The 56,018-nt window shown below is 32.9% G+C and overlaps 1 protein-coding gene across 6 annotated transcripts; it reads left to right on the forward strand.

Annotated features, from left to right (window-relative positions):
- The first annotated feature begins 22,518 nt into the window (after positions 1-22,518).
- LOC112282188 (methyl-CpG-binding domain-containing protein 9) lies at positions 22,519-35,506 on the forward strand. 6 transcript variants are annotated; one of them, XM_073533905.2, is made up of 15 exons: positions 22,519-22,766; positions 24,231-24,871; positions 25,209-25,926; positions 26,459-26,534; positions 26,930-27,145; positions 27,333-28,196; positions 28,538-28,813; positions 29,065-29,376; positions 29,535-29,630; positions 30,056-30,562; positions 30,881-31,874; positions 32,095-32,700; positions 33,005-34,328; positions 34,659-34,959; positions 35,072-35,506. In XM_073533905.2, the coding sequence occupies exons 2-15, from the start codon at positions 24,463-24,465 to the stop codon at positions 35,345-35,347; spliced, it is 6,975 nt and encodes a 2,324-aa protein (XP_073390006.1). In that variant the 5' UTR covers positions 22,519-22,766; positions 24,231-24,462; the 3' UTR covers positions 35,348-35,506. The 6 variants fall into 6 exon arrangements, with proteins under 6 accessions (XP_073390006.1, XP_090106721.1, XP_073390004.1 ...); XM_090250595.1 differs by having other exon boundaries at positions 24,219-24,871; positions 33,005-34,959; XM_073533903.2 differs by having other exon boundaries at positions 33,005-34,959.
- The last annotated feature ends 20,512 nt before the right edge of the window (positions 35,507-56,018 follow it).

A 56,018-nucleotide genomic window follows, 5' to 3' on the forward strand; every position in this document is an offset into this window, starting at 1 on the left:
TACTTAACACAATTAGTCACCATAATAAAAGTGAGACGAAACTACACAAGTAGTAGCAATACCACAATTCTTCACTTCTCCGCAATAGAAGTCCTTCTGCCATGTTTTGCCACTCCAACTCATCATTGCCAGTAGGACAGCCAAGGAAGGGGGCAGAATGGCGGGAATGAAGGAAGGATCCCTCTCAAGGACCCCGTCCATAGACTACATGGCATGGCGATTCTTCGTTGTACATAAATTTCATTTAAGGTAGTCGACCCATTCTTGACCACCCCCTATTTGTGACCTACAAGGTGGTGTATTTCTTGTCAATTTGACAAGATAATATTGATTAGTTTTGGTTTTATTTTACTTAATATACGTTTTGTCTCAACTCTATGGCGTCACTGGGTAATAAATTAAGAATTTCATGTCAACTTAGAAAATTTGTCAAGAAATCCACAATTCTTGATCTTGTAACCAACCACTAGTTGGAAATAGGTTAGCCTATATGTCAGATTTTGGTCAAAGAGAATCTCCAACTAAAACATTAATATAAATTCTGTTTTTGGGCAAATTTTTGTGAAAATACTTAAAATCCTCATGATTTTTGATTTTGTACACTTACGGCATATGCTAAAATGGGTCGAAAGTAGGTTGATTACCTTAGCTATAGAAACCTCGCGTTGTTGCCTCTCCCTAGGTAAAGACAAGGAACTAAAAACATTGCACCTTGGATTCATAATCCATACATAGAATGTATATCTAGAGTTATTCAATTACGGGAGAATCTTGGGGTATTACTCCTACAAGGGCATTGCAAGTTTTAGAATAAATGCCCAATCACAAATATGTTGTAGTCATATTTAAAAAATAAATAAAAATAAATAAAAATATATATTAAAAATGAGATTTTATAAACGATTTGAAAGATGTAAATAGTTGTTTCAAACTAAGATTTATATTTTAATTATTTATATAAAGTAACTTTTACATATTTATTAGTATTATATTAGCCAAAATTTAATAATTAAAAATTCAATGGTAGAAAATATTTAGATTAGAATGTTTATTTAGCTTATTAAATGGTTATTATACATATATATATATATATATATATATATATATATATATATATATATTCATTTATTGGCTTTTTTTTTAGATTGTTTCAAGATCTACTTTAAAAAGATTTTTTTTGGCTTTAAATATAAAATAAATAAGATGAAAAAAAATATTGATCATTAGTTCAAAATTAAAATATCATATTCTAATAAATTCTAAAATAAAATATGCTTAATTCAATGAGTTCAATACAAAAATAAATAAATAATAATTGATATTTTTTTGTAGTTAGTATTTTATTTAAAAGAAAGTTATTTTATTTAATTGATTTTTGTGTAGAACTTCTTGATTGTGATCAAATTCTTATATATAATTTAAACTTTAAATCATATCACTCTTTAATAAATTATTTAGCTATAATTTGTTAAATTGTTAGAAGATTATGGACTATTAGTCTATTATTTAAATATCTATTACTTCGTAAGAATCTAAAATTCATCATTTACTCATAATGCACATTAATACCTTCATATGCTACATTATAGATTTACATCTTTACTATTTTACTAGAGGTTGTCACTTGTAAGGATTACCTAAAACTTGTTATTTATGATCCAAGCTGATTCTAAATTAGGAGGTGATGGCATTGAGGTACCCAAAAGCAAATGCCATTGTTGGAGGTTTGATCTCCAACTATAAACTCTCATCCAAGTAGTTAACACCCTTGGTGTGTCAAAAAACAAATATGTTATTTGTTGTAATAACAGTTACATAACCGCACAAGGAGAAGTACACTACGACAAAGCAAGAAGTACACTATGGCAATTTGTATAGAGCACACAAGGACATTCTAAAGAAGCGAAAGATCGGAATATAGAAAGTGCATCCAAGTGCCACAAATGTAAAGTAGGTCTAATTTTCAGCATTTTTTTTTTGAAAGAGACGAGGGAATTTGACAAGTCAAGCCTCTTGGAGTAAAAGAAGAATTAACTACACCAATATCTATTATTTGTGTGTATCACAATATTCAGATATTTATATGTAAAATGCAACTACAACAAGATCCAAAAATTAGATTTCAATAGAACAAAAGATCTGAAAGAGTGATGCCACAAAATAATTGTTTTGTTTCTATACTGCAAACAATGTAGAGAACACTATTTACGGATATTGGTGTAGATCTCTAAGGTTGAAAGTAGTAACCTGGTGGCAACAAGATGTTTGAACATATATATATAAGAAACTATTGTATTATTATTATTATTATTACTTTGTAAAATAATCTTAAAATATTAAATTAAAATATATAATATTAATATCAAAAAAAAAAAAAAAAAAAAAAAAAAACTCATAGAGTAGACATTAAGGAGGATAAGTATTTGCAATAGTTGTTCCTTTAAATAAAGAACTTGAACAATTTTTTTATTTTATTTTTTATTTTTTATCTCTATCTTTTATCTTTAAATGTGCTTACTTAAGTTAATAGTTTGTAGATGATAAGAAAAACCTAAAAGTAGTCCAAGCATGACAATAGTTTACAACAAAATGCAATGTCTTAAAATAATATAATATGGATCAATAAATTAATAATTGATAAAACAAAGTTTGCAACATCATCCAAATTTATACTTAAGACCAGTAAAATTTAATAAAGTATTCTTATTATGCTCAAGAATATTTCTATTATATTTTATTATTTCAAGTATAAAAATATTGATTTTTAATAAAGAATTTGCACATTGTCCAATGTTTGTTCAAAGACAACAGACAAAATTCTTTGAACATAGTTGATCCTTGTCGATGACAATTTGTTATTTTATATTTGTTCATGCAATCAAGTCCAAGTATAGTACTACCAAATCATTAATTTTACATTGGACACTATAAACTAAACTTCCCTATCAACCTCACCTGCAATATCCATCATACTTTTTCCCAAGGTTCATGAAACAAAGTTGTATGAGAAAAATTGAGCATCTCAAATTAAATGACATTAGTTTAGGAATTTTCAGATTAGGTCAACTACTCTACTAATAATTGTGCCGCCTTTCATCTAATGCAACAAAGAACATTTCCCCACTGGAGATGCAAATTTCTGCAGGATGTTTATCGATATTCACAGCATTAGGGCGTGTCACGTCTTCTGCCAACGTAACGTGTAAGCGATCTCGAACAACATTGTTGCTATCATTAGATGCACGCAATTCGTTCAAGACAATGGTGACGTTGATTTCAGACGTGGCAAGCACATCCGAATCAACAATCTTCGCCGCTGGAACCTGGTCGTCACAAATAGACATCGAACTGACGGAATGTTTTTTGGTGCACCACCGAGAAATACCTGTCTTTCCTTCACTATTCTATCCAAAGGCACACGAAGAGCATCCAAGAAGAAATTCAGCAATCAAGAAGAAAGACAGCGAATCAGCCATCTTCCCGCAAGGGAACTGAAGCACGCAAAGTTAACGATGAACCATTTCAATAAACACTTCGTTTTCTTACCACTCACCGAAAGAAACAAAAAACCACTAAAACACTGATACCGGAAGACAGACCCTTCCAGCAATTTCGATAACTGATGATGCGATCTTAGCTTGATTAGTAAACCGTCGGAAACGATCTAAGACAATGGAAAGAGTCCACATGAGAAACCATGTTCCCTAGCTCAGACGTGCCATTCCATACGGTTAATCACAAACTTTCGATGGTGTGCTTGACAAAACGATCAGCATGACAACAATGTCTGTAAATAGGGTTACATTGTTTTCCTTGACGGAGTATGTGAGCTCTTGAGGGGCTTTGCAGAGCGAAATGGCCAATGTTTTCGTCAGCGACTGATGTGCGATAACTTTATGAAGCGAGACTCCGATTTGTTAAACCCAGCGGCTTCCTCAATATCGACGAACTGCAGCTCATGATTCGCTGTGCCCATGGCCAGTTCAGCACTTTCCAATCTCGCCCAGTCATGAACAAACGCATTCACCTAAACCGGAACCTCGTCGTGCAGGCAGAGACCCCGCTCTAGTACGGCAAGAATGCTATACGCACAGACTCTCTCCGTTTTACGATGGGGCATTACTGTCGCAGCTACCGAAAAAGAAAAAGAAAACGAACAAGAAAAAAAAGGACCTCGTGAATTTGGATGCAACAAGCCATGTGGCCTGGACATGATCAAATTGCGACTCTGTAACATGATTCTAAAATGCTCAACGACATTCATGAAGTAAGCTCAGAACTCATTTGCAGAAGCAGAAAATTGTGAACCAGCAGAATCTCACCTGCCAAGCCTAAAAATAAATAAATACACAATTAAAGACCGCATGTCCAACCTGTTGCAGGAAAATTGCGATAGCACTGTTCGGTCACAACGCCGCCACCCCACACATCGTCCACCCTGCCCGAGTATATACACACAGAGCCCTGAATTCCAGTCTGAATTGGCTACATGGTTGCAGTCAAAATTCAGGGAGAACAGATTCAGAATTAAAAAAACAAACACGGTTATAACAATCAAAACACCCTCCCGTGATTCCTGATGGCTTCGACTCTCAGTATCATTTGAGAACACAAGAAAACCTGTTCACCTCTGTCCCGATTTGCCTGCAAAAACAACGGGCCTTTCCACAATCTTAGTGCCGAAGCCCTTTCCAAGTTCAGCCCAAACCAGCTTGGAAGCTCTTCCACAATTTAGGGTTTCATGCCACGCAGGGAATTTAGGGTTTCATTATACCTTCGCTTACACCTTGTCTTAGCAATTCAAGTTATGTGTGTTAGTATACTAACTTGTCTCGTGCACAGCTGGGATTGTGTTATTGAATGTGATACAATAATCTGATTAGGAATTATTGTTGAAAATTTGGATGCAAGTATTTTAATACATCTTAGAAATATATACATTATCATAAAATATCATACATTATGATTTAGAATCACATCTTCAATATGTGTATTTTTTAAATCCATTTGTTAATGATAAATTTATATTTTCTTAAAATATTTAATACTCTTTTGTAAAGAAATAAAAACTAATGTTTAAATTGTATAAACCTATCTATATATTTCATTTTGTCTTTTTGTTCTAATCTCTTTGATTATTTGACCATCATATGATACAAACTTTATGCAAACCTTCATAAAGATAACACAACTTACATCCAAACCTAAAACACAATTGTTATATTGTGATGGAACAACCACAATTGTTGAAGACATTTGCTCTCAAGTAGGGTCCAATATGAAAATACTTACATTTTAAAATTGATAATTGCATTTTTGAGAATTTAAATGAGAGGTTTCTCTAAATAGCACTTTTATATTGTAACTCCATGCTTATTAGTCTATTTGGTCTACTCAATTCACTGGCACTACATTGAAGTAATCAAAAGAATATGTTTTAATGAAGTAGTTGTACAAATAATTGTTTTGATGAATAACTTGTCCAACTTAATTATTTACTTACATATTAATGCCACTTGTTGAAGAGGCATTCTTTTCTAATGCAATACATTTGTTTCCTAAAATGTTAACATGAAGAAGACATTTATCTTTAGCTGATTTTTTTGATTGCATTGATGTTGACATTTTGAAGAACATTGCTAGTTGCTTTATCTACAATAAGGTCACTGATTTTTATCAAAAACTCACCATGCACTGTCAACACAAGATAGCTATATTTATGAGTAAGGTAACCAACCTATTGTCAACTACCTCTCTCATTTCCAATATATAGGCTTACCTAATTTTGTTAGTTTGGCCATTAGGTTTGACATTTTATTGATTGGAAATATATCAAGGAGTGGTTAAAATGATGTTAAGTTGTGAGCAATAAATAAAATTCATTGTATTCAAAATGAATATGTGTGTATTATCAATAGGTGGCAATTGCTGATTGGTTGGAGGAAAATAGTAGTATAATTAGGTGTTATATTTCTCTTACTAGCATTAATAGGTGTCACATATCATGGTTTTGTAAAAATTGGATTCTTAGTTTTGTAACCTACTAGCAATTAAAATTAGGTAGGCCTATATGTCTAAAATGGATTAAAGAAAATCTTTAGCTAAAATATTTATATAAATTTTGATTTTGGGCCAAATTGTGTGAAAATACTTAAAATCCTTTTGATTTCTATTTTCTTATATGGAGTTATTTTTTTATTTTTACACCTACTAGATATATGCTAAAATACTAGTATTATTGGAAATAGATTATCTACCTTACATGCCTATTTACATGTGTTCTATGTTCTATATGTCTAAGTTATTGATTTGTGATGTGATGATAATTTTCATTCTGCTATCATTCTATTGGATACTCTTGCTAATTTTTGTAATTGCAATTCTTTGTTGTTGTAGACAATTCATTGCAACATACATCATATTGATATTATTAGTGTTATTTTATAGTTTTATGAAGACTCTAGTGATTGTGTTGATAGACTATCGAAGAAGTTATTGTTCTTTTGGAACCCATTTAAACATTATGTAATTATACTTGGTTCAAAGGCATGACTTATTGGTTATTATATTGATTCAATTTAAGTGCCATTCTTCAAATGCATTTCCTACCTATAATGCAAGCTGCAAATTATTCTTTGTTTTATGTGGAAGTCTTCTTATATTAAATTTTGAACATTTTGTATGGCATCTGGTATCTTTAAAGAGTCACCTTTGCAGGCTATATCTTGAAGTCTTAAATAGATGAAAATTTTAGTTAATGACTTGACCATACGACATTGAATATCGACAACACAAGTTGATATGTAATACTTGAATTTCAAATAGATTTTTTTTTTTTTTTTTTTTTTTTTTTTTTCCTTCTCTATATGTTGATTCAATATAGAACATTTATAGTTGTCCATGAGTGTTTTTTCATGTTTTTATGACTAAAGACATTTATACTACATTCTAAGTTACAAACCTTGTGATTAATGTCTTAGTCAAATCTTAGTCAAATAAAAAGTTATAAATTGAATTTACAATCATTATAATTTGATATTAAAAATTATTTTTTCAACATTTAAATTTTATAGTAAAACATATCTCATGCATTCTTTTTCATAATTATTCTTATCTATATAGATATATATATATATATATATATATATAATAAACCTTTGTTGTCACAATTCAATATTCTTAACTTTCAAAATGAGTTTTTAAAAACAATATTATTTAAATGTTGAACTACTGGTTATATCAATTTATTATTTCACCATCACTAATTAAAATTTTATTTTGAGATTATAAAATTATCAATTGTATAATAAAATAATTGAATAGATATAGTTTAAATAATATTTTAAAATATGACTCTAATTTTTACTATTTTTATTGATGTAGTATTTGTCATTTGTATTATATTATACAATATAATAAATTTGATAATATCTTATAGAGTAGCTTCTCAGAAGTTTTATATACACAGATTTCCTTTATATGTATTTTTAAGTGAATGGTAGGTTGAAAACTAGGCCAAAAAGTTGGCCACGAATTGCAAACGTTGGTGACTTGTGATATTAGTTGGCCATGTAGTGCACATGTAGGAAAAATTTCTTGCAAGTTAGATATGTGTCTTGCAAGTTGGACATGTATTAAAGATCTTAAAGAATGTCACTACATAGCTCATAGTTATATGGTATATGTAGAGGCAAAAGTAAGACCTTGCTTAATCTTGTTAATGCCTTTCTTGTTCTTATTCTTATTTATTGTGCTTTAAAAGTTGTAGACTATCTACCATTAAATTAGTATTTTTATTTTTTAATATTTATTTTTTTTAAGAAAAAAAACTAATCTTTTTTTGTAGAAATTTTCATCAGATATTAAAGGTTACAAATTACTTTTGTCTAATTTAATTTGTAGATTTGTCAAAGTTGATTGTTATAAAAATGGAAGAAAAAACTATAGATGTTATATTTGATGGAAATAAGAATAGATTTGCAACTATTGCAAATCTTCATGAGTTTGTCAATACTTTTGAGGTAAAAATTTAACATATTATCAATTTCAATCATGGAGGTACTATTTCTACACTTATGAAAGAAGTCAACAATGACATTCAATGTCTATGCTAAGAAGTTGTATTATTGAAAGAACCAAGTACATCAATCTTATAATTGGATTTGAGAAGGAATAATATGCCAAAGAAATTTGATGGAATACAATAAAAAAGTTTAAGGATTTCTACAATAACTCAAGCTTAATTCAATATTACATCTTTTTTAATATTTTATGGATATACTTAAATTGGAGTTATAGACATATTTCTATTTGGAAATTTTCTTTCTTATTTTGTACCTTAAATAAGAAAAGATTCATAATGCTTATATGATTAAAATTTATTCTCAAAAGTATTTACAACCACATTTGAAGAATATGCTTGAAAAAAAATACCAAAGACAAAATTTCTATTTTATAGTAATAATTATAATTAAATATCATTTATATTGTTGAATTTATAACTTTTCTTGCAAGGTGATATATAATTTTAAAGCCATTATCAATCAATTTTAATATAAATTAAAAGATATTATTGAAGATTAATTATTGGCAATGCCAAAAAGAGATCTATTAAAATAATTTATTGGACAAGCTATTACATGCAATAATCAACTTTTTGAAAGATGCTAAGAACAAATATTTGCATGAATAAGAATTAATTAAGTTATGACAACAATTCTTAAGTTTTTAGAAATTTATTCATCAATGCCAGAACTTAAGAAAATTGATACAATAAGTTTTAAATCTCTCACTAAGCAAAAAAATTTCAAAACAAAACATAGAGGATTGTACTTATTATATGAAAAACCTAAGTACATTGATTAATATTATGAAAAGAAATAACACAATCACAAAATAAAATAATGGTTGCTAAAGAAGAATATTAAATATAAAAGTCTTAATTGAATTCTAACTAAATCTTAATTTAATATTAACAAATCTTAATAAAATAAAAAATAAATCTCAATCAAATTTTAAAAAAATCCTAAACAAATCCTAATAAAATCCTGGACCAAATTCTAATGAAGCCCTAAACCAATTCCAACCAAGTTCTTAAAAAAATCCTAAATTCTAATCAAACTTTAGAATAAATCCTAATAAAATCCTAAACAAATCTTAATTAAATCCTAAACAAAATCTTAATAAAATATATTTAAAATATAATTTAATCTTAAATTTTATAATTAATTGAAATATTAATAATCAATTATTAAATCATTGATTTCAACTCAATTTTTATTTTTTTTTAAAAATAAATTGGCAATAAGTACAAAAAATTTAAAGAAAATCAAATATATCAAATAAGATATAACCTCTAAAATCCACTTAGGAATTGATTGGCTTCCTTTTTCAATCTTAATGCTTATATTCTAGAGCCAAAATTTCTTAATTTTATCATTCAATAAGTCTCAAACTTTTTATAATTGTTAAAATTCAAGTTTATTATTTGTGTGAAAAATTTGACTTCAATCCAAATGATAGATTAAAAAATCTTAGAAATATTCACTGATCCTCTAGATCCCAATTTCTAAGACCTCAATATTAAAGTTTAAACTTTAATAAACTTTGAATTAACCATTAGATGTAGGTCAAATTTATAACATAGATTATTTATAATAATAATTACTTTACTATAGAATTTCATCTATAGATCATCTACAAATCTCACATAATTGTCTTAAGTACCAATTCTTTAAATTGTTCAAAATCCAAAGTCACTTGAAAATAATCCTAACTTTACAAAGCCTTTACAAAATTGTTACATATTAAAATCACCTCAAATTAATATTTAAAGAACCTCTCTTTTTTTTCCTCTCAAACTCTATTCTTTCATCAACCAAAGAACTATGGAGTTGTAATAGGTGAGTGGTTTGTACCTCAGGGTCTAATTTCAACTTTGGTTCACAACCAATCATCTTCAGATATCAATTCTTGGTATTTTGAAGTAATATTTTTTTAAAATATATTTTTAATTTCTTCCTAAAAATATCTATATTAATTATATATCTCATTTATTTTGATTTGGCTCATTTATGCTCCTAAAAAGTAAGTAAAAGTCTCATAAAAAAGAAGGTAGCATTAACACTTATTAATTTTTACTACCTCTTTGCCTATTATCTATATTTATAAGATAATTTGTTTAAATAACTTCATTTAAGCTCCTCTATAATAAAACATTTCCTTTCTTCTTTCACCTAATGGTCATCTTATTACATGACAATGAATTATCATAAATGAGTATAGATTATTGAAAATTCAATAAAATCACTATTAAGAATATGTATCATCTATATTTGATATTAAGACTTTTCAATCAATTTAATTAAGCACGATCTTAAATTATTATATACTTATAATGTATATACAATGTAAAATATATTAAAGAAAGAGATAAATGATTGATTTTATTTTGAACAAAATATGGATATTTTGAATATAATGTCATGTTTTTAAGACTCGTAAATATACTAACATCTTTCCAACATCTAATGAATGCTCTTTTTGAGTGTTTTAGTCAATTTTTTTGTTTTTTATCTAAATAATATTTTAATTTATTCTAAGAACATAAAAAGTATAAATTTTATGTTTGTTTTGTATTACAAAAATTTAGAGATATGAAACTATAAGAAAAGATAAAAAAAAAAATGTATTTCATATAGCTTGAGTTTACTTTTGAAGATATATCATTTTAAATAATGGTCTTATAATGGATTCTGAAAAAGTTCAAACTATCATAGATTGAAAGGTTCTAAGAATAATGAGAGATGTCTAATATTTTTTTGAATTTGCTAATTATTCTTAGATTGTTATTAAGATTTTTTTTAAAATTATAGGTCTACTTATATATTTAATTTGTAAAGAAATCTTAAGTGCAATAAAAATATTTGAAGTAGCATTTGAAGCTTTAAAGATTTTTATTTATTTATGTACAAATCTATTGTTGTATTAACTTTTGTAAAGTATTTTTTTAATAAAAATAGACATATAAAATTGTGTCTTTGGTGTAATATTATCATAAATGAGAGAAAATGATAAATCTCACTTAGTAGCTTTTTATTCAAAAAAAGTTTTAATACTTAATATCAATTACAAGATTTAAAGCAAAGATCTTTTTATAATTATATATTTATTTCAAAAATGAAGCCATTATTTAAAAGACACTTTTAATCAAGTAAATTTTTATACAAATGATAAGGATATCAATTATTTTATGTCAAAATATTTTTAAAATTATTGCCAAGTCTATTAAAATATATTTTATTTAAGATTTTATTTTAAGTTTGTTTATTGATTAAAAAAATTCAAGGTTTGTGAGATGCTTTTTGTAAATAGCTTTATTTTGTACAATTTTTTTTTTTTTAACTTTCAATCAACTACAACTTATTATATTAAAGCCAAAACAACTTCATCTTTGAGCAATGAAATCAACCTTGATTGTTGATTCAATTGTTTTTAGGTAAGTTAAATTAAGTATGTCAATATTTATGGTATTAAGAATAATCCACATAAATCTCATGACAATTCTAAGTTTAAATTTTAAAAAATCTTTTCTATTTTGAAGGATTGTTATATATTTTAAAGAGTGAAGTATGACTAAATACTCTTCAAGTTCATCACAATTTCTTAATTCAAAAAAATTTAGATACAAAAAAAAATTTAGAATTAATATGAAGAGATTTTAGATGGCTTCAAATATAAAAGAAAGTTAAAGATTTTATACAATTATGTGATGTTTGTCCAAGATCAAAAATTTCTTGTTATTAATCTTATGGACTTTTTCAACCACTTCTTATATCAAAATAACTATAGTCTTCTATTTCTTTAGATTTTATTACAACTCTCTTAATCTCAAGTTATTTCTGACTCTATATTTGTAATAGTAGATTATTCCATCAAGATGGTACATTTTGTACAATTACAAATCCTATCATAAGTGAAGAAGCTACTAAACTTTTCTTTAACAATATTTATTACTATCATAGGTTACTAAAAGATATTGTATCAAATAGAGGAATTCAATTTATATTAAGGTTTTAGAAAATCCTATTGAGAATACTAAAATTCAATTTAAAACTATCTTTGGCTTTATATCTTTAAAGTTTTGGAAAAATAAAATAGATACATTAAATTTTAGAATAATATTTAAAATTTACTATAAACTTCCATTAAGATGATTAAAAAACTTTAAAGTCATTGGTAAAATTTTCATGTAATAAAATAGTAAATCATTTTATTAAAAAATTACTTTTTTATACTTATTATAGTTATTAATTATAATTTGATGTTTTTATTTTTTAAAAATTAAAATTTTTATAATAAAATATTTAGAAAATTATTTATTAGAGCTATGTGTAAAAATGAAGGTATAATTAAAAGAATCTAAAGAATAAAAAAGATCAATATAGATATCTATATCAAGGAATAATCATAATTTTATATTAGCTATAAGATATGGTTAATTTATCGTAATATTAAGACTAGTCACCATTATGATAAGTTATGATATCATAGACTTCAATCATTTTTTATTTATAAAAAAAATCAATCTAATTAATTATTAATTATATCTACAAGAGTCTATAAAGATTTATTCCATATTTTATTTGTTTCTTCTTGAGCATAACAAGACAATGGAGACACTGTTGTATTATGTATATTTATGCTTGAAAATGCACTAGGTACTTAATTGTAGAAAGTAAGTAGAAATGCAACAACAATTCTACCAAATCTAATAGAATCTTTAATAAACTTTAAGTAAACTTTAATAATCCTTATCAAACTTTAATTAATTAAAAATAAATTTAAAAGGCATTACAACAAAATCACAAAAAAGTCCTAAATTAACCTCAAAGAAAATAATAAGAAATCTTAAAGAAAAATAAAAATAAATCTTTAAAGAAATAATAATAAACTTAAAAAAATACTAGAAATCAAAACTTTTAAAGAAAAAATAAAAAATTCTAAAGAAATATTAAAAATAAAAATTTAAAATAAATTCCAAATAAATATTAAATAAATCCTAATCAAATATTAATTTCATACTAATTAGAATCTTAATGAATATTAACCAAATCCTAGATCAAAGCTTAACTGAAATCCTAATTAAAATCTTAATGGATTTTAAGCAGATCAAAGGTCAAATCCTAATGAAATCCTAAACCTTACACCAATCCTAATGAATCTTAATCAAATATTAGGTCAAATCTTAATCATATTTTAGTTAAATCTTAATCAAATCCATACAAAAACTTTAATTCTAATCAAATCCTAGATTCTAAACCAATTCTAATCAATCCTTAATCAAATCTTAAATAATTTTTTTGATAATTTTAGAATAAATGAAAAATTCAATAATATATCATTAAACCATAAATTTTGATTCAAATTTTGCATACCTTATAATAATTAAGTTAACAACAAGCAAAATCTTTTAAAGAAGATTACACATACTAAATAGATGATAAATCTTAAAATCCACTCGGGTATTAACCAGCCTTCTTCTTCAATCTTAATGTTGATTTCTCTAAGTCAAAATCTCTTAATTCCATTATTAAATGCCTCTCAAGATTTACAAATATGTTGAAAATCAAGTCTACTATCTATATATATAAATTTCATTTCAATCCAATTGGCAGATTGCTAAAGATCTTAGAAACTCTCACTAATCTTTAAAACCCTATTTTCAAGACTCAAACTTGCTTAAATTTTAATAATCTTTAATCCAACCATTAAATTATATCTAAATTTATAATATGTAATAAAAATAACTATAATCACAAATCTATAAATTATCACCTATAGATCTACTACCAAATTCACAAAATTCTATCAAATATAAATCTTTTTTTTATTTTATAAAATCAGATTCACCATAAACAATACTAACTTTGCAAAGCTCTTATAAAGATAATTAAAAACTTAAAATTTCCAAAACCAACATTCAAAGAAATTCTATAAATTTTTCTCTCAAATTCCATTCTTTGATTTGTAAAAGAATCTTGGAATTTTTGTAAGTGCATAGTTTTATACCTTAAGATATGATTTTGATCCAAGTTGACAATTTGTCCTCTTTAAATATCAATTTTTGATAATTTGAAGTAAATTTTAATTTAACCTATTATTAATTTTCTTTTAAATATATATATATATATATATTAATTTTTTATCTCATTTACTTTGATTTGACTTATTTATGCCTTTACAAAGTAATTAGAAGTTCTTTCTACAAAAGACAATATTAAGACTAGAAGCTTTCTAGATACTATTTTGACTTTACATGTATTTGTATTTGATTAGTAAGTTAAAAACTTTGTCAACAAGTATCAAAGACAAGAACTCGATGAAAAAATAATCTAGACAAGTGAGCCTTCACTCAAAGAAAGGTAACAAAATATAAATAAATAAGTATGTATATTGAAAGAGAAACTAGAATGGCTATTACCAAAAGACAAGAAAACTAGAGACCCTTGAAACTAGAGACCCTTGAAACTAGACTAGAAGCAAGAAAGGAGTTGACAAGAGTGAAGAAGCCTTCACTCTTGTGTCTATATATACTATCTAACTAGGGGCTACGTGGCGACATTCTATAGGACCTCCAATATGTGTTGACTTTGTAGGACACATGCCTTAACTTACAAGGCAAGTTTTTCTACGTGTGGGCCACATAGTTAGCTTGATCTTCAAGCTAACAACATGTGTGGCACATGGCCAACTTGTTGACCACGTTTCTAATCTAAAAAGTCAATTAAAGACACCTATGAAGTCAAAGCAGCATCTATGAAGCTTCTAGAAAGCTTCCATATTAAATAATATAGAATTAACTTACTTTTACCTACTTTTACTTACTTCTACCTATTTGTATATGTAATTACTAGCTTACATGAGTATGTCCATGACATTACCCCCTCTTCTAGGGATGAGTTCCACGAAGAGCGGTCATCATATGTTGAGGAAATCTATGATGTGACAAATTATATTCGCCACATACTTTGATCTTTGTTCTCTTCGAAGATGATTGATAGGGCCTTTCAACCATTGGTAGTATCCCATACCAGGGCAAGAAGACCACCCAGTTATTTGATCATTGTTGAGGCCTTCATAACTTCCTTCGAATAGAACATTTGGAACACCATCAAGAGTTGTTCCTACCTCTAGCAAAATCACCAAACATCGGGAGTCCCTTCCCAAATTGTGATACCAAACACGTTGTATCTCGCCATCTATTCGAGGAAAAACATGTCATTCTTGAAGATCTTCATCTCGATTGCATCGTCTTCAAGGTTGTGACAATCATAATGTCTCGTCCGGTAGGTCAGTAAATGAAGGCTCTTGAGTCGAATCCACTGGTTGTTGATTCTCCATCTCCTGAACGTCACAACTATAAAGAAGCTATAAACAAGGATTGAAAGTAGAATGTTATCTTGCCTAAATGTTCTTTCTTTTATAAAAAAGATTTTTATCTTGATTTTGATGGATGTCGTCGATGAAAAGCCTCCACCGCCTTTGCTGCATTTGCAAGATTCTTTATTGGCTCCCATGTGCGTTCACTAATACCATATCCGCGCCAATGGACAAGATATTCCAATCTTTTTTGGCGCCGCCTTAAATCTAAAAGTTCTTCTACTTCAAACTCTTCATTATTGTCCACTTCTATAGGAGGAGGTGGAGCTTGTGGTCTTTTTGGTATGTCCACTATCTTGTATGATTCAAGAAGAGACACGTAGAATACTGGATGGATTTTTATTGAGTCCGGTAGATGTAAACGATATGCAACTGGATTGATTTGTGCAGAAATAGAAAATGGTCCCAATCTTTGATAGTCCAACTTATCACAAGGACGAGTAGTCTTGATATTGCAACAAAGTAGCCATACCTTATCACCCAAGAGGAATGGTGGTTGTTCCTTTCGATAGACATCCGCATTGATCTTTTGTTGTTCTTGAGCCTCTTTTAACTATGCCCTCATTGTTGTATGTAGCTTTGATAAATGAATTGCCAAATCTTTCGCAGTAGGATTATCAACTTTTGAAAAGTCAAAAGTATCAAGTCATGGATGATAACCATAATTAGCAAAGAAAGGTGTTTGTTTTGTAGAAGAATGTACCGTGTTATTGTAAACAAACTCTGCCAATGGCAAAAGAGTTGTCCAATTATCTTGTTGGTAGTTAATGATACATCTTAAATATTGCTCTAAAACTTCATTAACACGCTCCATTTGTCCATCAATTTGAAGATGGAATGCCAAAGATAGTTTTATATCCACTTTTAGAATCTTGAAAAGAGTCCGCCAAAATCTTGATACAAATTGAGTTCCCCTATCTGATATAATATCCTTAGGTAATCCATGATAGCGATAGATATTGTCAAGAAAGAGCTTAGCTGTTTCTTCACATGTGATAAATTTTGTACATGGTACAAAATGTGCCATCTTGGTAAATCGATCTACTATCACAAATATAGAATCATAAGAACCTGAGATTGGAAGATCCGTAATAAAGTCCATAGAAATAGAAGACCATGATTGTTCTGGAATAGGTAATGGCTGAAGAAGTCCAAAAGGTCGATGACAAGGAGTTTTTGATCTTGAGCAAACATCACATGATTGTACAAAATCTTTGACTGCCTTCCACATTTGAGGCCACCAAAAATCCCTCTATATCAGCTCCAAAGTCTTATTATATCTAAAATATCCTATTGTTGGAAAGTCGTGACGAGCTTGAAGAACACGTAAACGTGCTTCTCCTTCTGGAACATATAGGTGTCCTTCAAAATAGAGTAGGTTGTTTTTGAATTCAAATTTAGAAGGATCATGAGATTTAGAAGAACTATTCTTGATATCATAAATAAAAGGGTCTGAAGACATACTTAACTGGACTTACTTAAGAAAATTTAAATCAACAGTCAATGTTGATTTTATTGCTCAAAGATGAAATTGCTCCAGCTTCAAGAGAACCATTCTTTGTTGCTCAAAAGCTGCATCTCCTTCTTTTGGTACAAGATAAGAACGTCTAGAGAAGGCATCAGACAAACCTTGTTGTTTTCCTGGCCGATAAGTGATGATGAACTCGAATCTTGATAAAGACATGCTCCAACGAGCTTGACGACGATTTAATACGTATGCTGACATAAAATATTCGAGGTTCTTGTGATCCGTATATACAGTGACTGGACTGGAAGCGCCTTCTAGATAATGATGCCATTCTTGAAAAGAATCTACAATTGCAAGAAGTTCTTTGTCGTGGATCTCATAATTGATTTCTGCTGCTAAGAATTTTCTTGAATAAAAGGCTACTAGATGAAGTTTGTCATCTGTTCCCATTTGTGATAAAACTGCACTCAGAGCAAAGTCTGATGCATTTATTTCCATAAAGAATGCTTTGAAAAAATCAACACGATACAAGATTGGTGTAGAAACAAACGCTCTCTTCAAAGATTCAAAAGCAACTTTTGCTTCTTGATTCCATTGGAGTTTGTCTTTACAAGTCAAACATGTAAGTGGAGATGCAACTTGAGAGAAGTCTTTGATGAAGATCCGATAGTAGTTGGTAAATCTCAAAAAACATTGGACATCTCTTACCGTTTTTGGAATCTTCTAATCTATAATAGTTTGAACTTTCTTAGGATCCATTATAAGTCCATTATTTGAAAAGATGTAACCTAAGAAATCGACTTGAATAGTGTGGAATACACACTTTTGTATCTTGGCATAGAGTCCTACATCTCTTAATTTGTGTAATACACAACGAACATGAAGTTTATGTTCTTCTGGATTCTTAGAATAGATCAAGATGTCGTCTAGATAACAAACCACAAAATCATCCAAAAACTCTCAAAAAATATTATTCATTAGATGTTGAAAAGCTGCTGGTGTATTTGTAAGTCCAAAAGGTATGACATTGTATTCAAAATGTCCATACCTAGTTCAAAACACAATCTTCTATTCATCTCCTTCTTTGATGCGTACTAGATTGTATGCTCTCCGAAGATCTATTTTTGTATAGATCTTAGCTTGATTCAGCTGATCAAGAAGTCTAGATATTAAAGGTAGTGGATACCTGTTCTTGATGGTAATCTTGTTGAGTCCTCGATAATCAACACACATTCGCAATGATCCATCTTTTTTCTTCACAAATAGAATTGGAGCTCCTGTTGGAGATTTAGAATGGCATATGAAATTCTTGGCTAGATTTTCTTCAATATACTCCTTGAGTTTAGTCAACTCATTTTGTGATAAACTGTAGATTGGTCTGAATGGCGGTTGTGCTTCTTCTTGAAGGTCAATTGAGCAATCATAGGGATGATGTTCCGAGAGTGTATCCGCATTTTTTTTTTCGAATACATCTTGAAATTCTTGATATTGGCTTGGAATATCACTTGAAGTCTTTTCACCAATAGGAACATGTGTGGCATAAATAATATATGGTGATTCTTTCATAGCAGCATGCAATGAAGCCCTTGCACCTATAAATACGGATTTAATTGAACTGGACTTATGACTCTTTACTTGATTAACTACTTTATTAGTTATACTTTTAGAAAAAGTAAGAGTTCGGGAAATCCAATCTATTTGAGGGTTGTATTTTTCTAACCACGATAAACCTAAAATGACTGGATTAAAGGGAGATCTAATGATATTAAATACTACAAAACTATTATGACCATTGATTATTACTTCTATAGGAAGGATTTCATGAGTAATATCTCCAGAAGACAATGGACAACCATCTATGACTTCTACATGAACAGATTTAGTTTTCTTTATTAAAGATATGCTATGTCTTTTAGTAAATTTTTCATCTAAAAAATACTTTGAGGCTCTCGAATCTAACAAGGTAGAGACTTTGAAATGTTTAGGTCCTAAAATAATATTTAATATAAAACAAAGAGAGGGCTCTGAGAAGAGAATAGGATCTTTACTAGATATTGTGCAAGGTTCCAAGCGCACGGCCCCTATTGTAGCTGGACAAACTCGTTTTCTGACATATTATCTTCTTTCATAGCCATACTCCTCATTTTGTGATTGCGTCGTTTCTTTGGACAATGTTGAGCAGTGTGCTTTGGTTCTCCACAATATAAAGATAATTCTTCTTGATGACAACGAGTCTTTTCTTGCTTAGTAAGAAGTTTGAAACGTACTGCATCAATTTTCATATCCACTACTTTTGAATGTATGTGTTGAAGAGGTGTTGGTGTTGCTATTGAATTATAGTAACGTTGAGGTCCACTTGTACGGCTCTCAGATCAAAATTCAAAAAGGCGATTGTCACACTTCACAACAAAGTCAATTGCTTGACTCAATGTTTGAGGATCATGTAAGTTGAGCATTAATTTTTTTTTATCTCATATTATAATCTATAGAGAAATTGGCTAATAAGTGCATCATCATCTCACTTGATATCAGTTATAAGTTGTCGAAATTGTGAAGCATATAACGTTACTGATCGATTGCCTTGTCGTAAAATATGAATCTTATTGGTTGCAACACGAATTGTATCATGTTCTCCATACATGGATCGAAACTCAGTAAAAAAAGCCTCTAGATTATCCAATATTAGATCTCGTCGTTCAAGAAAAGATGAAAACCACGATAGTGCTGAACCTAAAAGAAGCGTACTAATGAATCTAACTTGCAATCCTAGAGTTGGATAGCTTTGGGGTTGAAGCTCAATGACAAGTTGCACTTGATTGATAAATCTTCGAAACTTGGATCTAGTGCCATCAAACTTCTCGGGTAGGATAATTCTTGGTTCTCTAACACTGGAAGGGCGTTCCACCATAAGAGAAATGACATGATTTGGTGCAGATGTTGAAGCAGCTCCAACCATTTCTATATCTTCATTTCCTGCCAATCTTGTTGTTCCTTGTCGTGGTAAATTGAGTTGATGCATCGCAAGCATTAACTCCCTTAATTGCTCTTGTATTTGTGCCATTGCATTCTTCATTTCAAAAAGTTTTGTCATGATAACACTTAGAAAAGAGAAGATGTCTAATATCGCTCAAGACAAATAGAAGAGAGGACTTGAGAACAAAGAAAATACTAAGGACAATATTAGTTTAGAAGAGGGTAATCTGCAACTTCTAATATGTTTATATCTTATGAAGAAAAAGGGATAATCCACTCTTAATCAAGATTAGACAAAGCTCTGATATTGTAGGTGTACTCTTGTCAATCTATCAAGGACAAGAACTCGATGAAAAAATAATCCAGACAAGTGAGCCTTCACTCAAAGAAAGGTAATAAAATATAAATAAATAAGTATGTATATTGAAAGAGAAACTAGAATGGCTATTGCCAAAAGACAAGAAAACTAGAGACCCTTGAAACTAGACTGGAAGCAAGAAAGGAGTTGACAAGAGTGAAGAAGACTTCACTCTTGTCTCTATATATACTATCTAACTAGAGGCTATGTGGCGACGTTCTATAGGACCTCCAATATGTGTTGACTTTGTAGGACACATGCCTTGACTTACAAGGCAAGTTTTTCTACGTGTGGGTCACATAGTTAGCTTGATCTTCAAGCTAACAATATGTGTAGCACATGGCCAACTTGTTGACCACGTTTCTAATCTAAAAAGTCAATTAAAGATACCTATGAAGTCAAAGCAGCATCTATGAAGCTTCTAAGAAGCTTCCATATTAAATAGTATAGAATTAACTTACTTTTATCTACTTTTACTTACTTCTACCTATTTGTATATGTAATTACTAGCTTACATGAGTATGTCCATGACAACAAGCTAACTACGTGCAACATGTCTTGATAGCTTGTAGAACAAGCTTACTATGTGGAACAAGCGAACTATGTGGCATCTTTATAGAAAACTTGTCTTGCAAGTTAAAATATGTGTCATATAAAGTCAACAAGATTTTGGAACGTTACCACATAGATCCTAGGTAGATAGTATATATAGAAGTAAAAGTGAAGCCTTCTTCACTCTTGTCAATTCTTTTTTTACTTCTAGCCTGCTTTTAAGAGTCTTTAGTTTTCCTATCTTTTGGCAATAGCCATTGTATTTTCTTTTTTAATATACATATTTTTCTATTTCTATTTTGTTATATTTCTTTGAAAGAGTCTCACTTTTTTATTTGCTTTCATAGAGTTTTGTCTTTGACATCTTTTTACTAGAATCTTCTATAATAACATCCATTTTATTTTTATTTTCACCATATAGTCATGTTATGACATGGCAATGCCATAAAAAAGACAAATGTAACCCCCTCCTATAGAAGCAGACAATAATTAAAAATTTTAAGTTGAAGAAGTCTTAGATTTATGGTGGTACCAAAATATGTTAGAATATCTTATAAATTGGTACATATATGATATTAGTTAATAAACATAGAAGCAAAGTAAGAAGCTTTCAAATACAATGAAGGAGATTGATGCTTTTTATTGACAACATCCATCAAAATAAAGATGAAGAATCAAATAATTCTTTGCTATAAAGAAAACAAGGTTTAGTGAAGATTTCATTTATCTTTTTTTTCTTATTTGTGGTTTTTGTGTATTTGTGGCACTAAGAAGATGGAGAATCAAGAATCAATAATAAATAAAGATAAAATCTCTTTTTAAATGAATATAATATTTTCTCAAAGTTTTTGATATATTGATTTAAAATACTATTTTTTTGGGTTCAAATGTCTTTATATTTGTAGTGATATTCCTTGTTATTATTATTATTATTATTATTATTATTATTCATTGTATGGCATATAAAACATTATATGATAATATATTCTATTTTATTATTTAGTTTGTAAAAATAAATATAGTCATTACTTTATTTGTTAAGACCATTAGTAAACATTGGCTTCACTCATAGAAATCAAGAGGCATTTGGTATTGTTGTGTTGATTCTACAACACAAAAAAACACAATATAACTCACATGTGCATACATACATCAACAACAAACATGGCAATCACATGTCAAAGTATATTAGTTCTATTTGTATTTAACCATTACTATTACAACATTATTCAACAACATTATCACTAAGAGATAAATACAATGGCCACACAAGTTTCGTTGTACTGAAATTCAGTCCTACACCATATAATCAGTTTAACACATGACCCACTAGTATATAGTACCCCAAGGAATGAGTTTAAATGGATATGACAAAATCATGGCTTTATCAAAGAGAAGAAAATAGTTCACAAAACTGGACAGTGGGCATGTATGTTAGAGTGAGTGGGCCCAATTGATCAACTAGTCAGCCTCATATTGTGTGAGAACTGCCAAAAAGTGCAATTCCAAAGTTCACACAAACCGTTACAATGCCAGCCTCGTTCCCACGCTTCTACATTTCCAGCCAAAAGCCAGGTCAAAGGAGATGCACACCTGGCAGGGCGCCAATCGATCGTGGAAATCAGCATTTGCCACGTAGGTTGGCAACGGGTGTGGCCAATGGCAGGTGACGGCGCAGTCACCAGCGATTACGATAGAGAGGAGATCAGTGCGGGGGATTAGGGTTTTCTGGTCAATTGGATCCTGATGCATTTTCTGTCTCGGGGGGTTGGATTTGGCCAGTCTTCATGAGATTTTGTTGTGGCCATCTCTGGAATGCGGATCGTTGCATCGTTCTGTCGGAATGCCATTCGCAGAATTTTTTTCGAATGTATTCGGGGCCGCTTTGCGTTTGTTTGAGCTCTGCATGTGACCCAGAGGAGAGGTCTCCGTGGTCTGCAATTGGGAAGAAGGAGATTGGATACCTTAATTTTGGTGAGCAGAATCTCATGAATGTGGACTTGAGGATTATTGTATATACAACATTCCTATCCGGTATGCAAATTGGCGTTACTGGCCTGTGATGGCTGGGGAATTAAGTTTTTGGCTTCCTCTCGATGATATGCATGGTGGCATTTAGTTAGTGGCCGAGGGAGGAGGCAAGGTGGTTGAGGTAGGTGTATAATTCGCCTTTTTGAGTGCGCCTGTTTCGATGAAGGTGTTTGTTTCGAGTACCTGCATGTTGTCTTATTGAGCTTGGGCTGCATGCGAGAGTGTTCCGAGGTCTCTGTGCGGGATCAACTTAATTTCTCACACTTACCGACGCATCATTGTTCGTAATTTGCAGACTAATCCATCTGATGTTGTAATCTATGATAGTCGTTGGATTCGTTGTACGAATAGTCGTCAGGATCGCCATCGTTCTGGGGAGAAGTCGGTTTATAAGTTAAGGTTATAGCTTGAGGCATGCTGGTGGTTGTTCTCAGGTTTAGATGCTGTTATCATTGTAGCTCTTCTGTTAAATTCTTTACTTGCAAGTAACGAACTTCTGTGTCTGAATTATATCTATGCAAGGGAATTGGTGTGTTTGGTTGAGCGTGAATGGACTGAGTTACACTTGGATTGACTCTAAGGGTCTAGGTGTCTACAATCAGTGCTCTACCTACACATTTGAAATCATTTGCGAAGCTGAGTAGATGATTGGAAGCCCTGGAGTGGTCGTAGAAACACTTTACTGTATTGTCGTGCAACGATGTTTGATTGTTATGTCTCTCTATGCCTCTCACATGTATGCACCCAGACAATTTTTTAAAGGCGTAGATCGAACCAGCATGTATTTTTTTGCCAATTCATTTGCAAGCGTAATTCGCTCAGCGGAATGCTTGAATTGTTATTCTTCTGGTTGAAAAGTTTTACAACTTTGTGTCACGGTGTTCTTGATGGCGTATTAAATGGTCTTGCGTCAATTCTTGAATCTCTTACACCTATTCTCCTGAGCATTCTCACAGTTTTTTCAGTACCGAATTTGTGAGAGATTTATATTCTATATAGCTTCGCTGTGTGCGATTCACTCCTTTTATGTGCCATAAACCCTACATGGGTCACCAACTTTCAACTGAAGTCTTTATTCTATTCTGTGTCATGTTCAATGCTTGTCCAGGGTCGGTTTGAGTTCATGTGCATTAAACGTTATGTACGAATGTACGAATGTACGATCATGAATGTTCCGTGAGCTTCCTCTCTCCTAATTTTTTTCGATTCCTTGAGAGCATTCTTATTGTTTTCTTCTATTTACTTTTTTCATCAACAAGAGCTGTAATACTGTGTCCCTCGTGCAGATGCTTTGTGCTCTTTTTCACGAATATTGTCAACCCAGATTCTTGATTTGATTATTCCATTTGTTCTAGATGTCTAAGTTGCACTCGACTAACGCCAATCGTTCGTAAGTGTGCATTGCAGTGCATGTGAGATGCTGCTGGATCGAATCACTCGGATGCGAGGGGCCTTCCTTCCTCACCTTGGTGGTCAATGTTATTATTATTATTTTTTTTTGTGGGGGATAAACGGAATATTTGCTTCTGGAAGTAGAAGTCAGCGTGCCAAGAGCATCCGCGAACAAAGCTCTTGGTGACAAAATAGCGTTTGGACAAAGAAGTCTCGGTCATTGTGGAAACCAGACGGAGTTGAAGCTATGACTAACCTCGAAGTTAAACCTGAGAGAAAGAACGAAAGTCAACGTGTTGAAAGTCCAAAGCCTCACGAGGAGGTTCCAGTGATCGAACTAGTGGAGGAAGCATCCCCTAAAAATATAACTCCAAGGTTGGATATCTTCAAATTGGAAAATGACAGCAGTTTTCGATCTCATCAAGGATCTATAAGAGCACATCTTGGAGGTGATAAAGTTGTCAAGCGGGGAGCAAAACAAGCGAATCGGCGAAAAGGTGAAATACAGGGATTGGATACACAACATCTATCTATGAGGTCAGTTCAAAGAGGTCAGTTCAAAGGGGATTCAGTTGCGAAACCAACAGGAGCAGAGGTGGAAAATTCTACGTTGAAGCATATCCAATCTGAAAACGGCAGTTCAATGAATCTATCTGGTTCGTCACACGACAGATCCCATAAGATACAATCACTGCACTCGTGCGTAGCATGTTCTATCCAATCTGTGGCCATAAGGGGGAAGCAATATTATTTCATTCATGGTCCTCTGATATGAATACCTTTCTAGGTCAACAGCTGCATAGATCTTGCATCTCAGCTTGTCAACTTTGGACTTTTACGAAATACCACGTAGTTTACTGTATATGTAGCACTGCGATAAATAAATTAACCTCTAGTGCGTCATGTGTAACTTCTGTATAGACGTGCGGGCAGAATCACATCGGTTTATCAATTTTTCAGAATGACCAAAGCTCCGTTTTCGGTTTTCGGTAGCAGGATTGACTGATGCAGATGACCAAGCAGAGGCGTTTGCTGCACTTGCAGCTGTTATGGAAGTACATGGTATTCCAAAAGTAGTGGTGGGTTTGGCAGCTGATTTTCCCGGAGACACAGGCATGTATAGCAATTATCAATGCAGCATTTGCAAGAAACCTGAAACTGCAAAGTACACAATTGTGTGCGATAAGTGTCAGCAAAGTTATCACTTAATCTGTGTAGAGCTTAATCCTAACCAAGCCATGGAGAAAGAGAATGAGCACTGGCGTTGTGATTCTTGTGGGCCAGAGCTTGAGGGACAGTACTGGGGACTAGGGAGGATCACTGCACAGCATGATCGGAAGGAGGCAGATTCAAAATGGGATGTATCTACGTCGCATGCTGATGCTCTTGAACGTCTTGTTGTCATATTACCTGCTATTGATGCAGCTGTTGAAGACGATGGTAATGGAATACAATTGCAGACATCACCTGCGACAAGGACAGATTATGGTCATGGAGGGGCTGGTAATCTTAGCTTTAAATCAGCGAGAACTAAAAACGAAGATGTTGCTAGACTTGCTTGTAAAGAAAATGTGATGCCTGTTAAAAGAGGCAGAGGGCGTCCAAGGAAGGATTCAAAAGTGTTGAAAGAGCAAATTATCACAAATGCAACGAAGGACATGGGAATTCAGGATAGCGGACTCATCGAACTGCAACCTGCTCTTAATATAGGGTAATGTTTCTTTCGCCTTTTTTGTGGTAGTAACGGCTGGTAAGTTAGATAGGTGTTTGTTGTGACTTATACAATAACTATTTAGTAGTATAACTGCTTGGGGCCACTGTGGAATCGGTTCAGAACAGAATAATAATAGTTTATTGTTAGTTCGAATGTCAGGGGCGTTAGTAACCTGTGGTGTCAACTCTTACTTAATTGCTGCCAATAGAAGGGGCCATACTCTTGATGTTGTGAGAAAATTGGGAGGATGGATCTTTTCGTGCCTTACCCTGCTATTTTTGGTTTGCAGTGATACATGTGCAGTCATTGTAGTACGTCAATGTGTCATGTTTTTGAACTTCTATTACAACATTCTTTTTAAATTTTGTGTAGCGAAACTCCTGGTGGTTGTGATTTATGGATAGTTCTACATTATTCACTTCTTTTCACATGTAACAATAAAGAGAAGATCTCGAAACACCCTTTTCTACGATAAGATCTTTATTTCGTCTTATAATGAATGGTCTGCATCATGACTTGCTGTGGTCAGGTTTCTAGGACTCGCAAATTCTCGGAAAGAAACCAAGCGACGGAAAGATTCAAATGTACAGGATACTGCTCAGAAGGTATGTTGTGGTTATGCACATCTCAGAAATCATGTTTTCAAACTCCTACATTACTTGTTTGTTCAGTTCTGTGTACTATCTCGGAGTTTGAATTCCTGGGCGCTTAAAGCTTTTGCAAAGAGTTTTCTATCTTCGAATGCATTCTCAAGCATCAATCAGTTTTGCAGTATAACATTCGGGGCTGTTATTGCTAAAGTATCTGGTCGCTGATTCTAACTGATGCCGACAGAATTTCACTTGCTTGAAAATGTCTGGGCATGCAAGGAGTGCATCAACCCATTCTAAGATAATATGTTGGAAGCTGCAATATGATGTAAAAGGGGACATCATTCTGCATCTTTTGAGATAATACCTTGGGAAGCGATCTGACAACAAATACTCTTTGTCACTGGCAGCTGGGGTCGCCAATAAATCCTGTAGATTTATCGGTTGAGGGCTTTAGATCCAGTAAAGAGAAATTACTAAGTATGAGGCGTGGTGAGCTTGTTGAGGTTTCTAAGAGGCCCATTGTAAAAAACATTCCATTTGTCAAAGAAAGTCGTACGCATCCGCCTGCTGGTGAACTTCTGACGAGAAGAATCCCTGCAGAACTCGTAGGAGATACCCTTCAGGTACAGCAGCTCATTTTGTATTGGCAGAAATTTTACTGCAACTTTTTCATTTGCTTGTTGATTTTTTATTTCCAAACTGAATGTTTTGTGTCGTCTGCTTTTTTCGAGATATGCATTCTTTCAATTTTTATGGCTTCTTTATTAGTAATGAACAATATCTTGTGATTGTCATGTATATTTGTGGCAGGTTTGGGAGTTTTTGTGCCGTTTCTCCGACGTCCTTGGTTGGACATCTTTAACCTACGAGGAATTGGAATCAGGTTTGGTAAACTTAGGGCCACCTTTGGCAACGGACACAATTTTAGACGTGAAAATACGAGATTCTCTCGATCTCAGGAGCAGGAAAGATTCAGAAAAAAATTGTGCTGTAGCAGGTCGTGGTAGTCTTAGCGAGCATGGTGGAGCAAGACCTGGTGTTCCGCTAGAGAATGGTCCATATTTTGCTTGTGAAAGTGATGGTTTAAAAGCTGAAGGTTCAGGCTGTGTCAGAACTTCTCTGATAGCCCATGGGCTTAAGCAAGATACGACCACAGGGCAAATTAGGAATCCACCACAAAGGACGGCTGTACACGAGATAAGTAATAGAACAATCGGCCCTGCTGATTCGCCGGGACTAGAGGTGTCTGCAACAGAGGTGGCAGTGGCGTTTTCGGATGGCATGCTTAATGAGCACTTCGTCATGATGTCCACGACACATATATTACTTCTAAAGCTATTGCTTGCTGATCTGCAGTTTCGAATTAGCGGTACCCCCAATGTTAACAAATCTGAAGAGCCAAAGAAGAAGGGACGTAAACCCCTATATGAAGTTCCACAGGTTCCACAGGACGTAACAATGCCGGAGTTTCCAAACGACCTGCCCATTAATGAGGTGACCTGGCCAGAACTTGTACGAAGGTATTTGATCACTGTTGTTGAGGTTGAGAAATATGGAGACCTCACAGAGTTAAAACCGGAGGAACGTAAATGGTTGATGAGATGCCTCCAAGGTGATGGCGGCGTGCCGTGCGGTGCACTCTACACAGTTGTGGGTGTCGAGAGTGATGCACAGGTAGGCGGAGAAGGTCCCTGCCAGAGTTGTGTAATTACAGTCATACCTTTGACCATCTTCTTGTGTTTTCAGCTTGGAAACTCTCTGTCTTTAATTAGATTTTAGTTTACTATTATTATCCTTTTACTGTACTGGAGGATGGTCTTTCAGTGCGTACAGGATGAAGTTTCGAGTTTCTGGGTTATTTTTGCAATTTTTGCAGCTGCTAATCTTCTGATTACTTCACATGCTGAATAGTTTAATCGTTGCACTTCGTTGCTGATCAAAGTCGAAATTCAATACTTAATACGCCTTTCTATGAATGTTAATGACGTATTTCTGACTATGCGTAACTCTTTCAGGTTTTAGTTGAAGCTGAGAAAGAACTGGCCGTTCGGTTACCAAATGTGGATGAAGTGGGAGAGGAACTGGATGACCCTGTTGACGAGTTCGACAAACTTCCTCAATGGGTGGAGGCATTAAAACCTGTAATGAAAATGGCCACAAATGTTGGTTCCCGGATTAGAACTAAGGTGAAAGAAGCTCTGGAGTTGGGCCCTCCAGAGTGGGCTAGAGATACTTTAAAGTGGTCGATAAGTAAGGAAGTCTTTAAAAGCAATGCTTCTGGTCCGACAAAGGTATCTTTCTGGAAGTGCCCAGCTTAGGTAGTTGACCTTGCATAAGCTTACTATGGAGTCTCATTGCATGAATTCCTAATAGCATCTGTATGTAGTAACTAAATTATCATCTTGAGTAGTCTGAAGGGCGAGTATTAAACCATATCGTATGTGTGAATCATTGTGAGCCATGTTTTCAACCATGAGTCGTCCTACATTTATATTTCAAAATTTTCAATGCATGCCTGATAAAATGCATTGCATTGTTCCAGAAAGCTATTATTGAGGTCTTGACGTATTTTAATCTTTCGCCCTCTTGCGATTCCCCAAATTACAAGACAAAGACTAAGAAGATGATGCCCTCAGTTGATGAGCTCATGCAGCGCTGCCGTGTTGTTTTGAGGACTTTGGCAGACGCTGACAAGACTGATACCTTTTCTATACTCATAGGTCCAGAAGGGCACGGTTCAAGAAGGCTGCATGGAATGGTGGCACGCCCCCTCGATTTTCGAACTATCGATGCCCGGCTTGCTGCTGGGGCTTATGGTGGATCTGTCGATGCGTTTGCGGAGGATGTTAGACAAGTATGTCTCTTTAATTCAATTCTCGAAAATTTTGACAGTAAAAGGCTCAACTCTTAAGAACCTACTGAGCTACTGTAGTAAATTCATCCTACTTTGTTTGTCTTCTCTATTTGAAACCTTAAAAGCTTACAACCGGTGTGGTGCCTCTACATCTACAGATATGGAGGAACGTAGAGTCATTGCAGAAAGGAGGTGACGTGATGCAACTGGCATCTGATTTGTCTCAAATTTTCGAAGAACTGTTGCAAAAACAGGTATTGTACTTCGCGGCACACTATTTTTGACTACTGTTGTTTTGTTTTGTCGGAGGAGAGCGGGTTTTAGTACAGAGGCCTGTTACATGACTGCTTCATCACTTGCCACGTGGACTGCGGCCTGTTTACTGCTTCATTATTTCCCAATTTTGTACCAATTGCTCTCCACTCTTGATAATACCATTATTATATTTGTATAGCGAATAGTGATTGTAGGAAAAAAGTATCTTTACCTCAAGTATGCGCATTGGATCTTCGTATACCATTCGTATTGTCAACTTTTCTTCTTTTCATCCTCACTTTTCCATTTTCTTTTATTCATTGAACCTAGGGGATGAAGTCTTGCACAATTCCGCAATGTTAGTCCTGTTGATAGTCCTGTTGGAAGTGACTCATAGGTGAGAAGTTCATATTCTCGTGTGCAGGTCTTAAACTTTATGAATGGCATTCCAGAAGTTAATGTGGATGAGCTCAAGATTGATGAAGTTAATGCTGTGGAAGAAGGAAAAGACATCGATCTATTCAGTAGGTCAGTAACAGCTGAGAATCCCGATGAGAATAAGCTGCAGAGGGCTCCTTGGCAAGATACTGACACTTGTAGAGTGTGTGGGGTAGATGAAGACTACGAGAGCATCATGCTGTGTGACAAGTGCGATGCAGAATATCACACCTACTGCTTGAACCCACCTCTGGAGAGGGTTCCCGAAGGTACCTGGTTCTGTCCTGAGTGTGTTGCGCTTGACAAAGTTTTTCCAGACAGACTTAGAAAGGACGGGGAATTGGTTGGGACTGAATCATTGGAAGGGGAGGAAGATCATTGTTCAGCCGATCGAAATATGGATAATCCAGTTCAAACAAAACATGAGAGCGCTGCGGAGCGTCTTTTAAAGCAAGTTGAGCTGAAAGAGTATTGGCAGCTGGGACTGTCGGAGGTAAGGAATTGTTTTACTTCAAACACTATTTTCTATTTCTGCCATATATGTAGATGGTTTCTTACTGCGCTTGTCTTCAACTTTTACTGTTGTAAATGTAGTTTGTTGAGGTTTGTTTTGTTTTAGCAAAATTGTCTCATGTAAATACTTTGGATTTCTGCATTGTTTCTTTTGATACTCAAAACTCTCAGGATTTGTTTAATAATTTTCTTGTTTTGATGTAATCCTCATTCGCTCTTTGGGTGATAAGGTTACAGTATCCAGACATTTTGTTCTGTGACGACTTAATTTGTACTGACTGTTTGACATAATCATCAGAGAATTTATATTCTTAAATTTTTATGCGAAGAATCGCTGAAGACCACAGAACTCCGTACACATTTGGAAAAGAGCGTGGAATTAGCGTATGATCTCCAGCAACAACTCAGTGCTTTACGTGCACTATGGGAGGGTTCTGTAATAGCTATTGACGAGAAGGGAAAGCAGCGGAAAAAGATGGTTGAAAACTTGAAGTCGCGACCACACAGTGTGACAGGCACAGAAGCAGCACGTATTGATTCGTGGTCCATCAGCTTAAAACAGCATTCTTCTGCCGTTGTAGATGCTGAAGATATTACACCAGCTTTGCCACGGCTTCTAAATTTTGACGTCGATGGTGACGAATACGAGAATGCAGTTGAGAGGGATACCACAATTATGGCATTTCTTGATTCTGACAAAGCGGGAAAGGGTGACACTGTATCTGTCAGTAGTGCTATCCATGAGAACCATAAGTCGAATGAGCAAATCAAGATTGAAGATGCAAGCAATGGTGTGATTGCTTCTAACAATCTAATAAATCATTTTCCTTCTTCAGCTGATCTCTCCGTTGCAGTCCTCAATTGCACAGTCAATGCAATGAAGAGAAAACATTGTGTTGGCGCTCAGGAGGGTGATTTAATGGCAGAGGTTGGGTCGAGAATCGAGACTGCATCAGAGAATGTAACGACCAGAAATAGCAAACAAGCGAAATTCGAAGAGTATAATGAAGACGCTCAGCCTGCGGTTGAGGTCATGAATGTCACTGCAGCTTTAAATCAAACAGTAAATGTTTATCTGGACAAGAACAGGGGGGCCCGGGGAAGTCATTTGACTGATCATGATGGAGTAGAATTGAAGACATTTGATTCGAATGAACAGATTGTTAAGTTTCATTTTTCTAGTGAACTCCAGGGGCTGACTGTAGCCCCTGGTTCTGATTTCAAACTCGGCGGAACCCTTGAGAGGGATGTTAATACGTACCCCGAAAAAGTGCCCAGACGTACCAGTTCAGGTAAGTGAAATGTGTGGTTGACTCTTTCTATAATTCTTGCTGCTCAGAATGCAGTGACTACGCGTCATAACCTTTGCTGGATGTACTTTTTGAGTACATGCTATGCATATACATAAAACTTCATTTTTTTTTATATTTACCTCATCAAACTTTTAGTGTTATTGCCTTGTAGCTTTTACAATTGCGCACTTGACCTTTGAAACCTGTGACATGTGAACAGAATCGGGCACAAAGAACACTGCTGTTTGTGAGGAATCAAACGCGGAAGCTGAATCCGGACGGAAGATAGCGGTACGATCAAGTCGCTTGATTCCTGAACTTTCCAGCTTATCTGAAGGTAGTGTGAAGGTCGGGACATCCGGTGCTGGATTCCTACCTCGGACACCAAAACGCAAGCTTGAATTGGTTTCGAATATAGAGTCTCGAAAGAAACTGAAGACAGATGCTCAAGGTACTCCTGCATTTGGCGAAGTTATCGATGATTCACACAGAGGTGAAGCCTTCTCTAAACTTCAAAAACACGGACTCTTGCAGTCACCTGCAATAATGGGCTCGACTCCTTCGAGCACATCTTTAAAGATGCATGCAGAAATTATGAAATTGAAGTTGAAGCTGCACAACACAGCTTTGCGGCGCGACCACCTTGGCACTGACGATATTGGAAGGAATTATTGGGCCCTTTCAGGACCAAAGCAGGCCTCTATGCTTGTCGTTTCAGAATGCGATGTGATAGCTGGAGCTGAATTTGAAAGGACAGAGGAAAGCGTTTTCTCTTATGTAGAACATAACGTGAGAAATGATGACGATAGAGATATCTCACAAGGTGGTAAGGCTTTTGCTTGATTTGGTCGTGATTTGATTAATGTAGACCATGTCAGAGTGTGATGTGTTACATTGCTACAAACTGCATTTCCCACTGCACAGTTTTTAACACTATGTTGGAGTCTAGTTACTACTCATTCAGTTTCTCATGCATCAGGCCCAAATCAAGAACTACTATTTCGAGTTTAGAAAATTAAGAGGCTGCGTCTTAAATCATCGTTGGTGCTAACCTTGACAACTTATTTACTGCTGAGCCCCATTTACTGCTCGCTATAGTTTGATGTCAATGTTCCCGCTCAATTATGCAGATCATTCTGTGGATAAAACTAAGGTGGTGAAGACTCGCTGGTGGGCATACCAAAACGATGCATCAATTGACTCCCTCTTGGCGTGGTTAAATCCTCGTGTTGAAGTGGAGCTAGCTCTGAAAACTTCCATTTGCAACTGGCGAAAATCTTTGATTTCCAAATTTCATGAGCTTCTTCAGGAGAAACAGAGTAACAACCCCTTAGAAAACCTTACCGATGGAGCTTTAAAAAAAGAACCGGAAGCTCAGATCTCTAAAGTCATTCCTAAAAAGTTCCCTGCTTTACAGGCAACCGCCATTCTTCAGATGAGGCACGGTTCAGCTAGTTCCTTAGATAGAATAGTGCCGAAGAGGGCTTTGCTGGCTATGGGGGAAAGAGTAATTCGATGCAGCTGCCTAGAACCTCTTTTGAAGTTCAAAAGGCACTGCCAAGCGTGCCATGAGACTTACGAGTCTACAGTGGAACTTGAAAGTCATAAGAGCGTTTGTCCTAGTTCAGCAGGCACCGATTCCTTTCATATGAAGAATCAGAAAGCAACTGAGAAGGGAAATAATAGTGGTTTTTTTGAGAAAGATCAGAAAAGAAAGTCTACTTCACCGATGGAAGAAACCGAACTATTTTCGGAAAGAGAGGATATTTACGTGCTTAGTTGTGAAAAAAATGTTTGTTTGTCACTAGAATTTTCAGAGCCAATAGTTCAGAGACATGCAGCTAGAAGCAAAACACAGCCTCCTCATTGTTTGGAATCAGATGATGCAAATGTCATCGGCAATTGGGCTGCATCCGAAGAGCCCGTGGAAGATGCTTTCTTTCTCTCTGACTTTCAAGATGATACACAGAATATGGATGTTGATGACGTTGAGGCAGAGGATTTGCGTATGGGATTTGGATCCTTTTCATCGCTTCTTCAAGATGATGAATGGGAAGCTAATGAAAGATCTGAATTAAAACGGAAGAAACCTGGCTCGGGCAAGAAGACCTCTAAGAAACCTCTTATTCAGGGAGCCAGAGAAATGACACTTGCCAACTTTGATTATGCTTCTTTGCCAATGAATTTCTCTACACCAGACTCGACTCGGGGCAGAATACTTCAAATTGGGTGTATAGCAGACCAGGGCCCAACTTTTGCTCCGGCTCTGCATTTTGCGCCCGCATTTGATCTCTCTCTTATGATCAAGCCATTCCATCCTGTTTTTAATGTTAATGATGTACAAGGAGTTGAATTTCCAGGTTCATCCCCACCTCCATCTTCACTTAATGACAGTTCCACGGAGGAGTTAAATCCGAAGGATTTTGTTGAGGGAGGCTTGGATGCGGTGTCTTGGTATGATCCTCAAACCTCAGGGGAGGTTCCCCCCGACTTGATTTTTGCGTCAGAAATCTTAGGTTTGCCGATATTGGAATCAGATAAGAATTATGTTTCTCACACGGACGGTGGATGCGCTCTCGAGGTTGATGCAGAAAATATTATCATTACAAACGATGAGATGCAGCCTGGTTGTACCCCCAATACTAACAGATGTGAAAAGGATTCATTGAGTGGCACACTGGAATTAAGATATGCAGTCAATGCCACCGAAGTAGAAACTGTTTCCTCTTTTGATAAGTTACGACCAACCTCTGATTTAGAACACTCCGACTTGGTTCCTTTCAGTGCACTCAAGACGCAACCCCTTCCTAATTTGGACGTGCCACTTGCGACGGTTGTAATTGAAGCACCAGCGGTTGTTCCAAACTCCATAACCATGAAGAAACCTTCTAAATTTTTTGCTGTTCCAGAGCCTTCATTACGTCCCCTTGTAGGAGAACAATATGGAGTATTAGTAGGAATAAAAATGAGGCTGTTGGATATGGAGGCAGCCATGGGAGTTGACATCTTGATACCTATAAAATCTGCACCAGCCAGACGGCGAGCATGGCGTTCTCTTGTTAAATCTGCTCTTTGTATATACGAGGTAATGACATTTCACTCTACGTGACTCTGATGTCTGTGGCGTCCGCTAGATTTTTAGTCTTGTTAAATTTTCTCAGAGAAAACTTAAATTATAGTGTCCAAATTCCTTGCAGATGACCAAGTCTGTCATCCTTCTTGAGCAAATGGTGCGGGCAGACTGTTTGAAGAGAACGTGGTGTTATTGGTCATCACTTTCAGCTGCTGCTAGATCTGCTACTCTCTCCACATTGGCTTTAAGAATATTTGCCTTTGATTCTGCAATTATGTACAAAAAAGAGGAGCTGATTGCTGATGATACATTACGGTCAAGTACGGTGAAGAAGTCCAAAAAGATACCTGTGCAAGTGCCATTTTCCTCCAACAAGAAGAAAGTCAACAGGATCAGCTGAGTATGGCCTGATGTTGGTGAGATGGTCGATTTCCCGATGCGTTCTGGTAGTGCAGTTCTCTAGATTGAGAACATTTTCCGTGAAGTCTTTAATGTGTAAATACCACTAAAACATTCTACTATCACCATTTTTTGCAATGAATGCTGACAGTTTCAACAATTCTTACTGCCCACACAGATTTTTTAAGTACATGTTGTCGTTAAGCTTTTTCGGTGATACCTAGAAGACCAGTCGTTTAAAACTCACTTGCATCCAATTAACTTCTGTATTTCGACAGACGTGATATGAAGTCATGTAGCTCTTCACAATTTTTTGTGCCGGTTTTTCCAATTCCTGATTTAACCGAAGGTTTATGTTACTGAACACTGTCGACAAGTGTTACCGTATTATAGTGAACCAATGCCAGCTAAATTAATCTGAAGCTTTTTTTGTTTTTGTTTTGTTAGTCTCCCACGTTTTAATTCAGTTTCTCCCCAACTATTTACCAGGTTTTCAATAGTATTACCTAGCGTTTTGTATGGTCCATGTATTCCATGCTTAAGATGGTTGGATGTTTTAATCCTTTCTGGTATGTGAAGATCTGATTGAGCTTCAATACCTTAGTTGTGATGGTTACAGGTCTTCAAATGTGAAATTTTTGACATATAAGATTTTGATGTGAAAGGATTCTATTGTCCATAGTACCTAAAATGAAATTCTCTTCAAGTTGGTGGTAAGTTAGTAACAATGTCCATGAGATCATGTTCAATGCATCCAATGCCACTAAGTTGCAAAACACAATAACATACTATATGATACATGCACCAAAAATGAAACTTATTTCAGTAGAATGATCAAGAAAATTCTAAAAATAATCTATGATTATGGTATTTCATTTAATGCTATTCCCAACTGTAATATTAATGAGGACACCAATTTTTTAAAATCAATTGTCTCTTGTATTTTAGAATGACACTATTGGAGAAATTGTTAGTTTTTCTATTGACCATCAAAATCACATTATCTGATGGAATTCACATCACAATAACTTCCTAACCCTAAACCTGGTTTGAGTAATTAAAAATTTGAAAGAAAATCATATATCTATGTATTAATATAAAATAAAAACCATAGGGTAAAGTTGCAAACTAATTAAAGCTAATGACAAAACATTTGAATGAAAACATAATAATGTCACAAATATTTAAAATAATATTGACTGAATAACATACATTACATGCATTCCAAATTTTAAAATCAACTGGCTCTAAAACTTTCACATTATTTAAACAAATGCTTTGTGACATTTAGACAGAATCTGTAAACTAAAAGTGACAAAAACCAAAAGATTTCATTTGAGTCACAACATTAATTTGTGTTTTATATTTTAAAATAAAAAATATGTAATAGAGATAATTAAGTATTCAAGTTAAATACAGCTGATATTGAAGTTCCACAAAGTTAATGTTTATTTTTTGAACCAACATCAAAATTCATGTTTTAAAATGAAAAAAACATAACAATGATTAAATGTTTATTTGCAATTAATTGAGGTAATATTATAATATGTATATTAGAGTGATTTGATATATTATTTTTTCCTTAAAAAACACATCTAATAGATTGTTGATACCACTATAAATACTTCGGCCAAGTAAAATAAGATTTAAATATCTATTCAGTGAGGAGCTAATGGAAGTATTCACTTAATAGTATCACTACCACAAATAAACTATAGATATGAGTAAACCTCAATTTTCATCCTTGAACAAGCTTAATAACAAATTGGAAGGATAAATTATGTATGAAGATAATATAGTTTAGATTCAAAAACAGAACTGAAATTGATATTTCATTAATAAATGTTAAAAAATATTTTATTTGTTTTTGTCTTATTTTTTTAATACAAATAAATAAAAAAAACTTATAACTTCTGTATAAAGCATTCTACTATTGCAGGCCCTTGCTTTGCTTCGAGAATCACATCTTGAAATAAGTCATTTAAGTATAAAAGCATAACATAAAATAATATATCTATGCCAAAAATTTAGCCATGATTATACAAATATATACTCATTAATACTATACAAAAATAAATTAATTAAAAAAATAAAAAAGAATATATAATATAAAATGTACATATAAAAAAATTGTGAAAATAAAATATTAAAAACTCAAACAATAAAAGTACATAAACTATGTAGTTTTGATTTATAATACATTTATAATTTTTAAAAATATATTAAAATAAAATTTAGTTTTTTATAAGTATATATTTATAAATAAGCATTTAAGTGTGTATTTTTAAGTATCAATAAGTATACATTTATATACACACACACACACATATATATATATATATATATATACACATTCATAAACAAATGTACATATGTACATATACATATATACACGTACATACATACATACATACAAACAAAATCAAGCATATGAACAAATAAAAAAAACATATGATAATAATATTTTATTGAATCCATTATATTTTATTGAATGTCCACATTCGGCGAGCAAGAACCCGACGAACGACCAAACTGTCCGACGACGATGGTCGTCCGCCAGCGTCAGACTCTTCTTCTTCGTCGACGAGACTCCGTGAATCAAATTGCAGAGCTAGACCCGAAACCCTAGAAAATATATCTGGGTCACTTCTGGATGTTTCCATCAACCCCTCACTCACTCACTCTCTCTCTCTCTCTGCGATGTTGAATTGTTTGTTCATGCGCATCTCATGCCTCTGTAGCGAGGATTCCTTGTCCATACATACATAATGCTATTTTCTTGATTTCGTGGCCTTGAGCTGTGCTGGAACTGTTAGTGTCGGACTTCCTGTTCCTTTGCTGGTAGTTTTTGCTGCTTGTAGCGATTTGTTGATTGGTCGATCAATCGATCAAGGAGGTGAGTGAGCAAGTGAGCGGGGCTATCACGGCGTCGTCAAGCATGAAGTCATTTCCCGGAGCAGGACTGTTCATACCAGATTTGGATGATGGTGTGGTTGGAGTGGCTATGGACGTAGATGTGGACGGAGATGCGCTCGAGTTGCTCGGCGATGCGGCAGTTGACCACAAGCCCTCCGATGCCGATTTCTTCAACGACTTCGAGGATGATTTCGATGACTCTGATTTGGCCTAAGCTTGCGGACGGTAGCTTTTGATGTAGTGTCTGTTGCCGATTTCGCAATTGTGTTAGAGGTCAATTGTGGAGGTTGTGTTAGGAAATGGGTTGGGTTTTGGGTAAATGATTCAGCAGTTTTAGTCGCTAGGTCTGTAGCCAAAGATCCGTGCGAACGGCAGGCATGTGATATTCAGTCGTGATTAACAAAGGACGCCTTCACTTCTGAAAGGTACGTATTTGCTCTACATGTTGTAGGTGTATGGGGTCCTTGAACTTGACCGGAGAGTGTTCTGATTTCAGAGCTATAGGGAGTTCTGACCTTTGTAATTGTAAAGATTGTAACCATCAACCTGATATTCCGTTTTCGTTAACAATTCCTCTTCTAATATTTGAAATTATCTTCTGGGGTACTTCTTTCTAGATCGTTACTGTGGAAGGTTTTCTCTGTTGATTTACTGCACTATGGAAGAATTTATCCCTCCAACTGAATGTGCATATCTTATTCGGTATGAGATGTAGCTCTGTATTGCATGGGATTTCAGGCATTAATTTTAGCCGCCTGGACGTTATGTCTTGACAGCGTAAAATTAATTCCTTAACGTCATTTTAGAGTCGTTGCAGAATAAAATTTGATCTTTAGTTTGCTTTTGGGTTGTTTTTGGTTGAGAACCTGGAAACCGGGTATCTCAATGGTAAGTCAAAGTAGGGTGTATCCACAAGTGTCAGGTACCCGTTCCTGATACTTGTAAGGGGTGCTCACTTTCTACGTGTGAATCTTCCTAACAACGCAGAATTCCACCAGTGATACATGGTTCTACACGCAAGCCAATTATCTAATCATACTTCTGCTAATTTTTTTGATCAAGTTGCTTATCTTCGAATCTAAGCTTTTATAAGCATTATCAATCTCGTGCCGTTCACTTTAATTTAAGTTCATTCTGAAAATTAAATCAGCTTATGTTACGTTGTTATCACGAGTAAGAAGAAAAACTTATCTACATCATACGAGCTTGTGTAAAAAGTTTGGTTCTTTGTGAGAACATCTTTCGAATGGGACGACGTTTTCACAAATTTCAACGGGTTATCTTGGATCGCAGAGAAATCTTTTACTGTTCACCAGGAAGGTGCCCAAACTTAGAAAATTGGACGGAGTGCACTTGAGTTGTCGGTTATTATATGTGGTGCATAGGCACTGTATTCATCTTGGATGCACGACACATGCGAAACTATTTCAAATGGAGAGGGCTGGCATCGCGTCACTAGATCCTGTAGGGTTGGTGGAAACAGCATAACAGTCAATCTTCTATCCTCGACTCAATTATACAATTGTCAATGTGCCCTACTCCTCGTTCCTTGTAGGGAAGCTTCTCTTAAACGTGAAGTAATCAAGTCGGCATTCACTAGGTCAGGGTCAGAGCCCTATGCAGCTTCTTATTTACACATAAGTCGAACAACAGTATTTAACTGCATGCTCATGGAGCGACCTCGGCTGAAATGGAAACGCGGATGGCTCCTTCTTCACAGCCTGAAGTGTACTTCCCATTAAATAAGCAAGACCTTGAGCAGAGATAGCACAACGGAACTACTGTAGAAACAAAGCGTTACTAAGCTCAGCCAAAAGGTGTACAGGGAAAAGTATATAAAAGTGTAGGAAAACTCATATTTTTATACTCCAGATGCTAATCACTCTAGTTATCCATATTGGTAGAGGGATTTCCGTTTGGTTATAAGCAAGAGTGATTTTAGTTACTTTGCATTACGTGGCTCCTATTTTGCTGGCTGGAGAATTGTGCAGCCAAGTGGCCTTTAATCAATGGTAATAAATCTTTTTACCCTGTGGAGTAATGGTAAGGTGTGTAAATCTGGTGCAAAGAGCCCCATTGTGAACCATCTCATTGTGGGTATCATAATTGTAAGTCTGCAGAAATTTTGGAGGCACACCTGCATCAGGTTCTATTCCTCCAATCATATAGAAGAACCCCCCTTTGATGTTATAAGTATGTACACCTTGTCCAAGGTCAAACCCAATGTTGTGCACATGCAGCAAAGTGAAAGCAAAATTTCTTTCTATACTCAATGTCTTTTGGCAAACATACAAATGCTAGTAAATCTAAGGGCGTAATAAGCAGGAGAAGAGCAACTTTGCTCCCTATACAACATTTGCTCCATGCTGAAAGCATTTAATGTAGCCGATGCTCTTTATAATATTTACTGTAGTTTGCAATAAGTACTACAGCTATAGTATTAGGAATGTAGTGAGGAGAAACTGTTTATCTTCTCTCCTTCTCTTTGTATATGAGAAATAACCATGACAATAAACTCCCTCTTGTATGTGTGTTACATATGTGTGCAAATTACTTCTAGCTACTCTTGTCTCTCTCTTTAAAACATTTTCAACATGTTATGAGCATGATTGCTCTTATGCACTAGTCTTGATTCTTAAAAACTTATGTATACTTTATCCTTCATTTTTTCTTCAATTTTTTTTTCTTAACTGTGCTATATTGTTGCTGTGTTGTACTGCTATGTTATTGTTGTGTTGTGCTATGTTGTTTTTGTATTGAGCCGTATTGCTACTGTATTGTGTTGCTACTATTGTATTCCTATATTGTTGCTTTGCCACACTCTGCCATCAACTACCGCACACTGTTGCACCTTGCTATTGACTACCACATCCTATCGACATATGCTGTACCTTGCTACCAAACTGCCACACCTTGCCACTGATTGCTGCATACTATTGTCATCTGCCACACCTTCCCACCAACTACCGCACCTTGTCGATGTTTGCCAGATCTTGCCACCGACTGCCACACCTTCCCACCAACTACCGCACCTTGTCGATATTTGCCAGATCTTGCCACCGACTGCCACACCTTGCCACTGAGCTATTTATTGTGCCTTGTTGCAATCTATCACAAATCTTTAAAAACAAAAAAACAAAAAAAAAAAAAAAAAAAAACTTCCCAAGTTCTTCACATTTTTGATTTCAAGTTCAACTTTATCATTTTATTTGGCATTACATTTCAAGGTGCATTTTATTCAACCTTTTTTTACTTAATCTTGTATTTTTGTTCACATATTTATTTATAATGAGTGCTTCAACATCCTCAACTACCTCTATTATGTTTCCAACTATTGCCACTACATTCCAACATTTTCAAGGTCTTCTATTTCTACCATTGGCTACTGATAGAAAAAATTATCCATTATGGATAAAAATGGAAAAAATAAATTTATTTATAGAATAATTCTTAGATATAATTTTATTTAAAAAATCTCCTATAGGAAAAACTTCAATTCTTCTTGTTATCCATTGGAAAGTACTTCTTTTCATTCATCGTTATCTTGTATCTATATTGTAACATCAATATTTGAAAATAGAAGATCCAGCCAAGCTTTGAGAGAATCTTAAATTTAGGTTTGATCATCAAAAGACCATTTTCCTTCCACACATACATCATAATTGAATACATTTATGTATCTTGGATTTTTTAAATTTAAATTCTTTCAATAGTGAAATGTATTGTATTGTCTCACAACTATAGTTATGTGGACAAAGTATCTTTGAAGAAGAAATGATTGAAAAAAATTCTCTCTACATTTCTTCTCGCATCTGCTATGCTTATACAATAATATAGGAACATGAAATTTTAGAGTAATTATGATTTCATGTCTTATCTACTTCTTGCAGAAAAATAAAACAAGCTATTCTTGTATAATATAGAAGCTTGTCCTATTAGAAGAACAATTCTAAAATCTCATATACTTAATATTTCAAAGTTTAAGAAAAAATTATACAAACATAGGAAAAGTGCTCATAAGTACAATCAAGGTCGTGACTATTTCCACTGATATAGAAAGAATAAATATTTTTCATCTAATTACAGTAGAAAATAAAAATTAGAGATGCATTCTTATCATAAATGTGGAATGATTGGATATTTGGCATATATGTGCTATATTTCAAAATACTTTGTTAAAATGCTTCAAAAAAATAAAAAATTCAAGCTAAGGCTTATGAAGTTTATACCATGGATGTGTCCATGGATTCAATTAGTATTGATGATTTAGAGGCTTATATGAATGACAAAACCTCTAATAATGAGTCAAATGATGCATTCATTGATTATACAATACTACATACTAGCCTACGGGATAAATGGTTTTTTATTAAAAAATCTTCAACTTTACAAACTAAAAATTTGATGACTATGGTTGGAATGAATGCATTTTGTTTTCAAGAGGGAACAACAATGGTAAAACTGCTTGCGAGCTCCATCATAAAATATAAATATGTAATATTTGTATCCTCAATACCTCAAAGTTTGATTAGCTATTGAGATATGCATGTCAATGGTTATCACATCACAACTACAATTCTAGATAGGAGGGAGGTTTTGGTTCTTGTACAAAACCATAAAGTTGTAGAAAAGACCTTTATTGTGACAAATAGTTTATACTGGATTATAATTCGGCCTTCCATTATATTTAATTTTTCATCATCTATCATAAAGAATCATGTTTCTCTCTAGCATGGATAATTTGGATATCTAAGATCTACATTATTTTGGAAGATAATTCCATGTATAACTATGCATAATTTAAGATCTACAGATATGGATTCTATAGAATTATATCATGCATGTGTGCAAGACAAGATGATTGTTCGGCCTTTAATTTAGAAACTCCTATGAGAGTTACCACCAATGCTTGGAAGGTTGCATAGTGATATTTGTAGTCCTATTAATCCAATATTTGGACCATTTTTTTATTTTTTAGTCCTTGTTGATGCATCAGGCAATCAATTACATATTTTATTATTATCAATCCAAAACATGGTGTTTGTTAATCTTATATCTATGCTTATTTTTTTTCAAGTATATTTTCTTGATTATCCTATCAAAATATTGCGTATAGATAATGCAAAAGAATTTGCATCAAAGTCTTTTGAAGACTATTGTACTACAATAGGGATTGAGTTGACATATTTTGTTTCATATGAACATGTTCAAAATAGACTTACATAGTCATTTATAAAGCATATACAATTCATTACCTGGCCACTCTTTCTTCATACAAATTTACTTGTATCTATGTAGAGTCATACAGTTTTGCATGTTGCAACATTAATATGCCTCCGTCCTTCTTTTGAAATTATTATACCACAATAGCTTATTTCAAGTTATATTCTAAATATATCTCCTCTACAAGTATTTCGATGTTGTGCTTGGGTTTTAGTAACAGAACCTCAATGGCATATCATTGGAGCTTATTGATAAGAGGGCATATATGTTGGTTTTGATTCATCAAGTATTATTTGTATTATTAAACCATCAAGTAGCACATTATTACATGCATGTTTTTAAAATTGTCATTTTGAAGAGGATATATTTCTATCTCTTTGAAGAAGAATATTCAATCAATAAAAAAATATAGTACTTGTATTTGGAGCACCAAAAATAAAGAAATATAATACTTGTATCTAGATGAGATAAGCAATTACAAAAGAAGAAGACTATAATATGTAGTGATTCTAGTATTGTTTTTGTAGAAGTTCCTACTAAACCTACAACATTGAAATAGGACTAGACTATCTCAAAAATCCAAGTCTCTTTTAATCCAGAGCAACATAAAGCCTTGTCACAAATTAGGACAAAAAAAACTAGAAAAAAATTGAACTGAACTAAATGGAATAGGATATGAATGACAAAATTGAAAAAATAGAAATAAGATAGAACAGAACTAAACAGAAAGATGTAAAACCAAATTTTACTAAGAGAAAGGGTCCAAAGCTATACTTAACCAAATGCCCCAAAAGGCCTTAATTAGTCCTATTTATATCTTTTCCTATCACCTTAGACTTTCTAGAATATTCCTAAATGGTGGATCCTACTTAAATAACCATCTTTAATTTCTTTTTTAGAATGCTCCATCGTAGGTCCTATCTAAATAACTATCCTAAATTCTTTTTAGGATGTTCTATGGCGGATCCTTTTCAGTCCACTAATCTAATTTCAAATTTTAGAAACTTCCATGATTCTAACTATCTATACAATTATCTTATCTATACCTTGTTATAGTTAATCCACCTCTACTAATGCGGAGAGTCCTTGTTTTGTTTTAGATGGTATCTCCAAATTATCTCTTAGTAATGGATGATGTTTTGTGGAGGTTTCTACATTGCATTGTGAATGAAATAACCTTTCTAAAGAACTTTGTACTAAAGTTGTAGATGTCCATTGCCACAACAAAAGTAGTAATGTTCCAAAATGTTGTTCACTTCATATTCTTATTGGTAATCAAGTTCAACTATTGGTGGTCGTGATTGGTGTGGATCTACAAAGTACTTAGGCTTGATAGGAAATTCTTTTAGTTCCAAAATATAGAAGACTAAATGGACCCAAATATGTGGCAAAAGCTTGAGGCAATATGCGACATCAAAAATCACTACTAAAATGCAAAAAGGTCCAAGCCTTTGAGGTACTAGTTTACGAATTTGAATTGATGTAATAAGTGGCAAGTTGGCATTGGCAAGTAACAATTGATCATCCTTTCGAAAGATCTTATGTTGCCAATAGTTATCCGCATACTGCTTTTGTGAATTCTGTGTAATAAAGAGGCAGTGCCATGCCTCTTGTCAGGCAATTATAAGTTGTATAAATTCCTTTGTTGCTGGATTGTTAGTGTTGATGGAATGATGAAGAGTTGTTGGTGTAATTGGATATAAACCAATATTAAAGAAAAATGGTGAATGACTAGCACTTGCTTGAATACTATCATTATAAGCAAACTCCAAGGGCGTCAAGTATTCATCCCAATCATTATGATGAACCACTACAAATGCCTATAGCATATCTTCCAAGGTCCACTTTGCACACTCTATTTGTCTATCTATTTGGAGATAAAAGGCTATAGATACAACAAGTCATGTACCTAGTAGTTTGAAGAAGGCTAGCTAAAAACTTTTTATAAAACGTGGATCTCGATCTAAAACAATAATACAAGATAATCCATGGTGAGAAAAGACAGAATGAAAGAAGACTTGTACAAGCATTGGAGCATCAATATCCGAGCATACCATAGTCAAGTGAAGTTGTTTTGAGAGTAGATCTACAAAAATGGCAACTGTAGTATGATTATGAGGCGTCTGCAGCAAACACATAATAAGATCCATAGTCATTTACTTTCAACATGCTGTAGGTAGCAAAATTGGTTGTAATAGTTTAGAAGATGCTACGTTGTATATTTTATTATATTGACATAATTCATAGGAGTATACAAAGGCTTGAACATCATAATCCAAACTTGTCCAAAACCTTGTCCTTGACATTCGTTCTAGAATCTTCACTCATCCTAGATGTCTAGATTTTTGGATGTCATGTCCTTCTTGAACTATATGTGTCTGAAGTTAAGCATTATCTTCTTAAGATAGAGTAAGCCATCACTAAGAGTGTAATTCTAATATTGTATATTGTCCACCTTTAGCCAATCACTAACCATCTTAAAATAAGCATTCTAATGCATAGCTTCCTTCCATTCTACATCTTTTATTAGATTTCAAATGATATTACTAATGGTAGCGACTTTTGCCTTGTTTTCCAATTTTTCCTTCAAATCTAGTCTCTACCATAAGCTGTCTAGCACAATATGTTGTCATCCTTGCTTGTATTCAAGCTGGATATCAAAAAGCTGTAACTATTCTTTCAAACAATGATGCCACGATTTTATATTTTTTAGATGCAAATCATATGGTAAGGATTGATGGTCAGTTTGAAGAACCACTAGCTTTTTCAATAGATAGTGTTGCCATAGCTTTATAGTATGTATAATCGCTAATTACTCTCAATCACATACAAAATAATTGTGCTATGTCCTTTTGAGCTTGTGTGATTCATACACTATAAATTGAAGGCCCTTATCAAAGTCTTGTTAAAGGAAGGCTCCAATACCAAAGTCGAGAATATCAATATTAAATATACAAAGAAGATTAGGATCATACAGTTGTAATATTGGAATAGTAATAAGTGCCTCCTTCAACTTATCAAAGGCATTTTGATACTCTAGTTTTCATTCAAATGGAGCACCTTTCTCCAATAGATTTGTCAAAGAAGCAATAATGTGAACAAATTGTAGAACAAAATGATGATAGTATCCAACAAGGCCTAAAAATGAACAAACTTCAAAAGCATCCTTAGAAGTTGGCTAATCCTTCACTACTTTCATCTTATCTTGCTCCATATGCATGCCTTCGAAGGACACCATATGCTCCAAAAAGATGACTTCTAACTTCCAAAATTCACATTTTGATTGCTTATAATAGAAGCAACTATCTTGTAGCTGATACATTACTTCTCATACGTGTTGCTCATACTCTTCAGGGATTTTATAATATATAAGGATATCATTAATAAAGATAATTACATACTTATCCAAAATATCTCAAAACAATGTATTCATGTGACCCATGAAAGAAGTTGGAAGATTGGTGAGACCAAAGGATAAAATTAACTATTCTAAATATCCATAGCACATACAAAATGCCATCATCTTTACATCATCTCTTATAATAGGTGTTTGTGAATAGTCACTTCAAAGATCTAATTTACTAAAGATGGTTGTACCTTGAAATTAATCAAGAAGATCATCTATGCTACAAACTGGATATCTATTTTTAACAGTTTATTTATTGAGGCCTCGATAGTCAATACAAAGGCAAAGTCCACTATCTTTCTTGGATGTAAAGAGTACATGTGCTCTCCATGGTGATGTGCTTTCTTGAATGAGGCCTTTTTACAAGAGTTCATCCAATATCTTCTATAATTTTTCAAGTTCTTTTGGTGTTAGGCGATAAATTGGTCGACTTATTGATTTGGTTCTAGACAATAGTTCAATTTGAAAGGAGGCACCTCCATCAAGAGGTATGCTACTACATAGGTTGGTGGGAAAGACATCTAGATATTTCCGTATAAATTGTTCTATCCATTCTACTCTTTCGCTTATCTTTTTCATCACTGACGCAAGATTTGGAACCACCATATATATTGGTTTTTCATGCTATACTTGCTTCTTCATAAGAATCGCCTCTATGTATAAGTCTTTGGTTGCAAATTGTCTTTTCTCTTCACTTGATGCAAAGGTGCAAAGAGTCACTTTGCATCCTCTATCTTTAAAAGAAATTATCTTTGTTACCTAATCAACTTGCTTATTTTTCATCTCTAACTATGGCATACCAAGAATAACATCATACCTTAACTTTGTCACCTTAAATCTCTTTCTTAAGATATAGGCATCTATCAATCTCAAGGTTTCTTCTTCACATGTTTCATTCAATATGTTCTCTTGGACATTTGCAATGTATATAATTCTTCTCTTGATTGACTTAGTTTTATTTTCAAGTTGGTCTGTAATTTTAGTTGAGATGTAATTTTTGTACAGCCACAATTTATAAGCACTTGACATGGTTGTTTCTTAGTAGTTCCATTAGATGCACCAGTCAATTCTTTTTATAGTTATCTAAGGCCATGCCATTTGTCTTTGAGAGACAGTAGCTATCTCTAGTACTGGCCCTCAACGCCTTTACTAAGAAGCCATGTTTTCTTGCTCTGACTTATTATCAACTTCATGAATTTTAAGATTGTGAACCCACCTTATCTTGTTGGTGCTTGAATTTTGAAATTTTGAATAATCTTGGATTTGATGGTCTAGCTCCCGATAATAGAAACACAATCCCTTTTGTACCAATATTTGTCATCTTTGTGATATCTATGATCCTTGTAGGATATCAATCTCTATTGGCATTGGTTGTTGTATCATAGTATTAGATAGTGACATAGAACTTTGTACTATAGGTCGTACTCTACAATTTTTGAAGTCTATAGCATTGACCCTCTCTGTAATCCAAATTACTTCTTCAAATGTTTGTAGATTCCTTAGCTCTACCTCTTGCTAGATTCTAAGTTTTAAACCTTGTAGGAATCGATCCATCATCTCCACTTCCAAAACATTGTCAATTTGGAGATATATGGACTTGAATTAGGAGACATAATCTTGCACTAATCTAGCTTGTGTAAGATTTGTCAACTGCTCACATGCTATCTTCTTTGTAGTAATAGGCCAAAATTGATTCTTAAATTTGATCTCAAACTCTTTCTAGTTACAAAATCTACTTTGAGTTTCATAGCTTTGAACTCGATATCATTACCAAATTTTTGCCACATCTCTCAAATAACTAGTTGCATATATAATTCCTTTAGTGATATTTGGACCAAATAGTTGGAGGTATTGTCGCATGTTAAAAAGTCATTGATATACATCTTCTTATTTTGTAGTCCTAGAGGATGTACTACACTTACACAATTTCAACCTAGTAGATGTTGACTTTCTTATCCTTAAGGCTTTTATTTGCCCTTATAAAGTAGCTATTTAGCCTAAGAGATGTTGTATTTGAGCCTCCATCTTGGATTGCTCTGTCATATCTCCCATATTGTAATTTTTCTTTTAGACTCTACTATTATAATGTCTTTTTACCTCTCGATTGATTTTTTAAGAGTAGCTCGTACTAGCCTCAACATAATACCCAGTATGACCACAATAATTGACCTTGAACTAGATGATGACTTTTGAAATGCTACCAAAAGTAAACAGTCTAACACTTGCTCTGATATCAATGAAATAGGATCAAACTATCTCAAAAAGCCAAGACTCTTATAATCTTCACCAATATAAAGTCTCATCACAAATTAAGACAAAATAGATGAGAACAAAATTGAACTAAACTAAATGGAATAGGACATGAAAGACAGAACCGAGTAAACAAAAACAAAACAAAATTGAACTGAACACAAAGATACAAAATCAAATTTTACTAAGAGGAAGGATCGAAAGCCATATCTAATCAGATGTTCCAAAAGGCTCTAACGAGTCCTATTTATACCTTATCCTATCATCTTAGACTTTTTAGAATATTCTTAGGTAATTGATTCCACCTTGATAATTAACTTTTAATTTCTTTTTTAGAAGGTTTTATGATAGATTCCACCTAGATAACCATCTTTAACTCCTTTTCTAGAAAGTTCTATGATAGATCCTACTTAAATAACTACCTTAAACTCTTTCTAGAAAGTTCCATAGTAGATCCTATCTGAGCTACTAACCTAACTCCAAATTTTAGAAACTTCCATGGTTCTAACTATCTATATAATTATCTTATATATATTCTATTACAAGGACTATCAATTAATGATAATATGTATATGCAAATTATATCTTCACCTTATATAATAAAAAATCTTAAGATTAAAAGGAATAAAATCAAGTTGAGTATAAAATTATCTATTCTATATTGTGCTACAAACAACATTTGGAATAAAAAAACTATTATAATAGATGAATCATTTGCATTCATGATTATAGAAGTTCTTTCTTATGAAAAAGAGAATATTGAATCTCAAACTATCTAAGAAGCAATGTGTTGCTTTGACTTGTTAAAATATAAAACTGCTATTGAAAAAGAATATACTTCTTTGTATAAGAAGAAAGTCATTGGTCTAATTGTGGACATTCTTACTTCTCACCTTGTGAGATATAAGATGGTATTAGTATGCAAGCAAGATGCTAAGGATCAAATAATCCATTATAAAGCTTGTCTTATTGCCTAAAGATTTACTCAATGACTTTGTATTGATTATTAATCTACATATTTTTCATTCATGGATTCAATTACATTCTGATATATTATTGGAATGGTAGTTCAAACCATCCTTAAGATGCATCTCATGGATGTAGTAATTGCATATTTTTATGGTTTTTTTTATACAAATATTTATATGAAAGTTCCACCTAGTTTAGAAATAAGAACTCTAAATGCACTTGCTCTAGGATGATATCATGGTATGAAATTACACAAGGCCCTTTATATTCTAAAACAATTTGGATACATGTCATATCAATGTCTTAGAAATTTTTTAATTATAAATAAATTTGTAAGTGATCTACTAATTTCTTGTTTGTTTATCAAACAAGATAAAATTGGTTTTGTGATCATCGTTGTATATGTTGATGATCTTAATCTAGTGGATACTAGATCTATATATGTTGCAGCTACTAATATATTTATCCATGAGTTTCAGATGAAAATATTAGGAAAAATAACTTTCTGCATTGGTCTTTAGATTATGCATCTCACAGATGATAGCATTTTTTTCTACCAACTAATGTATATTAGATAAATCTTATAGAGATTCAATATGATTGATGCTTATCCATTGTCAACACCAATGGTTAGATGTGGTTGTGTTGGTCATGATCTATATCATCCATGCAAGAAAGAGAAAGAAATATTGGAAGATCAATATCCAAAACTTATAGCAATTGGAACACTTTTATATTTAGCCACATCTAAAAGATCAAATATTACATTTGTAATTAGTATTCTTGCAAGACACAATGTACATCCAATACTACAACATTGAAATGGCATCAAATATTTATTATATTATTTAAAAAGTACTAAAGATTTGAAATTATACTACATACAATTTATAGATCTATAATTAGTTGGATATTTTGATGTAGAATATAAATTTGATATTGCAATAGCTAAATTTCAAATAAGCTATGTATTCTTAAGACATAGAGCAGCAATATTACAAAAATCAATGAAACAAACTATAATTGCAACTTTATCTAACCATATAGAAATTATTGCCTTACATGAAGCATCTCGAGAATGCATATGATTGCAATCAATTAATAAACTCATTCAAACAACCTATAGACTTTTATATGATGATTCTCTAACTACCTTTTATGAAGAAAAAAATACTTATATTCTACAAATGCAAGTTGGTTTTATTAAAGTATATTGATCCAAAGTATTTTAGTTATATCCATGACTTGTTTAGTGATTAAGTCCTTAAGATCAAAAACATTGAATGTCCAAATAACCTTTTTGATTTCTTCACCAAAGCTCTCCTTTTGTACAACCATTGTCAACTTACTTATGGCATTGGCATGCAACACTTTACTTTTCTTGAGCAAGAAAATTAATGAACTCTTAAAATAATATTATACTCTTTTTCTTTCATCTAAAGTTTTTTCCTTGAATACAATAAGGTTTTCTTAGATAAGATTTTAATGAGGCAACAATTATTAATCTTGTGAAATTATAAAAAAGTATAGATCATAATTCTATGCATATTTTATGTTATATAAATATTATGATGAGCAAAGAGGAATATTAAGAGCATTTAATATAACCAACATTCTCTATAATATTTATTATAATTTACAATAAATATTGTATCTACAATATTTGGAATATAGTAGAAAGAAACTGTTTATCTTCTTCTCTTCTCTTTCTATATGAAAAATAATTATATCAATAAACTCCTTCTTATATTTGTATGTGTGTATTTTACATTTGTGTACACATTACTTTTAGCTATTCTTGTCTCTTTCTAAAACATTCTGAATACTCTATAAAGACTTGATTCATGAGCCAATGGTTTTCTTTGAGAAAACAAAAAAATATCCTATAGTACTCACATGTCTAATTCATTCTTCTTACATCTTGGAAATTAAAAAAGAAATTTGCTAGAAGATACCTAATATCACATAATGCTTTTGGTAATAATGTATTAATATAGTCGTCTACATTAGCCTTGAAATACATTGCACCTCTATTTGTTGCTACTACTGCCATTTCTAGTAACCTCTCTTCTTTGCTCTAATTCCTCTTCTTGCTCACATTCCTAAAAATTGATTTGGAAATCCTCTACATCCATTCTTCTCATACTTTGGCTTACTATTATTGCCATTACTGCCGATCTCTCTTCTTGCTTTGGTTCTTTATCTTGTTCACATATTTAGTGATTGACTTGGAGATTCCTTATATCAAACTCCAAAAACAATGTATACCACTTTGTTGATGTTATTGCTGTCATTGGTAGCCTTTCTTCTTCTTGCCATTCCTCTTCCATTTTTCAATAAAATCATGTAAATTTTGCTAGCTCTTTCTATTTTTGCTTCTAACTCTCTTCATTGTATTTAGCTTTTGTGGTAATTTTTTCCATATTAGTTGCATATTTTTGTAGCCTTCTACACCTATGTCGTACTGTACTTCTATTTGTACCATTGAGCATTAAATAGAAAATCTCAAACTTTACAAATTTTTTTTTTTTTTTTTTATTATTATTTTATTCTTGGTATAGTTCTTTGTTGTTGATTTTGCTTACAATATTCACAATTCTAAATTCACAAAAACTTCACAAACTTTACTTTGTTGTTCCAATTTAGACTATTGTTATTCAAAAAAACTTCTACAAAGAGCTCTTCATTGCAACTTGATTTGCCTTCATAAAACTGATTTGATTCTTTCCTATTTCATAACTGCATATTAGTTGCTATAAATCTTATTATAAATTATTTTTTCAATATAAAATCATTTAATGAAATTCAATGAAATTTAAAGTCTAAATTCATGTAATTTATGAAATCCATAGCCTAAATTTATAAAAATTTATAAAAATTCTAAATTCATTATCTAAATTTTCATATCTCTATTTATGATGTACTTAGTTTGCATACAGCCAATAAATTTGAAGTTGGATTTTGCAGCAAATCTCTCTATACATTCACAAGTTGTATCGCAAAGGTTGCATATATTTTATGGCCTTCCACACTCTTGCTACATTACACTTCCATTTGCACGATTGTTTTTTTCTTCTCTGTATTGTTATTGCTAATCTTCCACTTTATTGTTTCAATTTAGATTGTTGTTATTCAAAAAACTTCTGCAAAGAATTCTTTACTACTACTTGATTTGCCTTCATTCTATTAGTTGAATTCTTTGTTGCTTCATGACTGTATAGTAGATGCTATGAATTTCACCATAAATTCTTTTTCTTTCATTTCTTCTACAAATACAAAATCCGTGTGGTTACCATGGTTTCTACCTTCATAAAATTCATATTTTAAATTTATAAAAGCTTTAAAAAATTCTAAATTCATAGAATTTTAAATTTATAAATTCACAAAAAGCATTAAAAAATTCTAAAATTCTAAATTCATAGAAATCTCATTAAATTTTACAAAAACTTTACAAAATTATAAATTCATAGTCTAAATTCATAGAACCATGATCACACTCTATTTGATTTATACGCGTTTAGTAAATTTGAAGTTGCTCATGTCAATTGTTATTGCTCCACTTTATTATTGTTGTTCTTCAAAAAACTTTTATAGAAGGTTCTTCATTGTAACTTAATTTGCCTTCATCATAATTATTACTTTTACAAAAGACTCTTTATTATAACTTAATTTGCCTTTAACAAAATTCATTACCTTCATTGTAATTCACAACCTATATAAAATTCATAGTATAAAAATAATATGACTCTTATTCTACAAACACAAAATGTTCAGATAGCACTTCATTTATATGTGTTGAATATATTTGAAGTTGTTTGCTTATGTAGGCTCTAAAGCAAGAGCAGCAATAGTAAGTATGCATCTGCCAAGCAGCACTAAAGAGCCATTTTTTCTTGCCTTTATGTGCCATTTGTTCCGAGTTGCAAGTTTTACTATGCAAGTGAGGTTTAAATTTTTTTGTACAAACATCTATTTTGCTTGCTTTGACTTTATATAAAGACAATATTACTGTAAGATATCATTGAGCATAGCTACAATATTGGATTTTCAGCGCCATTGGCATCATCTTCACCTTTCCAATTAAATTTACATATATTCAGCAAATTCAAAGTTGTTTGGTTGTATAAGTTGTGAAACAAGAGTAGATACATCAATAATAAGTGTACTTTGGTGCATTACCTTGAGTGTGTGTGTCATTTTTCTTAAGTTAGACATTTTTTTGCACTAGTGCAATGCAAACTTTTTATGCAAATATCATTTTTCTTGCTTTGGCTTTTTGTAAAGTCTCACTTTTGGCAGTCTTTCTTATTGTTGTTCTTAACTTTTTGTGAACTTTCTATTGCTCTAAATTTTTATTGCTTTGACATGTTACAAAGCACATTAAGTATTGCTACTCTATTGCTTTTAGGATAGTATAAATTGCATTTAAATTACCAAATTGGTAGGAAAATAGAGCCAATTCCTACACCCAATCATGTATAACATTCAATATACATCAACAGCAGCAAGTAAAAAGGCTGCCATTTCCATCATTGTTTCATTCAAAAGCCATGCATAGGATCAAAGAACATGGTATTCAAAAGCATCAATTGTAAATACAAACATTAAAGCGAATACAAACATTTGCAATGCATGATATGTGATGTGAAAGCAAACTCAAATCCAAATTCAAAATCCAAGAATTTGTATTCTTACACATGATGTTGGTACTTCATCGAGTATTGCCATTTTGTTGCTTTCAAGAGGGTGCACATTGCATTTAGATTGCCAAATTAGAGCCAATTCTCATACTTACTCATGTACAGTACATAATATGCATTAGGAGCCACATTATATAAAGACCTCACTATAACTACATACAAACATAACTACATACAATTTCAATGGAATTTTTTGACGCTACATACAAATGCTCAAAGTTTATTTATTTTTTTATTTAAGTAATAAAAGTGGTATTCATTTCTGTAGAAGATCCTTCATTGCAATTTGATGTGCCCTTTGGTGCAATTTAAAAAAAAAAAAAAAAAAAAAAAAAAATCACATAATATACTACATTTGAAAATCAATGTCTCTTATTGCAATTAGAAAAAATAAAATAAAAAAAACATATCTCAACAGCTAATCAATGGTCTTTAATGCTTCAACCAATGGGATTTTTTGACGTTACATACAAATGCTCAAAGTCAATTTTTCATATTAATAGTGCTCATTGTCACTTTTGCAAAGGGCTCTTCATTATAACTTACAATTGTCACTTTTGCAGAGGGCTCTTCATTGTAACTTACAATTGTCACTTTTGCAAAGGGCTCTTCATTATAACTTACAATTGTCACTTTTGTAGAGGGCCCTTCATTGCAATTGTTACTTCGGCAATCAATCAATATCTCTTACTACAATTTAAAAAAAAAAAAAACAAACAAACAAACAAACAAACAAACAAAAAATACCTTGGTAGCCAATTAGTGCAACTTGCTGCAATTAAAAAAATAAAAAAATAAAACATTGAACACTCAATATACCTTTGCAATGAGTGCCCCCTATTACTCTAGCCAATGGGATTTTTTGACACTCCAACCAAACCTAGGCCATAGATAGATGATTACCATTTTACTTTGATACGCAAATTTTTTGCAAAATCCTATAACCAAATGATATATCTTAAGAGGATTATCTACACCAACTTTGGTAGTAAACAATAGAGAGTTATATTTTGGAAGTGTCCCAAATGATTTCATATATGACAATCATTTTACTTAGATGCATATATGACAATCATTTTATTTAAATCATGTTCTTTATAACAAAGGCCCTAATCAACAAACAATAATGTGGAAAAGCAAAGAATTTTAAACCACAAAGTATCAAACTCCAATTCTATGCATCAATTATTTAATTCAATCATTAAATT

This window comes from Physcomitrium patens, chromosome 5, assembly GCF_059467195.1.
Source record: "Physcomitrium patens ecotype Gransden chromosome 5, ASM5946719v1, whole genome shotgun sequence".
NCBI classification, from domain to species: domain Eukaryota; kingdom Viridiplantae; phylum Streptophyta; class Bryopsida; order Funariales; family Funariaceae; genus Physcomitrium; species Physcomitrium patens.

Bases quoted from the DNA above. Each gene is read 5' to 3' on its own strand.
- LOC112282188 (XM_090250595.1), top strand. From the start codon at position 24,463: ATGACTAACCTCGAAGTTAAACCTGAGAGAAAGAACGAAAGTCAACGT. The intron at 25,927-26,458 runs GTAATGTTTCTT...TGCTGTGGTCAG, and splicing joins CAACCTGCTCTTAATATAGG to GTTTCTAGGACTCGCAAATT. The intron at 28,814-29,064 runs GTATCTTTCTGG...GCATTGTTCCAG, and splicing joins ATGCTTCTGGTCCGACAAAG to AAAGCTATTATTGAGGTCTT.